This window comes from Azolla caroliniana, unplaced genomic scaffold (assembly GCF_043228905.1).
Source record: "Azolla caroliniana isolate FFs.n. ecotype wild unplaced genomic scaffold, voAzoCaro1.0.p SCAF_6, whole genome shotgun sequence".
Classification (NCBI taxonomy): Eukaryota; Viridiplantae; Streptophyta; class Polypodiopsida; order Salviniales; family Salviniaceae; genus Azolla; species Azolla caroliniana.
Genome location: NW_028230441.1, coordinates 6,149,508 through 6,220,698, shown reverse-complemented (window position 1 = coordinate 6,220,698; position 71,191 = coordinate 6,149,508). Strand labels below are relative to the sequence as shown.

The 71,191-nt window shown below is 37.5% G+C and overlaps 7 protein-coding genes across 7 annotated transcripts; 5 read left to right on the top strand and 2 right to left on the bottom strand.

Annotated features, from left to right (window-relative positions):
* Nucleotides 1–7,900: 7,900 nt before the first annotated feature.
* Nucleotides 7,901–14,018, top strand: LOC147862841 (uncharacterized). The gene is made up of 4 exons (XM_087321152.1): nt 7,901–9,180; nt 9,272–9,334; nt 9,426–11,272; nt 13,812–14,018. The coding sequence occupies exons 1-4, from the start codon at nt 8,517–8,519 to the stop codon at nt 14,016–14,018; spliced, it is 2,781 nt and encodes a 926-aa protein (XP_087177278.1). The 5' UTR covers nt 7,901–8,516.
* A 3,404-nt stretch (nt 14,019–17,422) lies between these two features.
* Nucleotides 17,423–25,821, top strand: LOC147862840 (uncharacterized). Its single transcript, XM_087321068.1, has 14 exons — nt 17,423–17,896; nt 18,455–18,541; nt 18,855–18,989; nt 19,127–19,182; nt 19,962–20,075; nt 20,752–20,861; nt 20,961–21,088; nt 21,629–21,699; nt 21,785–21,851; nt 22,068–22,331; nt 22,415–22,533; nt 24,405–24,471; nt 24,683–24,779; nt 25,536–25,821. The coding sequence occupies exons 1-14, from the start codon at nt 17,579–17,581 to the stop codon at nt 25,670–25,672; spliced, it is 1,770 nt and encodes a 589-aa protein (XP_087177194.1). The 5' UTR covers nt 17,423–17,578; the 3' UTR covers nt 25,673–25,821.
* A 2,066-nt stretch (nt 25,822–27,887) lies between these two features.
* LOC147862839 (1-acyl-sn-glycerol-3-phosphate acyltransferase PLS1-like) lies at nt 27,888–32,916 on the top strand. The gene is made up of 11 exons (XM_087321422.1): nt 27,888–28,046; nt 28,569–28,691; nt 29,220–29,259; nt 29,362–29,435; nt 29,518–29,577; nt 29,754–29,831; nt 29,911–30,069; nt 31,080–31,205; nt 32,143–32,235; nt 32,415–32,501; nt 32,579–32,916. Exons 1-11 carry the CDS (start codon nt 27,966–27,968, stop codon nt 32,798–32,800), a joined length of 1,143 nt encoding a protein of 380 aa, XP_087177548.1. The 5' UTR covers nt 27,888–27,965; the 3' UTR covers nt 32,801–32,916.
* Nucleotides 32,917–34,148: 1,232 nt separating this feature from the next.
* On the bottom strand, nt 34,149–41,300 carry MOS4 (modifier of snc1,4). The gene is made up of 6 exons (XM_087320787.1): nt 41,002–41,300; nt 40,027–40,202; nt 37,817–37,900; nt 35,127–35,196; nt 34,896–35,029; nt 34,149–34,808 (listed from the first exon to the last, which is right to left on the bottom strand). Exons 1-6 carry the CDS (start codon nt 41,221–41,223, stop codon nt 34,772–34,774), a joined length of 723 nt encoding a protein of 240 aa, XP_087176913.1. The 5' UTR covers nt 41,224–41,300; the 3' UTR covers nt 34,149–34,771.
* A 2,794-nt stretch (nt 41,301–44,094) lies between these two features.
* On the top strand, nt 44,095–45,463 carry LOC147862837 (uncharacterized). The gene is made up of 2 exons (XM_087320786.1): nt 44,095–44,888; nt 45,145–45,463. The coding sequence occupies exon 1, from the start codon at nt 44,334–44,336 to the stop codon at nt 44,856–44,858; it is 525 nt and encodes a 174-aa protein (XP_087176912.1). The 5' UTR covers nt 44,095–44,333; the 3' UTR covers nt 44,859–44,888; nt 45,145–45,463.
* Nucleotides 45,464–48,745: 3,282 nt separating this feature from the next.
* Nucleotides 48,746–50,808, top strand: LOC147862836 (uncharacterized). The gene is made up of 3 exons (XM_087320634.1): nt 48,746–49,189; nt 50,139–50,285; nt 50,482–50,808. The coding sequence occupies exons 1-2, from the start codon at nt 48,806–48,808 to the stop codon at nt 50,259–50,261; spliced, it is 507 nt and encodes a 168-aa protein (XP_087176760.1). The 5' UTR covers nt 48,746–48,805; the 3' UTR covers nt 50,262–50,285; nt 50,482–50,808.
* A 2,123-nt stretch (nt 50,809–52,931) lies between these two features.
* On the bottom strand, nt 52,932–58,496 carry LOC147862835 (uncharacterized). The gene is made up of 3 exons (XM_087321527.1): nt 57,609–58,496; nt 56,703–57,256; nt 52,932–56,604 (listed from the first exon to the last, which is right to left on the bottom strand). The coding sequence occupies exons 2-3, from the start codon at nt 57,040–57,042 to the stop codon at nt 53,330–53,332; spliced, it is 3,615 nt and encodes a 1,204-aa protein (XP_087177653.1). The 5' UTR covers nt 57,043–57,256; nt 57,609–58,496; the 3' UTR covers nt 52,932–53,329.
* Nucleotides 58,497–71,191: the final 12,695 nt, after the last annotated feature.

Here is a 71,191-nt window from a genome sequence, read left to right as displayed (position 1 = left end):
TACTGCGATAACATGAGCAGTCTGCAGCTCGCCAAGAACCCTGTGTTCTATGCTCGCACAAAGCACATCGAGGTGCACTACCACTTCGTGCGTGAGCGGGTCCTGAGCGGTGAAGTTGACCTACGGTATGTTCATACGGATCGGCAAGTTGCCGACATCTTCACCAAGCCGCTCGGATCGGACAAGTTGCAGCACTTTACCGACATGCTTGGTATTCAGCATCTCGACGTGCCGCACTTGAGGGGGAGAAGCAAGGGCAAAGTCTCTACCGAAACGGGCAAAGGCTTGAAGCCGGAAGTCGAATCGGAGTGTACCGATTCAGACAAGAGTTGGAACGAGTCAGAGATAGCTGACTCGGATCAACAGATGGATCCGGATGAGTCGGATCAACTGAAGGCCAAGGGGACACGGACACAGCGGAAGTCGATGCCATCGTGGGAGAACCGACGGATCGGCAAGCGCCGGAGTCACAGCAACGTGAGTGCTGAGATGGGCCTATTGAGCAAACATGCCAACCGAGAGGGTCGAGGCGCGCAAAACCAAAGGGGTCGCGGCAAACGGAACCGGACCGGACGAGGAGCGCGAGCAAGGTGGAGTGATGCCAGGAGAAGTCGGTTGGAAGAACCGATTGCCACAGAGGTCGACACTACGACCCCACCTCAGGTTGAGCTTGAGGGGGAGTGTTGAGCAGCAAGCTCAACCAGAGCCGGATCGGCTGAATAAGCCGGAGCCGGTAAGCGAGACGGATCGGGCGAAACGGATCGGTATGACGGTGAGCAACCGAACCGGCAAGCAGTGGAGGCCGGGTGCAATCCGTAACCGGCAGTCCAATCGGAAGCCTAGTACAGGATAGACTACTAGGTAGCTATAGTCTCGTAGTAAGTGTCAGATGCTCGTGTGAGCATTGAAGTACATGGTACTTCTGTCAGTCCCAAGAGGACTTGTATAAATAGTGCTACTTAGCACAATGTATATACGGAGTCTGGATATAATTTTGAAATTACGTTCTGCTTTCTCTGTCTCTCTGTGTGTTGCTCTCTGTTTTACGCTTCCGCAAACACTTACGTTTACAAAGATCAAGTTCTTTATGATAACATGATTGTCATTGCATACCAACATTGATTAAGGTCGAAGAATGATGGTGATTGTTTTTTGGTAAGGATAGTGGTTCTCAACACGGCAAATGATGATGAGAATGTTGCATGCATGTGTGTGTATGTACATATGAGTGTAAGTATGTATGTATGTATGTATGTAGGTATGTATGTACATGTTTGTATGTATGTTTGCATGTGTGTACATGTGTGTATGCATGCATGGCATGTATCTGTGTGTGTGTGTGTATCGGTGTATGGATATATACATGTGTGTATGTTGTTGAGATATCAAGCTCAACTAAGTTTAGTCATTTACTCAACCACGTAACTTAGTAGTTACCTAGATAGAATCTAGTTAGTGTGTTGACCTTAAACCCTTAAATAGGACCTTGTACTTAAGTGGGATACATTTCAGATCCTCCACTTCCAAGTACATTTAATATAGGACTTATATCCTTGTACCTATATTCTCCTCACACATGTACACTCTTGCACACAAGATCTATATATACCTCATTGTGGGTATTTTTGTAACTTGATGCTTATTAATATAGAGAATGGTTGTCTAGCTACACTCTTGTTAATCATCCCCCATTTATCTTATTGTTCATAAGTGTAACTTCCTCTCTCTCTTTCTCTCACACACATACACACTCACATCACATAATCTTCTACTAATTAATCACGTACGTGTTTAACTACTCACATAATTAGACATTAATTAACCTTAAGTTAATTACCTAATTATTAACATATGTACGTATGCATGCACGTGTGCATGATATTTTTATTTTAAAAGAAGATATTATGTCATTAGTGTAAACATTTTACAAGATTTTAAATTCTATGTTATCAACGGGGGAAACAACCAGTTTGGAGGCTGAAAATGCCAATAAGGAGTGTTGCAATTGGATGTCATGAATGGAGTAGTTCTCCAGACGATAAGACACTCATGTTGTTGAGCAATTTTAGCATCAGAATCTCCAACTACACCATCTCATTGACCCTTCAAAGTATGAACTATGTCTAACCAAATATTTGAAACCAATTCAGAAAACGATTGAAAACGAGAGAGCATCGAGCCTTCCAAATGTGATATATAATGGTAGTACTCAATATCTCCCATACTGGTTGGACTTCCTTCCATATTCCTAAAAATTGTAATGACAACAATGGTAATGTATGAACACTTCCAGATTTAGTGTAAAATCCATGCTCCGTAGATTCGGTGTCATAATGGAACGCATCAGATAAGTGATGTCCAAACCATCATGCCCCGAATAAAACTAAGGAGACGTTGCCAAATCGGTTGAGACTCATTGCATTCCCATAAACAATGTTTTTGAGTTTCCGTTTGTAAATGGCATCGAGCACCACCAGAAGATACTCCCATCCTATGCAACCATGTGCCAACCGGCAAGGCTCGGTGTACAAGTAACCATTGTACATGCAATATTTGGTGTGGTTGTTTTCTTGCCCATAAGATAACCCATAAGTTTGCAAGGAATTTGGGGGGTAATACCTTGTTGTGTGTGTGTGTGTGTGTGTGTGTGTGTGTGTGTATAGAGACATTAATACCCTTCTTCGACCATGAATAGTGTGACCTCGCACATAAACTTGCAACGGTTGGTTCTATCAATCTTCTCATTAGGAGAGAACTATCCATTTGTGGATTCATCTTTTCACAATACAATGGTAGCAATTGACCATGTTGACACATATGAGTCAATCCTACTTGAACTACAACACAATGACAATACACATGCAACAAACATGCTATGTTGGTGAATAATCCTATCTGTTGATACCATCTCAAGTATTGGAAAATTGGATTGGTAATCCTTGTATAACAAAAATATAGAGATGTGTGTGTATGTGTAATAGAGAGAGAGGTGCATGGGGGGTGATGGAGAGATCAATTGCAAATTTAATTTTTTTAGCGTCCATAAATAGGCTAATATTGATCCATGGGGTATGGGTACACAAGTCACTTAGTGTATGCATCATTTCTGAAAAGGGATATTATTCATACTTTGAAGCAAAAAGTCTCTATTATGTGAAAAGGCATATGCATTATGCATCTAAGCTCAAAGTTTTTGGGTGGTGTCTTTCATGAATTGTGCTATAATCTCGAGCATGTAATAATTAAAGGATATTCATCTTATATGCATTTATAGTTTAGGCATTTTGATGCCATATATAAACTTAAATACCCACCTTGCGTTGTTGAATGAGTGCGAGGTAGACCACAATGAAGCTAACACTATGTTCATTGACCTATACATTCTTACTACAAATTTGACTACTTCTCTCACTACTTACCATGACACGAGTGGGTGGGATATGAGATTATCTTTAGATTGAATATATATGACAAGGGTGTTTTACATTTTTAGGATTGAAGGTATGACCAAGGAGGTGACATTTAATGCAAACATGTACACCATATGTGTATTCACAAACAATGTGAAGGGTTGAGCTTGTTATCTCAACGATTACGAGGGTGGGGATAAGTGATCAAATTGAATGAGGATGATGGGGGAGCACTTTGGCAAAAGAATGGCACAAATCCAAGTACAATGATAAGAGGTGCACTATAGATGCGAGGATATCATATTCGTGGATGAGTAGAGTAAAATGAGATAAGACGTAGAGAAGATATGATGGTAAATAGTTAAGGTTTAGAGATGAGAGACTACAATAAATACTTAAGGTTGTGGAGAGGAGAGAGATGAAAACATAACAATGAAAACAATGAATTGATGCCCTATAAATACATAACAATGGTTCGCTTCTCGTCAAGTGGGGAGGGAAACCTCTATTGATCACAAATACACAATACATGAACTATACATCCAACCTCTTTGGAGTTCACAATCACATAATTCTTAGACTCTACAACCTTTGAATAGATTCTATAATACAGCCTTAAAAATGAGACATATATACCATCTTCCATTTACGCACTCCTTTAAGGTTGTGAAAAAGCAAGCAAGTAAGCCATCCTTGTCACACTATATCCATAATTTTTTGTATTATACTTCTTCATTTAGAAAATCAAATGACATTATTTATTCAGCTCATATTTCTAGACGAATATCCAACATTGAAGCATATTGTGCAATTCATGTTATGTCGAAATTAAGTCTCCTCATCCATCCTTGTCAAGTATCCACTGTGAACGTAAGGACATGCAATGCAAAAACATTAATCATGTCCTCCAATGAAACTACTTCAAAATTGGTTGAAGACTAGTTTTTCCACAAAATAGAAAGGATTTAGTTCCGAAACACATTATTTATGTTCCTTCCTCATGGGGTACATGCCATGAACGATGGATGGCATTGACTCACCAACCTATTGTTTTGATTTGTAGAATTTCATCACTAGTTTGCACGAGTCATATTCCTTGTGGGAACCATTCAAGAATTTCATTTACAACATCTAGAATTTTGCAAAGTGTTTTAGGCCAAATTGGTCATATGACCTCATCATCTTATCCATCTAAGGTTATGACAAGTTGCAAATGTGGAGGCATGGTCATCCAGGTTCTCCTAAGCACAAGTTTTACTAACTTTTACTATGTGCAAACAAAATGTTGTCTTTTGATAGTTCATGGTAATCCCATTAATGTATTCAATCGTTTTTCCAACACTCAGTCCCTCCATCATCTATATCCTTGTCAATGTCGTAGGCAAGTAATGTAGTGCCCTTTTCTTGGCTCAGTTTGCCACTTTATAATATGTTTTGACTTAACATATTTCACTTCATTGTGTGTTCCTATTTATTTATATGCGATTTGCCAACTCGTTTTGGTCCTAGTGATTCTCTCTATGTTGATTCTTTCATCATTCTCACTTGATTTTTTCCCAAAAAGACAAACAATTTCTCCATCAAAATCATATAATTGGGTGAAGTAATGGTCTACACATTTGCTTCAAACATTTTAGAGATTGTCAATTCCTCTCTAAGGGCTCAATTTCTCCCCCAAATTTTCATTTTTGTACCTCCACCTTCCTCCTAATGAGTTGTGTCGTAGTGTTTTTGTTATTTTATTTTAATGATCTCTCTGCTTTGAGGTTTGAGACAACATGCATCCAGCCAATCTTCTGGTTGTTTGGGTCATAAATGTCAAAAGTGTTATCACTGGATTTGCCTAAATTTACATATTAAAGTGAGTGTAATACTTAAATTTACATATAAAATTTAATTACACTAACTTGATAAATGAAAGTTAGTGTAATGCTTAATTTTACATATTAAAGTCATTACACTAGCACAATTTTCATAAATTTGTGGAGATTCTAGGATCCATGTCTTTTTATATCCCATACTAAGTTCTAACTTGCACTTTTTCATAGACTATTTTTGATGTTCCAATAAGAGAATGTCCTCTAAATGATCTACTTACATTTACGGACTCCATTCACTCAATAAGTGAACCTACTAAACCTTACGAATGCCTCCCATATTCTCACATAAATGAGTCTCTCGTTCTCCCTCGCCATCATAGATTAAATAATGTAATTTTATCCTTTCATTATACGTTGGAGACATGCCCTTAACAAAGAGTTTATGACCTCTTACTTGGTTTACGAGCGTTCTCTTTGATGCATGGGCCATTGATGGGAGTGTTCAGGGTTTCAACCCTTCATTTCATAAGTGCATGTATCCTTATCTTTTCCTCCTCAAGTTCACATTTATTGTGTGGCCCATACTTATTTTCTTAGCGCTTGATCCTCTTGTACAATTTAATTCTACACACAACAAATGTCACTGCATGAAGTACTTAGAGATCTCCAATGTTAAGCTTCGTTTCAATTAAAAATGTCTTCTATGTACGTGTTATAAGAAGTTATCATCTTAGGCAAAGTTCACATGAGTTTAAGTGCAATTTATATATGGATAAGGGTACCATATTTGAACTACATGTTGCATCATATTTGCATAATTTGCACCCGACAAAATGAATGTCAAAGTAAGTGCCTTTGCATGAAGGTTGACGATTGGAAACCCTTATGAACCCATTAAGCATGTTCAACATAGGGGCACGAGTAAAAAACAATCAAAGAGTTGGTAGGCATTTTCTTTTGAGACTCCCAAGGCTAATTTATTTCAATTCTTTCATTTTACCCTCCTAACTCTTGTATGTCACTTTCTTTTACTCGAGAAAACTCACTCCATGATGCGACGTGGGAACATAACAAAATTCCTCACAATTTGTTGCAAGGGCACATGCTTCTCCATCTTTCTATGCAAGGCTCACTAAGCTCAAGGTGAAGTTAGTCTTATTATAATTTATAACTAATATAACAAGTAGTTTTAAGAATCACATTCCTTTATTAACACATGATATACATATCTCCTACATTATCAAGAAAACATATAATGAGAGCGCCATGCATGGTCATCGCCCTTATGTGGTATAATATCCCCACTCACCCATTGCCCAATATATTTAAAGAATTTCAGTCTTAACAATAATAATGTTGGGCACAAAGTACGAATGTTTTTAAAGGCAGCTCTCTACTTATATTGTAAGGCTAATATTATGTAGGGAAGACTACTAAACTGGGATGATAGAAACTACATCATTATGCTAATCATGTGAAGTTAAAGATTAAACCTAATGGGACAATGCAAAAAAGTGTTTTGTTAGTAAAACCATGGATCAAATTAGAGTATGACATTTAATGTTCGGTCAAGTTAGAAGCTAATTTGCTACGTATCTATTAAATGTTTATTCATCGGCATTCATGTGGAAGAAGAAAACGACTTCTACAGGATGTTGCATCGAGAGTCGATATTTTTGCAGCGGAGAACGTGTTTGACTTATAATTATATCATGGGACGTGACCATGTATATATATATTATATTATATATAGATGGTAAGGTTACGAGGTTGAAACACATGGAATACTTCTGTAGATTCTCTAAATTATAAGTCTAATCCAGACATTGTGTCCCTATGGATTTCACCTCACCCTGGTTTTCATGAAAGGATAAATTTCTCCTGCAAGTTTGAGAAAAGAACGAAGAGGAGGTATTGGCCGAAAAAAGAGAGTGTTAGGCAAACACAGAAAGAAAGAAAGAAAGAAAGAAAGAAAATAAACGTCCAAAAGGAATTGAACCCGTGACCTTATGTTACACAGGTTCAGGCCATAGGCCCATACCAGAGAGAGAGAGAGAGAGAGAGAGAGAGAGGGCAAATGGTCGTCGTTATATCACAACGGCTAGTGGACCAGAACGCAGAGAAAGTCGGGAGAGGGCAAAAAAACAAAAAGGCTTTTATAGAAGAGTATAAAATAGAAAACAAGACCAAGACAAAAAAAGAAGAAAGAAAGAAAGAGTTAGAAAATGAGTGAACGGAAGAAGTTCGAACGCACAGTCAACATAAGGAGAGAGAGAGAGAGAGAGAGAGAGAGATCGTGATGCTTTGTTCAATCCATCAATCATCATCATCATCATCAATGAACGAACATGTGCTCCTCCCTCATCCTTCTCTCCGTTTTCCCACACTTTCTTTGTTATAATTAGAATTTAGGGCCTCTTCTCTGCAGCCTCTCTCTCTCTCTCTCTCTCTCTCTCTCTCTGTGTCACTGTGTTTGTCCGTCTCGTCCGTCTCCTCTCTTTCTCCTTCTCTTCTCCTCTCACTTTCCCCTTTCGCTTCATTCTGCACCGACCACCATGTGAGCTCGCTCACTCATTTCCTGTGTTTATAATAATCTCTCTCTCTCTCTCATATATACATATATATATATATATCCGGAGTTATTTAGCTCCATTCCCTCCTTCCTCTCTTCTCTCTCTGTTTTTTTTATCTTCTCCCTCAAGCGATTCATCAATACGGGGCGGGGGAGCTTTGTCAAACTCTTCACCCACCCTTTTCTTCTTCTACCCGTGATTGATCAATAATAATACGGGAGCTCTTTGTCTCTGTATATGTTCTTCTTTTTTTACTCTTCTTCTTCGTCTTCTTTTGCTTCCGAGTTGAGTTTTGTAGGCATACTTTGCAGAGTAATAAGCTTCTTTGACGCTTAATGCAAACGTTTTCTTCAGGAGTAAAATCAGAAAGAAGCTCTGACTTACCTCTGTGCAAGGACTATCGTCCTTTTTCTTTCTTGTCTCCTCCCCAAAAAAAATTTTAAAAAGAGAAGAAAGAAAATAATCACTTTTTCCGAACCTCTGATCTCATCAGCAGTTTTGATGGCTTAGATCTAAATTGCTGGCTGAAACTGGGTGGAGAGAATAAGACTTGCTACTCCCTCCTTCCATGGTCTCAAGGAAATGTTGTCGTTTGAAACTCTGCAGGTCGTATTTCGAGGTCTCATGATCGCTTCCGAATAGGTTTGGAGGGGGGGGGACCATTTGAGAGCTAATTAGGGTTATGTTATTATAAGTCCTGATCAGAGTAGACGATGATGAAGAGCTCCGTATCAAGGAGACAAGCGGTGGTGAGGACCCCTGTAGGAAACAAAACAAAGAGAGGAGCTGAGCTCGAAGGTACGCCCAAAACTCCACGAGCTATGGATACCATTATGTTAATAAGCCCTGCTACGTCTAGATCCACGTCTGTGGAGCGTATGTGTCTTCTTCAAGAAGCTGAGCTCAGTAGCTTCCCGCCCTCTCGAACACGAAGACCCCTCCATTGGAGTGTGAATGCCAAGCAAGGGCTTGCTCTTACTGCTCATCATCGTCAACAAAATCATCTTCTTCACGATGCAGGGATGAACACATCTATTGTATGTCCGTCTGATATGAGCAAGAATGATAAGGATTATTCTCTCGAGAAATCTTCTTCTGTTCAATTGGTCCCTACCACTGCTGAACAGCAGCTTACTGGTTGCTTGCACTCCATTCAAGTTTCTTCTTCGTCTTCTTCTTCTTCGTCTTCTTCTCCTTCTCCTTTATCAATTTCTTCTACTTCTTCGTCTTCTTCCTCCTCCTCTGCTGCTGCTCTGTCCCCGATTTGTTTGAATGCCATTGTCCCTGCTCCTGTGAACGATCAGCAGCAAGGAGATTCCTGCGGTTTTCGACTGAAAAAACAAAATGAGCCACAGATGTTCTACTCCAAACAGCTTGGTAACTTAAAATAACCATATTGAGCTCACTTCTCTTTCTTTCAACCTAAGGTATGATAATCAAGATTGGTTTTGCTGCTGTTTGTTTTCAGGCCCTGAATGGCGAGAGAGTAGCCGAGTCAGCGAGAGAGGTCCACCGAATTTCAGAAGAAATGGTAAGCTTTGTCCTTGGTTTATTTGATCAGAAGAGCTTCATCAGTTTGTCAATTACGTCCTAGTGTTCACATTACGATTGAGCTTATGCAGGAAGGGTTTTTGTTTGGAGCAATGCTGCTTTCGATCAGAATTTACCTGTCAAAACTACAAATGATACTAGCACTGGGAGGGCCGATTCCTGTGGTAGCTGTGATAGCTCTTCCTCATCGAGCTACAATCGACGGCAGGAGATAGATTCTCCTGATGATGCAGAGTCCTGCCCTATGGTGCCTGCAAATGGTCATGACGAAAGGGATCATCAACAGGAAGAAGGGTGCTTCGTAGATAACAGTCCCCATGATCATGTACATCCAACCCTTCAACATTTTGAGGAGACGAGTTTTCTGCAAAACGAGGCTTTTCATGTTATGCGATCTGAAGAAGAAACATGGAAGAACGAACCAAGCCATGTTAGAAGTGTGGAGCCTGCTCATGATAAGTTGGCTATGGACGATGATGTACATGATGGCCCAGCAGCAGAGTTGTTGGATTCAGGCGACAAACTAATGCTAGATGATGGGAATAAAGAAGTAGAAGCAGAAGCAGAAGCAGAAGCTTCGAGTGGGAAGGCTGTATTAATCCAGGAAATCGATGCGGAGATTGAAGTGCTGACATCGAGGCTAACGGAGCTGCAAATGCAGAAGCAGAGATGGGAAGGGGAGTTGAAGAAGAAGAATCATACTATGATGACAAAGAAGAAGACGAAGAGAACAGAGGTGATCGATCATGGAGACATGGCTGAATCTGGAGTAGACCATAATCTAAAAAACGTATCAGTAACCACAACAGATAGCAGCTGTACAGATAGCAACACAGTAGAGCTTTCGCCATTGACGTTGGGATCAGAAGAAACAAAACATGGTGGTGCATCAAAGGTATTGGCAAGCAAGATTTCCAGTGATCGGGTTGTTCAGGTACAGGGATCTTCCACATCTGGCCGCAAGTGGAGCGATGGTGGGGACGAGCAGGACCAGCGAGCCAAGGCTTATAGGCGTTTAAGCCTCAGTACTACTACAGCGGGCGATGGCGGAGCCAAAGTGTTGACGAAGCAGAGAGAGCAACAGAGAATCGCTCTTCAGAATGTGATGCCGAACTCCTGCAGAAGCAGCAATGTCTTGCCCGCCAATCCTAACAGCACTAGCACGCCATCAAGAATTGTGGCCAGTCGCTATAATGCCCGTCGATCCGTCACACCTTCGTCTGTTAAGAACTCAATTTCTTCATCCATTTCTTCTGTTTCTGCAATTCCTAATAAAAAGCGAGACAGGACGACCTGCAGATCCTTCACTTCATCTCCGCCACTGTGCCCCCCACACAGCAGCACCTCTGCAGCTGCCATGGCACTAAGTGCTGCCGCATTGCCGGCGAGCCCTGTAGTGAAGAGAGCCATCACCACTCGCAGCGGTTATCCATCCCGTTCAGGCCTCACCACTCCCGTCAAATCAGCCCCGCCTTCTACTCTGTCAAGCGCTCCATCAATTTGTTCCACTGATCCTCATCTCAGAAACTCGGCATCATCAAGAAAGCAGGCCACTACCTCCAGGAGCAGAAGCTCCTCCTGCCATAGCCAGCAGCAGCAGCTCATTAATTCGGGCCCAAAATCAACCGCTGCGCTGTACCAGTGCCTGGAATCGCTAGTGGAAGATAGCAAGAATTTCTTCAAGCGCATCTCTCCAGTTCGCAGCCGCTCCTCCTCCGCCGTCTCGGTGGCTGCTCCTCCCGGCACCGCAACTGGGGCTGCTACGCCTCAGCTTCCTCCCACTCCTCCCCTGCCCTGCATCTACACGTGCAGGTCTAGTAGCATTACTTCTCCTTTATCTGACGCTTATCATCATCGCAATCAGGATCATGCCGCCTTTGATTCTACTACTTCTTCTTCTTCTTCTGTCAAGAGGCCGGTGGGCCGCGACTCAAGACTCTCTTTCTTCGCGGAGAAGCGATCTCATCATCAGTCCATAACAAAATTGGAGTAGAGAAAGACAAAAATGTAGGGATCGATTGATCGATCAAAATGTAGGGATCATCACGTCCGTCGTCTGTGCGTGCATATATAATACGGAAAGGCTCTAACAACGTTTAAGCTTACATAGAATCCATATCTGATCTTCTCTGTCCGAAGGCGATGGCGCCGCCAATGGCGTCGGCAGAGCAGAGAGTACAGACTACTGAGTGCAATTTTGAAATATATATATATATATAAAATATACTCTGTGATATCATTTATTATGATATAAATGGTTTTGACATTTAGGCTTTTTCTTTAATGGATTAGGAGCAAAATATTGAAGGCGAAAATCGCGTGGTTCTTTTTTTAGTCATAAGGCGAGCCCTTCCAAGGCATCCAGTCAAGTTTTAATCTGACGTTTTAACTGGACTGAATGGACCCTCCTATTTTACGACTTAACTGTCCAGCATAGAAATTACCCCCCAACAAAACAAACCATCTGTATTCTTTTTCGATACTTTTGCTTGTGTTTGACCCTCCTTGTGTCTAACATGTTTGCCCCTAGGCCTTTGTATCAAGAAAGTTATCTCACATGTCACTTGTCGGGGTAGTCATTACTCCCTATGCATCATCTACCTAAAATTTTCACATCTTACCAACATTGTTGTGAAATTGATGGATTAGAGTCCTCGTATTGCAATGACTCATTGGACCCCTCACCATCATCTTATGTTGTTAGAAATCTAGAACTTTGTTGGGTTAGAACTATGATAGTATCCTCTTGGCCTTCCTTACATTTGGAAATAATTCTGATGTTGCTTGCGAGTATAGTTTCTGGAATATTTTGGCATCATACCAAAATTCTTCTAGGACTTATATTATGTGAATGTGGAGTCAATCAAACAGATTCCTTGCATCCATTTTCTTTGAGTGCTCTTTTTTAATTGTTTGATTGTCCTTTCACTCATATTGTTCTAGCGAAAAACAAATGCATTATCCTACGAGTATTGTGAACCATTAGGATTTCTATACCATATTTTCAAAGAAAGGGAGCACTTTGTCAATGCTTGAATTTGAAGTCTGGAGCAATGGGTTTCAAAAGTAAAACCAGATATAAATATGGAAATTTGTATGTATGTATACATGGCAAAGTTCATATAAGGGATTCAATATGTGTGAATCTTTGGATGCATAGCTTTTTGAACAGAGTTGCAAGTGGTTTGAAGGAGATCAAATTGGGGACGAGGAGCAAGCTCGCCCCTTCACTCGGTATCCTTCTCGCTCCCCTCAAATGAAATGGGAGAGCTGAAGGCCGTGTGGATAGTGGAGGAAAATATGTCATAATACTAGCTAATGTAGCTCTAGGGTACACGATCATGAAATGAAACTAACATTGAGCATGGTAAAAGCTAGTAATCATGGATGTTATGCATGCTCGTTTTAGTTTATTCAAACGGAATTGCACGCTTGAGTGTGGTCTGGAACCATCATCATGTACCATTTTTGTATCATGTGTCTTTCAGAAAAGAGAGTAAAAGTAAAAAGAGTTTTACTCATTGAGCAATGAGAATTTAAACTTTACAGAATCTAGCGTTCTCAAAGTGCACGATCATTGTATCTTGATTTGTATTGGTTCACTTATTTTCTTAGTTTGCACTCTAAACCATAAAGCCCATGACAAACGATGCACTAATGTATATCACTACACATGGAATATTATGTATCCTATGACCTTAAAACTTACTCACCTTGCTGCCAAACTTGGACAATGTAGTCAAGATTTAAGATTGTGTAGGTTGAAATAGTAACATTCTCGTAGGATCACGAAATAATGAGATTATAAATTCAAGTGTACGTTGAGATTGCCTTTTAACATTTTCATTATGAGGACATTATTTTCAGTCATATTGTTGTGAAGAAAATGGCAATGGCAATGCCAAACCTCCTTTCCTAAGGGGTGACATAAGAACACGAGTTGTTCTAAAAATAAAAATTGTCAAATATTCTTATCATGAACACAACATCACACCCATTGTATGGGGTTTTAACTCACAACCTTTGCCATGAGACACATTGTATCTTTGCATTACTCATAAGAAACAATAATTTGTCATATAAAGCCACATCAATTTTGCATGTGTGAAATGACAAAGTTCTTTATGAAATATAGTCCAAGCAATCATGGATTAGCAAGTTTGAACCAATGACCATAAGTATCTACCATATATATTATTTCAATTCATAAATCATAAAGGCAAGGCTCCCATATTTTGCTTCCACATGTACTCATGTTACTATTGGCTTCGTACTTGTATGCTACATGATAACATGGACAATTAATTACGTACAAGAAATGAAGGGAAACTATATACGAAGCCCTTGAACATCCTACTTTTGTGTTAATATTTTTGGACAATATTAGATTTATCTAGTGATAATAATTGACAATAAAGAGATTTGTAGTGGAAGCAATTGGTCATATTGGTCTACAGGGCTTTTTACCTCTATTTTCTGATGGTGATGAACAATATATAGGTGTAGAAACAGTATTTTCTGGGCATATCTGCCATGGTAGCCCTGAAAAGATACTTTTGGAAGCAACGCTGAAGGCGATATTTGCATTGAGCAGGACTATGGTGGAGAAGGTGTTGTTTTCTGTAGGTGAAGCTATTTGTATTATATGGGGTGGTCTTCATTAGGCCAAAATCTTGAGCCCAGTGTTGTTGAGACTGTTAGAGTTGCACGAATGTTCAATAGTTTTCTAGTTAATTATGTTGCATTTTTCTTTGTAATACTGGACTTTTTTGTATATTGCCTTTGGCCACTTTATGTTAATACCAATGGAGGATATTTTTTATGGAAAAAAATAAAATAAAATAAAGAGATTTGAAGTCATACGTGTGGGTTTCAACATGACTTATCCCTAAGGTCGATCAACCATTTCTACTTGGCTTATCCTAAAGCCATACGTGTGGGATTGTAACATTTCAATGTCAACCTCAACTTCTACCATGTCCTCCTCGATACATAGACATCCGTTTCTCAAATATTATCTTGCGCAAAATCTCACAACAAAGCATCTACCGTATATTTCATTTGTTCCAATTGATGCACATCCTTAATTATTGACAATTTATGCATGGCCTTTGCATATGTTGATATCAGCCAACACTAGCTCATAATTTGATGTTCATCATGTCTTTTTATTTTTGTCACTTTCAATCCACTACAACAAAATTATCTCATGATAATTTTGTTAATTCTATTGATACAATATTTTTTCATCTCCCACACTTTTGTTCTTTACTTTAGTTAACAATACTATTTACTGAAGAGTGAGGGGGGGGGGGGGGGGGGGAGGTGATAGGCATATGTGTTGTTATTGTAACATAAGTCTACACAGAGACAAGCTCAAGTAAGTGCTTGGAAAGAGCTTCACAATGCGATGGGTCATGCTCAAATATGTGATCGGTTTAGGTAGTAACAATAAAAACAAGGAACTTGTGTTGTCATCCATACACTACTCAAGATGGGTTGTGGGCCTCTAATTCTATTCTTCATCGGCTTTCTTTCTCTTCAAATGAGCCAATTATCGTTTTCTCTCTTGTTCGTGAAAATCTCTTTTATCTTATTCCTATATAACACCACAAATACGAACATCAATTCCTCACAAATAGTTGGGGATATTGCTATAGAAACAATCGTATATGTCTTTGTGTATCCGTATATAAGTGTATATCAAATATGTGTGTAATTTTGTTTTTCTTTATGTATGAGTGAGTGTGTAGGACTATAAATTTTGTTGGTGTGTAAGAGGGCATTTTGAGAAATGCTAGGTTTCCCTTTTCATGGAAAAAGGTCCTTTAGGGAGGAGTGACTATGAAAGGAAGTGGGAAATGATGTGGACACATTACATACTTGTTGGCGTCAGAGACGAGTGGTAGCAACAACAAAGATGATGGCAACAGTTTGTAACAACAACAAGTCCTTGTCGATGTGGTCAATGTCTGCTTCTCCTCTTTACCCTTGTCTTTGCTCCTTCGTTACCATTCATTTTCATGGAGAGTTTTTGCACAAAGGGTTTCAACTTTTGTGTATTAAATCCATGAGGGTAGGGAAGCATGTGTTCATAGACAATCCTCGTGTTTGCATGTTCTCTCAAATTTCATCCTCACAAACATCATAGGTCCCTTACATGCCCTCTTGATTAGCTATCTTGCAACATTCCATTAATCAACGAAGCCTAGGCGCCTTTCTCAAAATCTTGATCCCTGAAAATGAGCATTTTAGGGCTCATTTTATAGCATTTTGGAGCTCCTATGTCGAATAAAGTATTGTAAACTTGAAGTACAATATATATTTCTCCCTCTGCACATCACAACAACACGACAGAACAAAGGCTCTCTCTGTTTGTCTCTCATAAAACCCATCTCATAGATCACAATAGGTTTCTCATGGATGTTGAAAAGAGAGGTCTTTGTCTCTGTCTCATAGATTGCAATTGGTCTCTCGTGGACATTAGAAAGCTCTCTCTCTCTCAACCCAAATTCCCCACCTCTCTATTACTCTATAGATATCTCTTATTTCACTAGATGCCACTATGGAAGTCTCCATTGGGCAACCTTACCAACTAAGGTACATCCATCTAGGCAACTCTCTCTCCACTAAATTCCAATGTGGAATGTAGGGGTTAACCCATGACCACCTCGGCTCCATTGGGCAACCTTACCAACTGAGCTACATCCATTTGGGCAACTCTCTCATCTCTCTCTCTCTCACCACTAAATGCCAATGTGGAATGTAGGGGTTAAACCCATGACCACATGGGCAACCTTACCAACTTAGCTACATCCATTTGGGCAACTCTCTCTCTCTCTCTCTCTCTCTCACCACTAAATGCCAATGTGGAATGTAGGGGTTAAACCCATGACCACCTGGGCAACCTTACCAACTGAGCTACATCCAGCTACATCCATTTGGGCAACTCTCTCTTTATCTCTCTCTCTCTCTTTTATCATAATTAGCTTACCAACTGAGCTACATCCAACTACATCCATTTGGGCAACTCTCTCTCTCTCTCTCTCTCTCTCTCTCTCTCTTATCGTAATTAGCTTACGAACTGAGCTACATCCAGCTACATCCATTTGGGCAACTCTCTCTTTATCTCTCTCTCTCTCTCTTTTATCGTAATTAGCTTACCAACTGAGCTACATCCAGCTACATCCATTTGGGCAACTCTCTCTTTATCTCTCTCTCTCTCTTTTATCGTAATTAGCTTACCAACTGAGCTACATCCAGCTACATCCATTTGGGCAGCTCTCTCTCTCTTTTATCGTAATTAGCTTACGAACTGAGCTACATCCATTTGGGCAACTCTCTCTCTCTCTTATCGTAATTAGCTTACCAACTGAGCTACATCCATTTGGGCAACTCTCTCTTTATCTCTCTCTCTCTCTTTTATCGTAATTAGCTTACCAACTGAGCTACATCCAGCTACATCCATTTGGGCAGCTCTCTCTTTATCTCTCTCTCTCTCTTTTATCGTAATTAGCTTACGAACTGAGCTACATCCAGCTACATCCATTTGGGCAACTCTCTCTCTCTCTCTCTCTCTCTTTTATCGTAATTAGCTTACGAACTGAGCTACATCCAGCTACATCCATTTGGGCAACTCTCTCTCTCTCTCTCTCTCTCTTTTATCGTAATTAGCTTACCAACTGAGCTACATCCAGCTACATCCATTTGGGCAACTCTCTCTCTCTCTCTCTCTCTTTTATCGTAATTAGCTTACCAACTGAGCTACATCCAGCTACATCCATTTGGGCAACTCTCTCTCTCTTTTATCGTAATTAGCTTGAGTTCGAAACCCAATTTCCTCATCTCTCTATTATATACTTCATATATATCTCTATTTCACTAAATGCCACTGTGGAATGTAGGGGTTGAACCCATGACCACCTTGTCTCCATTGGGCAACCTTACCAACTGAGCTACATCCATCTGGGCGCTCTCTCTCTCTCTCTCTCTTTTCTTGAATCCTCCCAATGACCCTCGAGGGCATCACCTACTCAGCATGTACCCTTCTAACATAAAAAGCAAAGTAAAAGAAAATGAACGATGATGATTGCCTTCTCCTCTCAGCGGAGAGTTAGTTTGGGGATGAGGTGGGGACATGGAGTGGCGATGGTGTCCTTCAACAACGAGGAATGAGCATTCAAGCCATAGAATCCATCCATTTCGCCTCTGATCTTCTGCATCCATGGGGAAAGACTCTCTTCCTCGAAGCGATCTTATCGCTATACGTTGGGCCAAATTGGAAGCTTTAGAAGTAAGCCATGTTTTCTCTGCGGATTCTCCGACAAGTTTCCACGGGGATTATGCAGGAATTCGTATTCCTGATCCTTTCAAGACAAACTCAAAGGTTTGCAATTCTTTAGTTTCTATGGCGAGCTTGAGCAGTATCTTCTGGCGAAAGAAAGACTCAAGAACTCCTCATCCTTCATCTTCATTTGCTTCTGTAAGCTTTACTCCCATTCGAGGAACCTATGCTCACGATTTTCTACAGTCCAGATTCAAGGTAACTCCACTCTGAAATGAATGTAGGGTATTTGTACGAGTTGGTACTAAAAGACGTATTTGTAATTGCTTACTTGATCCCCCGAATTCTCAAAATTTTCCAGTGGGAAATCATTTAAAAAGGACCAAATATCCTATAAAAATGCTTAACGTCGATATTATTCTCTAAAGTTTGATTACTGGGTTGGTTCCTTTAAATTTGCACTATTTGATTGTATCTGACATTTGTATATCTATGCTTGTGAAATGTGCCATGCATGAACGGTTATCATTCGGTTGCAATATCAAAGTAAGAAAATATCTATAATGTGCATTGGATTACAAAGATAATGAACATAGTTTTAAAAGCAATCTTGTATAACATGCAAAAGTTTTATCTGAGATTACATAGTATGATGCAAATCCTATAGCTGAACATGTTGAGATTTGGAGAATGATTATAAAGACTGTTATTGTAGCTATTTGTAGCTTTCTGGGATATGCAAATTCACATTTGTTTGATGCTTGCATGTTTTTTCTTCAGTACGTGATCTATTTCTTGCCATGCCTTGACTTCTAGGAATTGGATGTAGATGATTATGGATGCATTTCGGAGGGCGATTTAAAGGTCGCATTGAAGAGATTAAATCTTCCAGCTTCTGAAAAAGTATGTGTGTTGAAATCATAGTTGAATAAATGTTTCTCATAGACTTCTGGAAATTCAAATGCATAGGATGCAAAATTGAGTGCATAACTAAATATAAATTCATTGACATAAGATTATAAAAGCTGTTTTAATGTTGATGAATATTGTCTCTTTTCTTGGTTTTATGGGTTAATTAAATACTATAATGAACTCATCATGTTTTTTTCCTTGCTGTAATGATACATCCAGTCTACACCTTGAAGTTTTAATAGTTGGTCCCACAGAAGAAAGAGTTATTTTGACTGTCTTCAGATTGAAAACTGGCATTTTATAGGATGTTCAAGGTTTCTTGAATAGAGTTGGGGGCTCAAGCAATGTAAGGAAAGTTTCGTTTGAGAATTTTGCTGAATATGCAGTCCATCTTGAGAATAAGCTTGTGGATACATTCAAGGAAGTTGACCTTAAAAAGGTAACTTTCTCACATGAATAAGAGAAGTAAAATTTGTGCATGAATTTTCAGCTTTGCTTCGTTTAGGAATGCCGCTTTTTTGTTACTAGGAACTATTCGTAAACTTTACTGAGACTTGCTGAAATTTCTCATGGTAGACTGGATACATAACTTCCAACGAAATGGAGGCTTCACTCAAAAAGTATAATTTCAGGTAAGTTTTCGACAATACAATGATTATTTCCCTAATACACGTATTCTGTTAAATGGCATATTAGCATTGTCAAAAATGAATATGAAGTATACATTTGTTAGTATTGGTTGAGACATGCACTCGAGTCTAAATCATTGTGATTAAGGAGCAAAATAGATCTGGAATGTTGTTACAGCTCTCAGAAACATTAAGCAGAGGTGTGGGTGTTCTGTTTTTGTCTCTTTTTGGGTAATAGTCTACCTAGAATAAACATCTGTCCTAGTCAAAAAAATTCTAAAATCAGAATAAATCCAAGATCTATATATGCCTTGACCAGTGTTTGATGCTTTTCAGAGAAGTCTATGAAGAATGTGCTTTCATGATTGTTTGTATTTATCACAGGATTGTTATTATTATTTTCATATATAGTGTAAGATAAGAGAAACTTTATCTCATATGTTTGATGCTATATGTATGCCCTCTATCTTGATACTTACAACTCTCTTAAGATCCATGTTTTGCCACTCTCTATAACTGTTCTACATATATCTATTTTTCTTATTCCCATAGATGTTCTTTTTTTCCACTTTCATACTGCTTAATCAACAGATTTTTTCCTGATAATATGGAATTGCTTATGCTGTAGGTCGATTGTCTAAATGGAATGTTATCTTTTAAAACTTTTAACTCAGTATAGCTTTTTATTATGCTTGTGTCATACAACTTGTTATAATGACTAAAAGTGTCTCCATTATTTTTGTTTATGTCTGTTCTTATTGCTCTATTTTTTTGTAACAAAGGATTACAGACAGTGACGTCGAGAAAGTGGTCCATGGGTTTCATGCAAGAGGAAGCATTTTAAGGGCATCAGGATATTATCGATCTGGCCAAGTATTTGATTTTGCAGAATTCAGGTTCTAACATATATATGTATATACATAATTTTATTTATTTAATGGGAACTTACAGAAGCAGTATTTATTTTTAAAAATTACCCGAATATGTTTGGTCAAACTCGAGCCTCCTAATCACAAGAACAACGCATAGTTAAATTGCATAAATATATTTATAGTATACATTAACTAATTATCCTAATAATCATTATAAAAAGTATCAGTTAATATAGCATCTAATTGATGCTACTTCTAATTATGATCAATAATTATCCAAAGTCTTTTCTAGTATTTCCAATAAGTACAAAACTAGTTTCAAACTGGAAGCAAAATTAATAAGTTAAGGTTCTAATTCTCTCATTTATTGCACGCCAATTTGTAATCTTAGAGAAGTTAGTAAACAAGTCATATTATTACCAAATTTCATTTCTTAATTATTGCCTAGAATTGCATGCCGATTTCTAATCTTAGGAAAGTTAGTAAGCAAGTCATACTATTAACAAATTTCATTTCTTAATTATTGACCAGAATGTGATGATCCATTTTGTAATATTAAATTACACGTGATTCAGCTTAAACCAAGCATACTTGTGTAATTTTTGTAACATAGAATCATATTAGGTAAGTTTCAGTTCTTAAATAATATATATGTTTATACTTCTTAATGTAAAAACTATATCTGTAAGAATTGTACCAGGGAACTTCTGATGGTTACAAGTTTCAAAGACTTACGGGATCCAGGGGACGTATGGGGGAGAGCTAAGCTTGACCTTGGGGATGCTGATATTTCATTTCCGGTTTCTTCTGGTGTGTTTCTTACTACCATGCTTCACTTTTAGTTAAAATGTCATTTGATAAGGCATATTTAATAGATTATCAGGGTAACTAAATTATTTGAGTGCCCAGGACCTTACTTTATAAGGAGACAAGAAGAACAGCAAAAATCAAAACAGAAGGCTTTAAATCATCTTCTTTCTGGTGTTGTCTCTGGATTTGTGTCTAGAACAGCAGTGGCTCCCCTTGAACGTGTCAAGGTATCACCATTGAGTATAGTTGTTTTTGTAGGAGATAATGGACTGAATGATATTTTCAGGCTAAAATAGATATGATACAATTAAAGTTATTACATATTTTTGCCAGTACTGATATGATAATCCATTATATATATTAAAATTTGAAGTGGCAGTCATGTTACTACAATGAATATGTCAATTATCTAAGGAAAAAGATGAAGATTTGTGCATAACATAGCCATATAGATAAGTTCTGAAATTTGAATATCTGAACCACATCCTTAGTTAACAACATACCACATGCTAGAATTAACTGTTCTCTAGATCTATTGGGAACTGGTTCTAAAGCACGGGTTTCTACCTGGCCACTGGTTTGTAAGGCGCACAAGGTAGAGACTCTTTCCTCACAGTTTTACCATTCTGCTTCTGCAACTAGAGTAGATGATGTTTCAAGGGGTACAGTAGGCAGTCAATTTTAGTAAAAAGTGGATCCATCAATGGGGAAAACTTATTGATTGAATGTGAAACATGACTTTTAGGTGTTTTGTCACATTCTTCCAGATTCTATCCATGGTTGGGAATTCAACCTTCACCAAAAATGGTCTTCCTTCTGCAGTTATAAAACTTTGGCGGTTAGTGCTCTTAATAGAACTATCATCCAAAGCTTTGTTAAAAATTTGTAATGCTTTTCTTATCTTGGATCTTAAAATTTTGCAGAGAAGAAGGCATTCATGGTCTTTTCAGAGGGAACCTGCTTAATGTTCTTAGGATAGTTCCAACAAAGGTGGGCAACGACTGTTGGCTATTATTACCATTTTATTATATGCAAGGAAATGGGAAAGTTTTATATAATTAATGATTGTTGTCATCAATATGATGCTGTTTGTAAGCCGTCAAGAGCCATATTTTGTATACATAATGAGAGTTTTATAAATGAATATCTAATATTTCTTTCAACCCATGTTTTTTTTCCTGTTTTTCACTCTCTTCAAACTACCAGATATTGGAGTATCTCTTATACAGTAATTCAAAGGAAATGGTGTTGAGGAAGGCCAACAAGACTGATTTAAATGGCACTGAGGTCATGCTTTTAGGAGCAGCTGTGTCAATGGCAGGCACTCTCATTTCTCATCCCATTGATACGGTTCGAACAGCACTGACAGTTCAAGTAGCTGGAACCCAGATAGGAATCTTTGAATCCACTAGAGCGATACTCAAGGACAAAGGTTTCTCAGGAGTTTACAGAGGGATCATACCAAGCATGGTTTGTTAAACTAATGTCCAGGCTTAAAACAGCACTATTTTTTTACATTGTTTTAGATCGAATGACATTGTTTTTTTAAGCAGATGCGTACCCTACCATATCTTGCTCTCAATTGTGTTGTTTACAATGAGTTGGAACAAATGTACAGAAAGAAACATGGCCCAGGGGGCAAATTAGAACCATTACCAACTGTTTGCTTTGGGTAAGTTATCCACCTTCAGCTCTGATTCATTTACAATGCCCATAATGCATCTTCTATGAGTTTAATGTGGTCTGTGAGAGGATAATGAAGAACACAACAAATGTCAATTTCTAGCTGTGCTCTAAGCAGGCCAATTCTCAGCTCTGGAAAGAGAGGATTATATCCATCTATAGGGCATTCCACTGTGGCGTGTCACAAATGCAGACACGGTTAACGTGAACATATTCTGAAAAGCCTACCCTTGAGTCTAGGTGTTCAAAAATTCTGAAAAGCCTACCCCTGATTATCAAAATTTGGCATACACGTATGAGCTCAACCTTCTAGGTGTTCTCTTTAGTATGATACTTAAGTCATCACCCCCTCTTAATATATCATCATAGCTTTCACGAATTGCACTATACACAGAGCATGTAAAAAACAAGTGATATTTTATCCTCTACTAGCCCTTACATGCATACCTTACATGTCTTTATACTTGGCTGATTTTGATTCCGTAATGCAACTTCAATACCTTGGCTGTGTGATCGAGTGTGAAGGAGTGTTAGGGCTCTATGAGAGTTAATACTCAGGTTAGTAATGAGGTAAGGTTGAATACAATCAATAGGCCTTCTTGCCTGATATAAAACCCAATGTTCAGTATTGATGTTTGCAATGTAATTTTCGAATTTGATCCTTTCAGCATCTTTCCATGTCGTCCTTAGTGGATCCATTAATCTTTCCTCAATAACTTCATCTTTCATAGCATCACTTGAAAGCTCTAGGAGATCTTTCACATCCCATATTCTGAACCATTTTTTGATGTCAACTACCAACCGGATGAGAGAATTCGACTCTCCAAGAACCAAGACAATTCACTCATTTTCTCTGACTTCGCACACACTGATTATGCCTGTTTCTCGTACAAACTGGAGGAGTTTCAAAAATCCATCTTTTTCCACTGACGAACTTTTTCATAGTTTTCTAGATGGACCTAAAGAAATTTTATTCACTTGTCTTTGTGCACCTTCAACCCATTTTGCCAGGAGTAATCCAACCATTAAACCTTATATGTACAGAATGACAGGTAATTATGTGATCAATCACAGAGATTTATGCATGGGGAAGCTGGTATATTTTTGTTTATGTAAATGTATAATACTTTGTGTATGTGCATACAAGAAGTGTATTTTGTAGATTTAATACATGTTTGATGTTTGCGTTGCTACTATTTGTATTTTACATTAGATTCTAGAAATTTACTTCTATACTTTCCATACGTATGAATGATTATCTGTTCTCTTGCACTAGAAATTATTTGTTGCCACATTTTATTTCCAAGATATATTGTTTATGTACATAATTCCCGGCCATTTCTAGTTCAAGAACATCATGGCTTAATTGTGTATCAATAGCTGTGGGGTTCTAGGATAGTAGCACACTGCCATCCAATATAATTGTGAAACCTGCTGTGTGAAAAAAGTTACTTTTCCTTTGTGTACTTGGATTTTAACTGTGCCTCAAGTTCAATGATATTTGAAGTTTACACTGGAATGGATATACTCATTCTTTGTTAGCTTATGCTTCCTGCTGTGGTGCATATGGAAGGATGTGTCTACAGGAGAAACATTTCAGGCTATTGAAAGCATATAAAATACTATTAGCTTCATTTCCCATTATCCCTCATATGTTTGAAAAGTGGAAAGAGTTGGTGTGATGGAGGACAAAACAAAACTGTAAAATACCATTTTTTTGTGATTTACAGTTTCCTGAAGTAATTACTCTGTTTTTTTTGCCTTTGTCGGATTAATGGGATATGCCATTCTATAGTTTGCAGTTTTGTAGATCTGATTATTGAATGGTACATAATTAGGCATATACGTGTGGTGTTGCAGTGTCCTTGGGGGAGCAGCCGCTCAAGTGGCCATATATCCATTAGAAACATTGCAAAGGCATTTACAGGTTTGAGCTGCCTTTCAAGTATTTTAACTTTGAATGTATTTGTGCAAACCTGAACAGAACTAGTTAGTGTGAATCTGCTGGCCACATCTATAGAGAAGATGATTAAATCTGCATGTGACCATACCAAAGCTCAAAATTGTACTGCTTGTTAATTTCCCCAAATCTTTCCTCTTCATCTAGCCTTTGATAATCAGTTTGTAATTTCATGTAGGCTCAAGCATTGCAACAATCACCAATCATGTGCCACAATATGATTGATGCTTTCCGACTCATTATACAAGATGAAGGGCTGAAGGGTCTTTATGCAGGTGAACTGAGGAAAGTTATACTAATGTAGGCATGCATAAGTTAATTCTCCTTGATATGAAATTTGATTTCTTAATTTCTTTAGCCAATATAAAGTTTCAAAAGTAGGCTTATTAATTCTTTAGAAATGGTAATAAGTCATCCTTAGTTCTCCGTCAAAAGATTTTCTTGATTTATTATGAGTTTTTTGCTAGATTTTCATTCTTGATTCACAAAATCATGGCATTGACATCAAATTTGAGAATCATTTCATTTTTCTACAAGTTTGGACCACCATTGCTCCAACAACGTCAATCTTTTCAGAGGCATGTTGGGTGCTGCCTCCATCACAGCTATGAGCAACTCACCTACATTTTGTTACCACTACCTAGAACTCGAATACACATTAGTTTCCAGGCATAACTATTGTCTGCCACGTCCAATTAAAATTTTAAGTTTGAATCATTTATTGATGAGAAAATGCCATCATATTTATTGAAAGGATATATATGCAGGGGTCTGGTATTAAAGGATTGATGTTTTTGCTGTCTAAAACATTTTCATGGTCTTGGGGAATTTGAATAGAGGATAAACATTTCTTATCGTGTAGATATTTTGCTCGTGCTCAAGCACAAATTCTGATTAGAATTTTCATAGCCTAATGAGAGCTAAAATGCTCACTCAGGGGTAGGGAGAAAAACTTGTTACTGTTGAGCAATTTCACAATATGGGATGGAAGTTATGATACTGTCGCTAAACTAATTTTCAATATCTTGTAGGACTGCTACCCAATCTACTGAAGCTTGTTCCAGCTGCTGCCATTTCTTTTATTGCATATGAAGCTCTCAACAAAACATTGGAATCCAAGGAATGGTTTGAAGCTCAGAAGAGCACCAGTATTACTAAAGGAACTTAAAGGGATGGTTGGATGAAATATTCGATTATCTTGTGTACATGATTGTATTTGAAGCCATACAGAGTTTGAAATATTCTTTTCCTGCCCCTCAGAGCTATAATTATGGGGCCTTGAATATAAAAGTACAGAAATGAAATGTATTCTACTCACTTTGTGTTCTTTTTGAGAATTTCCCAAAGATGTCCACATGGTACTAACGTTTTTGTATATGCAAACGAATTGTCGTCATTGAACGTGCTAGAGTTTGTGAGATGGTTTACTAATTGAAAAGGTGTCTTTTCACAAATGGAGATTTTGTTTACCTTCACATATAATCTTCCAGCTTTTTTGAGCTTTCGACTTGCATGGTGTGTTTCCCAAGGGAGAGCTTATAATATTTAGCTACACGATCATTGGCAATATTAGCTGTGGACATTGGATGGACAATTGATGAGAGCATTAGAGATTGGTAAATGAAAGCAAGATGAGGGGCACATTGCTTAACTCTTGTAACATATGTATGTCCTACATTGGACAAAAATATATATGAATATCTCATGAAAACCGAGGTATGTCAAACAAAAGCACATTGAATCATACATTTTGAACATGAAAGTGGGGTTACATTTTATCGCCTTGTTATGGAAGAACAATTCGATAGGCATGCATATCAAAACTGCTCTTTCTAACTCTAAATTAAACAAGATCTTTCTTTCGATTTTTTCCTCCAAAATATGAAAACACATTACATTTCATCATAGGTCATTGTCACAACAAAAAGACACTTAGAAGATCAAATTTATCATCACTTGCTCTATGTTAAACATTGTTTTAGCGTGCTCTCAATCTTGTTGCTTTCTTGAAGGACAACAACAATTGCAATTAGGGTAAAACAACATCCCACCATTTCAAATAGGAGGTTTGGTTATGAATTCAAGCAAAGAAAGAAAGAGTTTGCAATCTTCCCAAAAACTTGACTCCACATTGACAGGGTAAAGATCACAAAGCATTAACATTGTTCAATGACTATCCACATTGAAATGAATGAATAAATAAATAGGAATATAGTACAGTTTGCAACCTATATGACCACAAACCATTAACATTGTGCCATGAATATCCTAATGAATCATCCATGGAGTAGATGGGATATTTTTGTAGTGATATTCTTCTCTTTCCTTCTTAATTAGCTTTTTGTAAATAACTTTAAAAGACTTTATTTGTTGGCCGAGACACAAAGGGCTTTTTCTTTTACTCTATCTTTTACACACAACTTGGCAAACACATACCTACAAGCACGCTTAAACATACCAACATACCCAAAAACACCTAGAGAGAGCCCCAACTAATTTATAGGGTAGAAATACCAAAGATACGACCCTACGAGTTAGTGCATAAATACAAGATTTATACATGTCTTCAATTTCGCCTACAACACAATGCTACAGGCTATGTTTAAGGCAACAACACTCAAAGAAAAAGACGTAAATCTTAAATGAAAATTAAAAAATCGACTAGAAACCTTTTAAAAGGAGTTAAGCCCATTCAACAAGGAGAGAGCATGTCATGTAGAGAGACAACGAGAGGATGTGACACCTGATACACCAGCCCTTGAAGGAACCACAGAGCCTTTTTTTGGCCGAATTCATGCGTTGGTAGAGGTACAAGCAAACTACTACACCAACCAACCAACCAACCAAAGCTTTATGAAGAAAAAGTAAGAGAAACATATGCAACATACGTACACAGATGCATGAAAAATATATGTATGTATGACTATATGCATGGATGCATGGGTATATATATATGTACGTAAGAATGTACGCATGGATGGCTATGGATGATGCATGGGTATAGTATGTATGTATACATACATATATACCCATGCATGAATAATATATGTATGTGCATGGATGCATGGGTATATTATATATATATATATATATATATAGATATATATGTAATATTGTAAGTATGAATGTACGCATGGATGGCTATGGCGGATGCATGGGTATAGTATGTATGTATGAATGCATGTATGGATGGCTGCATGGGTATAAGGTATAATACCATATAGGTGGGTAAGGAGCATTAATTTCTTTCATACCAGGGATGAATCTGATTATGGCATCGATCCATCCATCCATCCTATGTATGTATGTATGTATGTATGTATGTATGTATGTATGTATGTATGTATGTATGCTCTTTCCTCTGAGTTTTCAAGATAACGTAATAACATTTCAGCTCTTCCCGACAGACACAGAGAGACAGAGACAAACAGAGACAGAGACAGAGACAGAGACAGCGAGCCATGAGTCTGTTCTCTTTGTCGATCGTTCTCCCTCTCGGTCTCCTCTTCATCTTCTCCGGAATCGTGGTCAATGCGTTGCAGGTATAAACGAACGATCTCATGCTCAACTTCATCTACATGTTGCATATTTTCGTCATGTGCGACCTTCGATGGTCGTGCTGATTAAGCATGTCACCCCTGAATTTCTCAGGAAGAATATTATGCAGCTTTTCATGTGTGGCTTATGTGCATTAATCATGCAGAATCCAACATCCTCTTGCATAAAATTGTTATAGTTTCTCATGAGTTTCTAGTTTAATTTGCATGTAAAACTGGATCTTGCTGCGCTTTGATCTCTGATCCCTTTGTAGTTCTATTTGAGCAAAGTAGGATCATTTCTGAGCTTTAATCTCTGCCTCGTATTTAGCTCCAGATTATGCACAAAACATAATATTTTCTGAGCTGTTTGGCATGTCTTATTCGTCCTTAACTTCTTTCATGGCATACCACAAGATAGTGACCCAACTACATTTGGTCTTTGTGTAAAATCGATTTGGGGATTTACTGAACTTTCTAGTGATCATCATCACATGTTCTCTTAATTCTGTCCTTCTGTTTTTGCAGGTTCTTACTTGTATTCTTTTACTTCCATTCTCTCGCAGCGCATACAGAAGAGCAAATCGCTTCCTAATGGAGCTTCTATGGTCAGAGCTCGTCTGGCTTATGGACTGGTGGGCTGAAGTAAAGGTAAAACCAAGATCTCCATGTAAGAAAAATTAAAGAAAAGCATTCCTTCCTCTACCTCTTTGATTCAATTTGCTTCATTAAAGCTCAGCCTTTCGTCCACATATTACACCCTTAAAACTCACAATAATTTCATAAGCATTTTCTCATTAAAAGTATTTACTGACATTTCTTTTATCCTGTCTTCTGCATTAAAGTTAGGAAAACTTCATTTTATCATTAACTGCAAATATTTTCATGTTTTGGCTTCCTGAATACTTGGTTGTTGATCTTCGAAAAACATGTTTCTTCATTAAAGGCATATAATTTGGTTTTCTGGCTTCCTAAGACTTTACTCTGGATTCTGCATTCAAAGGAACAGTTGTTTTCATTCAATAATAGAATATCAATTATACAAGCTTGCCCTATTCATATCTTAAATTTCAGTCATTCCCTGCAATAAAGTACAAGAATTCAGCACTGGGGGAGTTTTTAAGCATGAACTTTGAAATTTAGACAAAATTTCATGTCTGTTTTTCATTTTATGTCCAGATTCGGGTATATGTGGATAAGGAAGCATGGAAGCACATCGGTAAGACTGTCTCTCTGCATTATTCACAGTTTATTGATGGCGTTTTTCCACTTTAAGAGTCCTTTAGAACAAGATTTGTAATGTATTCCGGATTTTTCTCAGGTAAAGAACATGCTCTTGTTATATCAAATCATCGAAGTGATTTAGATTGGCTGTTTGGCTGGGTTTTAGCTCAGGTTTGCTTGTTCTGCTTTTATGTGACAATAAATTTTTGATCTAGATCGTGATATCTGAATTACTTTTTGTTTTTTGTGGCAGCGTGTAGGTTGTCTGGGTAGCACTAGAGCTGTAATGAAGAAGGCATTTAAGTATTTTCCGGTAGTTGCTTTGCTGTCCATCCTTTCGGTTTTAAAATACATGTCATTTGCTGCAACTTTTATGCTGCTATAGTGAAGTTCGTGTTATTACAATTGAATGTCAGTGGTTGTACGTTCCTTTGGAAATTTTAGCTATATATTTTTCACTTTCTGGACTATGTTTTTTTGTGCAATAAGGTCATCGGATGGTCTATGTGGTTCTCTGAGTATACGTTCTTGGAAAGGAACTGGTCAAAAGATGAGGAAACATTGAAGGTAATAAATAACGTGACAATAATTGTTGGATTTTAATTAGCATTGCAAATGAAGTCAATATCATGACATTTTTACACAGGTAGGATTCCAACGTTTAAGGGGTTTTCCACAACCTTTTTGGCTTGCACTCTTTGTGGAAGGTACACGCTTTACAGAAGATAAGCTAAAGGCAGCTCAAGAATATGCTGAATCGTCAGGCCTTCCCAAACCAAGAAATGTGCTGATACCTCGAACAAAGGTAAGTGAAATGTCCAGGGACAAAAGAGCAACATAAGTAGGATTTTCTAGTATGGCGTATGTCATGAATATAGTATTATGTCGTGAACTTTTTATGCTTTCTCTGGTCGTTTTGAATGATAATGCGCGGTTCAACAACATTATATAAAAAATCTGAGTAATAAATAGTTATTGTATCCTATAATGCTTTTGTAAAATTGTGTCTATTGTGCCACCCTTTGTTATGATTGATCGTGTCCTGAGTCCTGAAGATTGTTTAGTACTTTTATTCTTTGAAGATTGTATGCCCATTATAAGCAAATGTTCTGATTTCATTGAAATTATATTGCGGGGAAACATATTTACTTGGATACAATTGTTTGATTGAATGCAGTAAATTATTTTTTGTAAAACCGGATTCATGGTGCCAAGGTGGTTAATAAAAAGTTTAAGTGTGCTTCATCTGACATTGCAATCTCTGGAGATTGCTAATTTATTATTATTGAATGCACGTTTCTGTTTGTTTCTCTTTTACTGTTGGATTATTTTGATATCTGAAAAAAAAATTGTAATTAAAAAACCTTTTGCTGTTAAAGCACACTTTTACCCAGAGCATGGCGAAATCTTCTTCACTCTTCCTTTTCAAACCTTCTCCTGAATACACCAGAAAACAAGTAGATTTTCTTGAAATTTTGGGGTTTTTGGCTTTGCCATCTGAGTTATTCAGATTATAGTGTGCCATGCTACAAATTCTGAATTATCCATTTCAGATTTTCATGTGCCATGCTACAAATTCTGGATTATCCATTCCAGATTTTCATGTGCCATGCTGCTCCTGCAACTTCTCAAACCTCTTTCTTATTTCCTATGGTGATGTAATGAAACAATGGAATATGTGAAAGGGTGAAATATCGTATGACTTCATTTTTCTGGTCTTGAACTAGATATACTTCACAGTACAGATTGCTTGATTTTCTTCTGTTGACATGTCAGCTTTTATTGATGCAATTATTGGATGTATTGCATATGTAGGGTTTTACATCGGCAGTTACCAACCTGCGTGATTTTGTACCAGCAGTTTATGACGTGACAGTTGCTGTTCCAAAGGAATCACCTGCTCCCACAATGAAGCGGTTGCTCGGTGGTCAACCTTCTGTGGTAATATTCAAACATTCTCATGCTAAGCACACTAGTATTGATTTCAAACTATATCTGAACATGTATGAAACTTGACTTTGCCAAATCATGATATCTGTGAACCTTTCAAATCTATGTTTTGAACTTCGTGAGATTAATTTATATTATAGGAAACATTCATATGACCTTTTTATGAATGTTGCAGCAATATTTCATGTATTTGAGAGAAGCAAACATTTACAGCATTGCGACATCAATGTCATGCTTGCAAATGTGGTTATTAATAAAATGAGATAAAGAACGTTCAATTTAACAGTTTCGCATATTGTAAGCAGTTCGTGCTGGCAAAGCTACACATCATATTGTTTGCTGCTTTGTCCATTTGATTGCATATGAACTTGAAAACACAGTTTGATCATGTGAGCTTAATGGAGATTAATAATTGAAGACTGCAGAATGATTTTGAACTCCAATTGCACTGTAGGAGAGAGTCAGTTTTAAGTCAATCAGAAAAATTGTTTTAGACCAAGATAGTTGAAAGGTCTGAGACATAGCCTCAAGTAACTCCCTTCAATTATTATAATCTTGAGATCCTTGGCTCATTACTAGATAGATTAATTAGTTTTGAAGGTGCCTACTTGTGTAATCTAAAGAAAAGACTCTTCTATGTAAATGACAAAAAACTAAGAATTTCTTTAATTTGCTTGTAAAATAGTTCACAATAAACCCTTCCGCCTGCATTTCTATTGATAATGGAAATCTTTAAAATTTACGGGGAATTATGTATGTTAAATTCAATTGGTGACAGGGTGACAGTGATGGTAATTTTGAACTTCTTTCTGTTTCATAAGAGTTAATTGTATCATCTATGGAAAGGCTTTATAGCTTCTATGAAATCATGTTAATATGCTATAAAGCCTTCCTATTTATATTTTGTGATCCGTGTCTGAAAATGCAGGTCCATCTGCATGTAAGGAGATGTCTTATGTCTGATTTGCCTCGGACTGAAGAAGGTCTTGCAGAGTGGTGTAAAGATACTTTTGTTTTAAAGGTTAGTAAAACGATAACGAAATAAATGTTAAAAGCAATAATGGAATCTTATTGAAATTTTATAGTAATAGAAAGGTGAACTGTGTACAAACAATTCGTACAATCTCTTATTCTATGGATTATAATGTATAATTTGTTTCTGTTTTTTGATGATTTCATTCGGTTGAAATATTTTTGCAGGATGACTTGTTGGAAAAATACAAGTCTGAGAACACATTTGGAGAGGAACTGTACAATCCTATTCCAAGACCAGTCAAACCACTCCTGGTATGTTAATTGAGCTGCTGATTATTCTATCAAACGTCAAAACCAGCACAAATAAACTAACAGAGCTACTTATATAGGTGGTACTCGTGTGGTCATCTTTGCTGCTATATGTTGCTGGAATGCTTTTACGACCTTTGCTGTCAAGCTGGATTGGCATAGCATGGTTTACTGGAGGTCTTGGTACTGTGTTTTTCTTAATGCAGTTATTCATTATTTCCACTCAATCAGAGAGGTCAACACCTGCAAAATTTAGGACATCTAATAATGCAAGCAATAAAGTAGTCAATGGGAAGAATTAAGGTCTTTTCTGTATGTCAACTCATAGATCTATTTTTTGGTCATCAGTGTCATCCAATCTATTGTAAGACATTGATTTTCTATATTTACATTAATGGAAAGAGAAGTTTATTTTATATTTGGGTAGTCATATATTATTTCTTTGAGGCTGATTCTTCTGGACGTGTTTTTCAGTTTTTCAAGTTACTCTGGATCCATGTTTAGCTCTGAAGGTTAATGTTATTTGTGTGAAATTTATGTTGTGCATTAGATCTGGTTTTTGCACAACTAATTAGATGAATTTGCCACATTTTGCTGTGTTAAATGATAATGCGCAACAGAACCAAACAACACCAAGTATGAACCTAGCTATGAAGACGAAATCTGGACTTGCAATGCCATACCAAATGTATTGTAATGTCTAATTAGAATAGGCTGCCTAAGTAAAAGGAATTTTCTGGTAGGAAACCATTTACATGTTCTGAAAACATCCTTAAACCATAAATTGTTTGCAATAATAAGTACGAATAGTAGATATCTTGCAATTGTCTTATCATCTGCTTTGCAATCATCTTAAAATATTATACATCTCTTGAGGCAGATGCTATTTTTAGAATCTATACATATTCGTATATACCTTGACTTGCAAACAGTACATGCCTTGAAAATATATACCCTTTTAAAAAGTATATGCCTTGCAATCATCTGCCTCTAAGAAAATATAAATAGAGTTTGCAAAGTTGAATTATATCATATACTCATTGTAATCTTGGCACTTAGGCTGGGTTTATTAGATGTGGACCCTTATAAAAAGTACATCAATAATGCCTTGCAATCATCTGCAAAGATGAATTATCATATACTCTTGTAATTTTGGCACTTACGCTGGGTATTATTAGGTGGGGGCAATTTGACAACCATACATTTGAACAGATATGAAAATATGAATAGATTTTGCAAAGATGAATTATCATATACCCATTGTAGTTTTGGGATTTACGCTGGGTATTATTAGGTGGGGGCAATTTGACAACCATATATTTGAACAGATATACGAACTTCCTCAGGTTGTTCCACAGTATTATGACAGACAATTTGGAAACCACTAACATAATAACCAATTTATTATTGACCATTTTATACGTATATTATATCTTTTGCTGCTCTGATTAAAGTTGAGTGAACCTGGAAAAGGAGTTATGGAAGATGGTACAATGCATAGTAAGGCCATCATACATATACAATACATACATATAGAGCTGCCGTTCTGCACAGTATATATGTATATAGCCACCACATTGCACAACAGATGATACTCATAGACATTTCAATATATGTTACAACAAATATAAAGAACAGTACAAAGAAATATAAAGAACAAAATTTCTTTCTAGGAATAAATTTCTAAATTATTCAAAAGAAAACGAGTGACTAACATCCAATCATGCGTCAACACAAAGGATGCTATCCAGTGTGTTTTCACATTTGATATTGACCGCTGAAGGGTAGCAAACTGATGGTTGACAAATTCATGCAGATTCCACTTCCAAGTGATACAAAGATATCATTTTTGTCAGGCTATATTTTTATATCTTGCTGCAAAATTTCTATATCTTCGGAAGTACAAGATCTGGACGAATACATACTTCTTGTGTTATGATCGGATGAATACAGCTCGAGTACTTTGAGATGAGAAAGCAGCAAAACACATCACATTCTGGTTAATGAGGTTAAGACTTTTGAATAAAAGAAGAGGCATCCTAACAATTGCTTCAGTAAAATTAAAAATGTAGTGTATCTGGTTGATCAACCTAGCAAATTTGGATCCAGACCATCCACTCTGCCTTTCTCCGTTCTTATTCATTCACTGTGTATGGTATAGATCTTCTTAGAAGTACCTTGTCATCATATACTGTAACCATCCTGTTTGTCATAGCTAAGGTTGTTGCACCATTGCAAATGCAAATTGATGCATGAAAATACCTTCTGGAACATTACCAGCCAGATTTCGCAGGGGTCCATGTTACACCTCTGTACCACCACACAATTTTCATCAGTGAACTTTCAGAGGTTCAATGCCCCTTTAACAATGCATGTAAGCAGATTTTTTAAACATACTTCTCTTCAGCTTCATTCTTCAGATTTGTAATCTCCACTTCAAGATTTGCACATGCATTCTCAATATCAATATTCTTTTGGCAGAGCTCCTTCCATTGAGAACTAAGGTGATTAAGCTCCAAGCCAGCAGCTTGCTAAAAAAGATATATATACATATATAGCTTATTATGTGTGGAAAAGAAACATGACCCAAAAAGATATAATCAAAAGAAACTCATATTAGAGATAAACCTGGTTTAGCTTTCGCTCTCTATTCAGCTCCTCAATTTGTTTGTTGTAGTCACCAACCATTCTCTGTAGTCTAAAAATGTACATTCAAGCCCCAATGCATTGATTATTATGATTGGCCAACTTGACTCCTGGCCTGGACTAAATGCTAAGGTATCTTCACTCAAGAATAAAAAACATACCGAACATGAAATTTAGAGGGGAATACTAGACTTCTGAAATGATTTGGAAGCTTGCACACACCACACTTTTGTATTGGGTGAAAACTAGTAATTATATTACATTGTACTACTAGAATGAGAAAACGTATCGTCAGAATTCTGCTAACCAATAACAATCATGAAGAGATTGTGTTGAGGATCACTAGAAGATAATGCCACTAAACAGACAGTCTGTACAGACTACATTATTCAGGTCTTTCCATCTAATTCTTAGTGTTAAGTACCTAGTCCAGAATCAGATGAAGAACCTCATAAAGGAGCTCAGAAAAGTGAACAATAATGCATCACCCTAATGGGTCTTCCCAAAGTGATATTAAGTAAAGTTAGCCCGTAGAGGACTTAAAACAGGTCCTATGGCTGGCAACCTTGTATTTTAAGTCCATAAGAAAACTCCAAACGAAGAGTTTAAACTTCAGAGGTCTCAATTCCAAAATAGCAAGTGAACTTTACTCTACCCCAATGTTAGTTTAATACAAGAAAGGATAATAGATTTGAGTGCAGATTCCATAGAAGAAAGGGCTGCTGTGTGCCAAAACCTGTGATGACAATCAAATATAAAAGATGATCTGCCTTAGCCAAATAGTATTGATTGCAGAGGCGAAAGTGCTGAATTGCATGCCATATTTGGTGGTGGTCCATGCCTGATTCTTAACAAAGATTAGGTGCTATAAAAGACAGAAAACAGCCCTATTGATCCACTATAGCTTCAATAAACAATGTTGGCCTTAAATATCTGCCTATGTGACTAATTTGAAAGAAACGGGTTAGTGCACACCTCTAGCACATAAAAGTGCACAACAAGCAGCGAAGGATATTTTCGAGGATAATATCATTTAATATATCTACAATGGAATCTTATGTGTATAAGATGGAACTAGATCCCTCCAGTAACCCTGCTGCAGTATGGACCCAAGATACAGAGACCATGGACACAGGAATGGCAAAAGCAACATGTTGATGACAAAAGGAACTCTTCATTACTATTGAGAATTTTAAATGAGGCAAGAGGAATTAAGGCTTCTTAAGCCTTTCTACACACATTGCTGTATTATATGGAAAAATAGCAACGAAGTCGTATTTTGATGTGACTAAAACTTCTGATAATTTTGATTATCGAGAGAAGTAGTATTTTAATGTTTTCTTTTTTAGAAGCTAGTAAACTATTATTCTTCCTAGCTTTAGGTAATCAATAATGGAAACAAAGAAACAATTGACAATGTCTAGAAATAGTTTCGGAAATGAAGGGATTTGAGGACGGAGATAAGTTGAAGTGGTTTGGATTTATGGAAAAACATATTTCCAGGTCTTCAGAAATCATCCTTCAATGGAGCTTTTCTTTGAGCATTTCCTCGTAAAAGCGTTTTTGCATAAATTTGATACCAAAATCACTTTTTCACATCTAACAATTACACGTCTTCAGCAGTTCCACGTCTAGCCTTTATTTCTAAAAATAAATAACATTTATGAAACGCTGATATTTTCTTAGCTGCCATGTGGCACCTTTTTAAATTAAAAAGTACTCTGTGATCGTGAAAGAAACAACACACAAAGGCACACGATAGCAATTGTTGTCAGTTAATGAAATGATTAAAACACTGGTTTCGTTAATTCATTACAACAATGCCAATCATAAATTACATTTGCACACACTACAGGATGAGCAGATAGTTTATGTAGTTTTGACCTTGCAATCTACCCTGAAGAATTCATCATCTAATATTTTTACTTGTTGCTTTCTAAATGGGTTAACAATGAAGAATGTATTGTCCTGACATTTTCGTTCCGCATAACGGCTTACGGAACAATGCCACTGTTTTTTTACCTTGATTTGATTTAATATCTTTCAGTGGGAACAGCAGACAGTATTCCAATCTTAATGAGGGCTATGAAAATCCAATTCTCATTGAGCAAGCTACATTAGCCATTAAAGCCACCAATGGGAACATTCTCAGGCATGAGTTGGAGACTTTCTTTTCAGGCAACATGTACCAAGTAGTTCTAGACATTGAAGTATGGACCTTGTTTCTTAAAAGTTTCAACTCTAATCAGCAGAAAACCAATAAGTTTTTCTGGACAAGCTACCAAATAATGCAAGTGAAATCCTAGATACAATGAAAATAATGCAAAGAATCAAGATGAATTCCTATCTCAGCTTGTGAAGTTGTCGGAAAATTATATAGGAGATTACTAGCAGAATTTGTGTCGCCCTTTGCCATGGAGAACTTTGAGCATAGCCACGGCAATTATTGATTTTACCTGCTCTAGAGAACATATGATAACAGTAACAATCTTCTATTCTAATGAATACCAGTTGCCAGTTCAGATTATGGAATCAAAATTATCTGGAGTGTGTAAGGTTTTGAACTAGAATGTATGGCAAGGAAAAGGACAAATACTACTGTAGAACACTTTATAAAACTTTATAAATAGCAGAAGTTCAGTAACAATGAATAATGAATTGAGAAGAGTGACCTTGCTAAAAAGGCTTCTAGATGTTGATTATGAACTTTCCATGCCTGGCTGCCATATTTCAGCATTAGGTCCAAATTTTCCATTCTAAAAGCAGCAAACACAAAATCAACAGCTGAATTAAGAATTTGAACAAAATCAAATATGCCTACAAATACTTTTTGTTTTTCATATCAAATTTTCACAGGGTCAGAACTCCTTATGAATCTGCAAATATCTAAATTGTGTGTCAAGAACAATTCAGCAATTGATCAAGCTTTACCAGTCAGAACTCTAAAAGCAGCAGATACAATAAAGTTTCCAAGGGAACAGCTACATCTAGACACATTTAAATTTTACATCATTTGAAATTGATTCTTCTAATCCATATGCATGTGTAAAGAATATAATTCAAAGAAGAGATATGAATAAAACATAAATACGGCATTAAAAACCAAAGCATGAGCAATAGACCACTGAATGATATAAACTTTCCTCAAAATAACTACTTGAGCTTCAAAAAATGCTGAAGCATTTCACTCTGGTCTACATTTACCATGGTACTATTCAATAGTAACATGGAAATGTTGTTTTTTAAGCAGAATTACAATAAGTTCACTACAAATAATTAATGTCTCAGCCTCGATTATATGTGATTCTCTTGTTTGAATAGTTGCACAGGCTGAAATTACCTGGTACAGGAATGGAGGACAGAGATATATAAAAGTGTGGGAAGCAAATGGGTGGAAACACACATATGGAAGTAAAAAGGCGCAAACATGCAATATACATGTAATGTGGGAAAGGAAAAAGCTCAGGATTGCAAATTGTCAAGTGAGTTATATTGCGATTTTTGCTAATTTCAACAAGTGAATTGTAAGACAAACATACGCATATGTTGTTTTTATATCTTTAAGGAGAGGTTCTGGTGATCTTATTAGGTGTGGATCATACCCATCTTTTGTTACCTGGGTTCAGTTCTTCAATGGCTCTGTAGATATCATAATACAACCAGCTTGTCGCTAGACCAATCAGTTTTGAACTGGTTGCACCTATGCATGATGGCTTAGGTTCCTGTTCCTATTCACTCACTGACCTCCAATAAATGAGGAATCATACACTGCCTCTTCAAATTATCGTCAGACAATGTTAAAGATAAGGGGAATCATTCACTGCATCTTCAAATTATCATCAGAAGATGTTAAAAGATATGACTACCCTTCAAACGATTTTCAGAAAATCATGCTGATAACTTCAAAGAATAGCCAAACCATGTCACAAGAATTGTTTCATGGTTTCATTTCAGGTCGGATTTTGTTTCAAAGATTACGAGTATAAGGCACTATGTGTGATATGTATACGCCATATTAAGGGACTGAGTTTTTCATAAGAAATTTCAGATTTTCACTGATGGTTATTTCTTTTGGAAAGTTTGACGTTATAAATATAAAGAGAAGTCTAAATTATCAACTATCTGGGATCATGGGAAATCAACCACCACGCGAGATGAATGATGCACTACACATGAAGGCTGGTTCTTTATGCATGGCAATAACCTGTTATAATGGTTTGTGGATGGTGAAAATCTAGTGACCTTTTAAATAAGAATCAATTTTCTACACAATTATATCTAAATATTTATATTGTCAGCGTGTACATATAATACTTAGGAATTTTGTTATATGCAAGGTGATGTTGAGCATGAGCAGACTACAAATATGATGGTATTGATGAAAAACAATGTTCGCAAACCCATTTGAGGTGATTTCGTGGATCTGGATAATCTCTATGGATAACAGGAACAAAGTTAAAACTCAGAATCTGAAAGTTATGTGGATTGAAATATTTAATATTAGTAGGACAATAAATTCAATAAGAAAAAAGTTTCAAGACAAACCAGCTACAACTAATGCAAAGAAGTGACTAAATTTGGAAGACTTCTTATTCCCCCTGCAGTAGCAAGGTTAAGAAAAAAAACCTCTTTTGAAATATTGACAGAAGTACAGAATATGAATATGAACACACAATAGTTTGAAGACTGTATGCTTATAGGATGAGGTCTGTCAACTTTCCAGGTTTTGAAGAGTCATTAAAGCAACAAAACTTTTAAATATTGTTACAAGTACCACACCATAATTAAAAAGTGCCAGACTCAGTAAGAATTGCAGATGAAAGAAATCGCATTGCCATATTGTTCCTACTACGACAGTGTATTTTTACAAGGGAAGCCACACCTTAATATCTGATGTTGAAGCTGGCTTTCTGCATTATGAAGGGCGTGCTTCCATGCATTGATGTCATTCCGCCTGTTCAATGGAGGTGGCTCTAATCCATATCGTGACATGTCAAGCACCGTACCTGGCTTTCCAGCACGTACACGTTCATATTCCTTACCGAGCATAGGGCAGTTCTGATACAGTAACAAAGACGTCTCAGAATTAGCCAAAGATAGATCTGCAATCATCTATTCTGGCTTCTCATAAATTTCATACAGCATTTAAAATTCCATGGATTGTTAACTATTATGTGGAAACCAAAAAGAAATCATGAAATAAAGGATACAGAACACTGAAGAAATTTTGAGCAATTTTGGAACCGAAAAATGCACGACTTATTGAGATCATATCTTTGGTCCTGAAACCTTATATTTTTAAATTTGAACTGGATCTTTATAGTCTCTCTTTTGAAATACTATCCAATTACTACACAAATGAGAGCAGAAACAGTGTCTACAACATGAGAAAAACATCTCTGGATTCATATTTAGCAAACTGACAAACGCGAAAACTACATAAAAGCGAAAATTTCAAATGTTACTTTTGTGAAAGAAAGCTAGACATAAAGCATTAACATTTATGAGAAAACAAATCAGAAATGGGGAGCACAAGAATTAGACTCTCAAAGAAAACTACGCATAAGAGAAAATTTTATCACACAAAAAACCACATACAACGAGAAACTGAAATTGTTTTGCGAAGGAGAGCGATCATAAAAGCAGAGTGCAAGGGAAAAGAACCATATACATACAAGTGAGAAGCTCGGCGCTAAGGAAAAACCAAAACATATTTCATACAAATGAAATGCTTAAACAACTTTCCCAAATGGAAGCTACGAGAATAGCTAACAGGCAAAGAACGAAAGGCAAAAGTGGACTCGCGTTCAAAGTTAAAAGAAATGCGCAAAAAATCTAAAAGCAACAGGAGGCATACGGCGAAATCGAACTTGGGGACAGGGGGCAGTTGAGCGAGGAAATCGGCGGGGCGCTTGGAACTGCGGCGCATCTCTTCTTCGATGAGTTTGTCTACCTCAGCTTTCACCATGGGATCAGCATAATCATGGTCGATGTAAGGAAGGGCGTCTATGTCGGGGTTCTCTAGTACGCCAGAGCTCCATGGCGATGGTGTTCCTTTGAGCATCAGAATGTCACCCATGTCTACACAAAGAAAGCAGAGACAGAGAGGGATCGACTTCGCTCTTTCTGTGTGTGCAAGAAGAAAGCTTCCCCCTTCCCCCAAGCCGCGGCGAATGCGAATGGAGAAGGAAGGAAGAGAGAGAGAGAGAAGCTTGAGTTGAGGTGTGTATGTATTCTTTACACAGAAAGGAAAAACAACAAACAAATTGTAGGGAGCCGATGGAGCCGACTGAGCCGACCACTCAACTCACTCTCTACTTACAAGTTACTACTACTAGGCTACTAACCTCCTCTTGGTTTCATGGTATATGTAAGTTAATAAGTGTGGAGCTAGTTTCTGGTGGGCCGCCCTCTGCTTGAAGGTATGTTCGTGATCACGGACCCAACCTGACCGGATCGGATCCTATCGGAACATATATGTTCGTCCCAACACTCACAATCCAGTTGTCATCATGTGCATCCCACTGCATTCCTTCCGGATGCCATCTCCTAACTTTGTCGCTCGCATGCCACCTCCCCAGTTGCCCTTTGGGTAGCCCTGTGCCCCCCCCCCCCAATGCTTGGCTTGGTTTCACATAAGCTTTTCTACCGCTTTCAAGGTCGTCCTCGTCAGAAATTATCCTCTGCAAATCACATACCGACTTCCGTTCTTCACGTGGGTTGCAAAGGTTTTCCTCTAGGTGGGTCTTCGGTTTTATTATGGTGGGTGGGCTTGCTTTCAATATTATTATGAGGGAATTTGTTGTACAAGTCAAATCACCTACTTTGTTGTTCGTGTGGTTCACCTGTTCTCCTTAGTGGACACGGATTTATGTTTGCCTTGGTTTCACTACCAAGCTTTTGGAGGCAATGTACTCCCCTTTATGAACCATTGGGAAGTTTCTCCCTCGTGAGTGTTTTAGTGAAGGTTGAATACATGACAATACAATACGTGATTATGTTGTTACTTCTCTTTTGTTCTTTGATTTTTCCTCTAACTCCTTGAAACCTTGGCTCGTTCAAACCTATATACCAGTTTCATTTTATGTAACTAAAATCATTTGCCTTTAGGAAGAGACTATTATTCTTTATGATCTCAAACCAATGCCATGAAAAATTTTAAGATGGGTATGATTTCATGAAACTTAGTTCTATTACAAAGCATAAGCTTTACAACAATGTTGTAAAAATGGGTATGCATTATATTGTTACGTCTCTTATCTCATGTTATGTCTCTTATCATGTAAATGTCTTATTCTTTGTAGACCCTCCCTTGCCGAAGTAAGTGTTCACTAGGGAATCACGGAGAAAATGATTACAACTCAAACAATACATAGTTTGTTGACTCCATCACACGAGGACAAAGCACAAAATTTCACCTCTTACACCATTCTCACACGTTCATTGCATGACAATTGTTGTACAAAGCTTTTTATACAACAAAGTCATGATTGAATTTGTAAGAAGGTGGCCTTGTTTTCTTGGGGACTTAACAATTGTCTTACACCTTAACAATTGGCTTCTTTCTTTGAATATCGCATAATCTCCCCTAGAGATTACATTCGCCTTGGTAGTGCCAAAAAAATGATACTTATCACTGGATGATGTTATCTTTGAATATTATCTAATATTTCTGCTTGATTACATTAATTGTTCCACATCCTACCACGAAACAATGTTGTCCTTGTCGTTCAACAATGCCAACTCATTTGACAATGAAACATAAGTCTTCGATCCATGTTGCAATAACTCAAAGTAGAAAAAAAGACGCAAATCACACCAAAGACCATATTTGATGGAAAAATATAATATTATCTTACAAAGGACAATACGTTAGTATAATGTTCACCTTGTTTTATTTTAATATGGAAGGATGGGTTGGCTTTCTAGCTTGAATTACAAAGTTGTAGAGCATGAACTTTTTGAAATACGAGTTCGGGGATAAGTAGTTATGGTCAATTTATGAAAGATGCATTTTTTTAGTTAAAACATATATAACTTGGTTTCGTGTTCAACATATGGTTTGAGTTTCTGTGATTGCCACATGTGTCCACTAAACTACTCGATGACGAGGTTTCTTTTCTCCCATGGAAGGAGTACCCTCTTCAAAAGCTCTTATGTTGGCCAAGATTGAAGAGGTGCATTGTACCCATATTCACAATCTCTTAATATTTGAAGTTAACTGGTGAAGTAAAATCCCAGATTGTGGATGTGCCATAAATCAAGTGAATCACTTAACCTTTAAACCTATTTGTGATTTGTGTGAAGTGAATCAATACTATAGTCCTAGTGATAATAATGCATAAATACACAAATAAAATTCCAATCATCGAGTTGACATGTGTTGAAAGCTTTGTGAAGCAAGACTAATCTGGCTGATCTTATTTAAATTATGGCATATCTCGTTTGTTTTGGTTGTAAAAACTAATGTTTGGTATACTTAATCCTCAGATGGGGCCTAAAGATATGTCGATGGACTAGCGACTACGCACTACAACAATGTGTGAACATGAGGCTGAATGTCTATTTGTTTGTCATGTTAACATGTGACTGTGGCATCCAACTACCAAACCACATGTTACAAATGGCTTGTTATTGATTAGCTTGGGTTCAAGTCTACATTATCCGACATAATCCTGGGTTCATCACTCAAACAATGCGTGTTATTGTCTGACCTTGAGAAGCCGAAACAAGCAGGTTAACCAAACATCTCGTGCAACCAACAAGTTTGTGTGATGGTAGATGAGCTAGAGATTCCGACCAAGAGGGTGTCGCGAAAGGGTTCAGAAAAGGAGAGTGAACGAATACATATGTAAACGAATGATTCTTCGCATATTCCAACACATTGTTATGTGGGCCTTTTATTAAGGGAAACCCAAACCAAATTATATAACATGTAAAGAGGCGTTTGTTGTCTCCTGCTTCTCCGCTTGTTATTTTGAAGAGAAGAAGAAGAAGAAGAAGAAGAAGAAGAAGAAGAAACAGGGGTAATACGAGAAAAAGAAGAAGAGAAGAAAGAACGAACAAAACAAAACCCTAGCCATATCCTTCACAGAGAAGAAGAAAAGAAGAAGAAGAAGAAGCAGAGAAATCTTTGTCCGATCATTATCAGCGAAGAAGAGGAGGAGAAAGAGATTCAGTAAATTAGCCATGGCCGCCTCCCCTTGCAGGTTCGTTGCTCTTCTGCTTCTCTGCATCCTCCAATCTTCACGCATGCTCCCTTCTTTGGCAAGATTAAGCCGCAAAAGCCCCATCGTCAACAGCAACATCATCAAGAATACTTCCAGCGCTGTGCAGGCCGAGCTTCATGGCCACGGGTTCCCTGTGGGACTTATCCCTGCAACCGTGCTTTCATACGATCTCGATGAAAGCAGTGGAAGCTTCGAGGTGAAGCTGCTAGCACCTTGCCACTTCACCATACCTGGGGACAGACCATACCCTGTGTCTTATGCCACATCCATCTCGGGAACCATAAAAAAAGGTTATATGCATGATCTAAATGGAGTCTCTGTGAGAGCTATGTATAAATGGTGGACGATCTCGGCTATCCGATCGTCGGCATCCAATGGTCAGGTGGCATTCGAGATTGGTCCTATCTCAGTCAACTATCCTGCTTCAAACTTTGATGATATTCCCGAGTGTGAAAAGGCTACTGGATCTCGATCTTCTGCATGAAGAAAAAGTTATCAATCAAATCAATACCAGGTACACGTAAATGTTATGCAATCTCATTGTAGCGTGTCGGAGAATTTATATCCCATGAATCAAACCATGAGTACATATCCCCATGAATCGATCCATGAAGACGGCATACTCCCATGAGTCGATCCATGTGTAGGTGTGTGTTACCATGGATAGAATATGAACCAGTAAGAAATTGGGGTGAAATTCTCATTATCAAATGGCGACTTTTGAGGTTTTAGGGGAACTATTTCATTAAAAACGTTTTTTTATGATGCAGACCATTTGATACAATACTCTTGGGTTTGTTACAAGTGTACCATGTGATCTGGATGTATTACTATCATTTGGTAATATGTACATACGTCTTTTATAAAACATCCTGCTGGTAAAGACCATCTGAATGACAATACTTTTGGGTTTGTTACACAAGTATCATGTGATCTGGATGTATTATTATTATCATTTGGTAATGTGTACATACGTCTTTTACAAAACATCCTCCTGGTAAAGACCATCCAAAGAACTTTATGCCATCTTGATGTAATATATCCTTTCTAGGAATATACTACATGTGCAAGTTATATAGTTTTGCTTTATCGCTTTAGCCATGTTTTTCGGAAAACTGTGCTTATGCTTCCACAAAACATAATTTTTACCAGATAGATTCATCTGAAACATGTTAGTTTGCTGTATGTATGTAATCAGTATACTGTGATGTAATATATGCATATAGCATACCACTTATATATGATATGATTTGTACGTCTCCTGAAACTCAAATGCATCATTGTTTACAAGCTACAATCTTTTTATATTGATTTGTGCATTCATCGGCTTTGTCGAGTGTTCATTTCATATTTTTGGGCACTACATGAGAAAATACGTTGAAAGCTATGAAAGTTTGGGAATGTTTGTTAGGGCTCCTAATTCGAAGAGTAATATGCACATATCAGCTCCCATATAATATATGGTGAAGAATTTGCATGAGCTTGGTTGGGAGGAGTGCTAGTTTCTCATGGTACTCAATTTGTCGGCATTTAGGATTTCTAATTGGTATGAATGTTTCAAATGTGAGCCTCATTTACTGGATATCTTGAAGGATTGAGTACAAATTCATGTATTGGAAGTCACAAGCATGGCCACTTCATGTCGGAGTTAAAGTTGTGAAATCAATAACATATTATTTGCAACTTACCATGGTCTATGAAGGCTATCTCAATAGTTTGGCAACTTCAATTATTTTTCTTTGTTGGAGAAGGGAGGAGATTTTGGGCCTTGGTTGGGTGGCATGGAAACATTGTGTACTCCAAAAAGATTTGGCGGGATAGGAATTTTAAACTTACATGAACATGTGGGGGCACAGAGAGTCTCATTGCTTCGATGTATGTTTGAGGGAAACGAACAATGGACAGACATGGTAGCTTATTTTATTTGAAGATTGTGATCAAATGAGGAGAAACAAAGATGACATTGTGAATAATAATAGTCTAAAGATGGCACAATTTTGGTTGATGATAATAGAGGGTGTTGGGTTACATTCAGAGGCATATTGCATTAGAGATAGATTGCAAATTTTGCGCAAGGATCGATCTCAGCGAACATTATGTTGGGAAGGCAAGTTCTCATTCAAAATTCAATTTCATGGGATGGCAAGGGTTGTATTGATTTTAACACACAATGTTATGGTGGCTAGCCAAAGAAGAACGTTGTTTCGAACAACTATAACTAGATATGGTATTATTTAAAGTTATATAGACTTGCTTAGTTAAATATTCAAGGATTATCTACATTGCAAAGTTCAATCACCCCTTTAGTTAATTCTTCACGTAAAAGTGATTGGTCATTTGCAAGACATTATAACCTTCCCAAAGTCAAAACAAGTCAAGTCTATCACAAATTAATCTATGTAAATAAGTGGATGGTGGAGAGGCTTGCAAGAGGATGGGGAATTTCAATGTCCATTGTGTCGTGGCAACATGTTTTAGAAATGGAAATGGTTTGGCATTGTTTTCTTTTGCTTATAGCTAAAGTGTTCATTTGGATGGTTATGGTTGGGAGAAACTCCCTTGGAGACGACTCTTAGGTAGAGGAATGTTGCTTATGGATTGTGTGTTATTTTGAATGGTGTTATGTCACTATAACACAATACACATGTTTTATGACTTTGTTTGATGTCTAGATCTATCTAAACATTAATACCTAAAGATTGCTTTCCAAAGCTCGAATTGATGTTGGTTATGTAATTCTTTTTTATAGCCTTCCATTTCTTGAGAGATGGGCTTATGACATTTTTGGAGGATGCAATATGGTCTTACACTTTGTTTGATGTCTAGATCTATCTAAACATTAATACCTAAAGATTGCTTTCCAAAGCTCGAATTGATGTTGGTTATGTAATTCTTTTTTATAGCCTTCCATTTCTTGAGAGATGGGCTTATGACATTTTTGGAGGATGCAATATGGTCTTACATTTGACACACTTTCAAAAGTGCAAAGCATTTTAGGCGATTGAAGGGTAGTTTTCTTTGTCAGTTCTTGATGTTAGAAATGTGGCGGTTGTTGTCACATGAGGAAGGTTCAAATATAAATATAAATATATAATGTGTGTTAGAGAGAGGGAGAGAGAGAGAGAGAGAGAGAGAGTGTGTGTGTGTGTGTTAGGCACCATATTCAAATAATGTGTTGGCCCCTTCGCCAAGTCGTCTCATAGGTGTACATGAGAGCATAGAGATCCTTTTTGGTACCTTCTTGTTTAGGTCATTGACAATTGTAGGACATTTCTATCCCATGATTAATTAATAAGAGAGAGATAGAGAGAGGTATCGTTGAAGCATTTTTCACATGCAAATTTACAATCAATATATTTGCACCTTTTTTTATATGGAATATAGACAGATAGATTTGATTATTGTTGTCCTCGGAGGTCAAATATGACTTGTGCAACGAGCAAAGTTGTGTGGCAAGATACTCGATGCTCAGGAGTTTGCCAATCGAGACCGTGGCCATTACGGATGCAAGACAGAACTACGTGGGAGGGATCGGAATCAAGACCAAGGATGTCAAATGTGCGGAAAGCAAAGAAAGAAAGGCGAAGAATAGAAGGAGAGCAATCAAAACTGGGGCATCGTATGATCGTGATCACGATCGGAGGTCAAATACGACCTGTCGGATGAGCAAAGTTGCATAGTGAGACACTCGATGCTTGGGAACTTTACAATTGAGAGCGTGCCTGTGACGAATGCAAGAGAGAATTGTATGGGAGGGATTGTGGTCACAATTGGGGATGGGAAATGTGCAGAAAGCAAGAGAAAGAAAGGCGAAAAATAGAAGGAGGGCAGTCGAAGGTGGGGGGGCATCTTATGAATGTGCGACACGCCCGGCCAACGAACTCTTCGTTTAGTTGAGGGTTACGACGAGGGGAGGAGTGTCTCCTCGTCACTCGGTGGTGGTGGGCCTGTCTACGGGCGGGCGGCCAACTCGGTCTAGTTTGAAATGGTGTGGCAGTGGGTGGGTGGCCCCCCCCTCCCCCGGGTTTGGTCTGATTTGGCATGGTGGTGGGCGGGGGCGGTTGGTCGATGGGCGTGGTGGCTAATAGCTATCAATTTCAATCCCAAGAAGAAACTCCCCCCAAAGAAAGAAACTTCGTTGAGAAGCTTCTTATACCCCCCCCTCCCCCCACCCAAAAAGAAGAAGAAGAAAAGAAGAAGCCCCACTCAACACACACACACACTCGTCTATTTTAACATTTCCTCTTCTTATCTGCTCGCTCGCGCTGTTTTTACCCTCTTCTCTCTTCCTCCTGCTTCTTCTTTCTCTTCAGCAATTCCTTCTTCTTCTTCTTCGCCTTCCTCCTCCCCCCCCCCCCCCCCCCCCCCCTCGCTCTCTTGTCTGCGAGACTGCTACAGCTCTACTACTCTCTTTCTTGCGATTCTTCGGCCATGGCTAGCCTTGCCTTCCCTTTCCACCTGCCTGCTTCTCTCCCTCCCAACTCCTTGCGCACTTATACGACCCGCATCAGAAGAAGCTCGTCCCTAGTGCTCTCCGTGCAGTCTCCACATTCTCCTTCTCCTTCTCCTTCTCCTTCTCCTTCTTCTTCTTTGGCAGCTGCTCAGGCTGCCTCCAAGTCTTCTTCTTCGTCTTCCTCAACTTCTTCCGCTTCTGCCCCGCCAAAGGATCCTTCTTCTTCCTCCTCGCGTGGCTCTGGCCTCAAGAAGCCACTCGATATCTCTCCAGCTCTTCAACACTTCCTCGAACTCCCCAAGGCCTCTCGCGCAGACACCATGAAGCTCGTCTGGGACTACATCAAAGGTCACGACTTGCAGGTAAGAGAACTTACAAACCTTCACGATTTCTGCGTGTTTAAACATAACGTTTTTTGTTACGTGTTGCTGTCTTCTTTTGTGAGTTGAGGCGTTCTTTCTCCAAGTTTCTCTTTCTGTTAACAGAAAAACACTTGTGGATATTCCGTTAAGCCTTGAATGTGGAGGAGTCCATTTTGTTAGGTTAATCAAGAAATAAAGAAATAGCGAATAGGATGGAAAACAGTTTATATGTTGTCATATCTTGAATGTGGAGGAGTCCATTTTGTTAGGTTAATCAACAAATAGCGAATAGGATGGAACAGCTTATATGTTGTCATACGATGCATCATCTTTATTGCTTGGTCAAAATTTTGGAGTAGCTGATGCATGTACTTGGGCTTTATTTTCTTCTTGTGAAATAGGCGAGCTAGAGCTTGTGTTAAGATATTATTCTGGCTTAACTTTTATTTTACTAAGAAGGCAAGGCAGTAGTTTGTAAACATATGTTTCACAACACTTGCAAGTTTTTTAGCAATTATTGCCAAGTGAATGTATTGTATATAAATATATTAACCAGGACTCTAGTTAACAAATTGAGTATCCAAGTTTCACGCCTGGCTAACTATTTCAAAGCATTTTCAGTGATTCATCTTGTTTGAAGTAGTATGGGCCAATTCAATTCAATATTTTATTTAATACTTCATTTTACCATTTGGATTGCTACAAAAGATGTATATGAGCCTTGCCAAATGGAATGTACATGCTTGATATGTTGACAAGTTATGACTTATGTATCACTGTCAGTTGTATCCACACAGACTTCTTATGTATTAAAAATAATCTCATGTCCTGTATAGTCTGCAGTTTTTTGTGCTAACCCTCTGTGTTCACTTTTCAAGGAAACCAGTGATAATATAGCTACTATTGCTGTAAATTTGGCTATCAATTCTAATGCTTTTGTTTCTGACAGCATCCAGATGATCGACGGCGCATTGTCTGTGATGAGAAACTGAAAGCTTTGTTGGGCAAGGATGAATGTAACTTTCTGGAGCTTGCCAAGCTATTGAATCCGCACTTTTTGAAGAGCAGTTAAAATTGAGGTAAGGTTTCCAACTTCCTCCCCCCCATCTTAATTTACAGGCTTTACTGCTTTATCATGTGTTCTATGCTGGACAATTCTATTGTGGAAATTGAATTAAGCAACTTTCTTCCAAGGTGGAAATTTATTTATACTCTGTGGAAAACAGATGCTTTTGAAACTATGATTAATCTATTCTTTTTGCTTTTATCTTCATTGTAGGAATTTGCTATACACAGTAATGGACATTAGAGAGACATTTTTCACTGCGTCGACATACTTGCATTTGGTTTTGAGACTACACTAAACAACAGCAGTTTTGCATAGGAAGTCCCCAGAAGTAGATCTTCAATGAAAGTAGTTATGTGGTAAAGGTCCACAAGCCAAATGTTTTGATAAAATCTTCTACACAGATTTGGGATGTGGGCTACTATCTTCAAACAAAATTTCCTGGATAATGTGTAAGGAAGTGTTGACTTTCGCCATTTTGGGCCCAGCTGTACTTATATCGGAGTGGCTGATTTTGGTTGGGTTCATTGCAATGAATGCTGCTATCAAGTTTTAGTTGGAGCTATCTAGGTGGTTTTTCAAATAATATGTTTAAATTTATCAAATGCCTGAATTTTTTATCTTGTTATTATGAAGTTCCTTCTTTCCAGATGTTTTACCTCATTTTTCTCATAGTTATGGGTTAACTTGCGAGAAGTTAGTTATTGAATATGTTAATATATGTTCTGAAGCTTCATGGTGCAATGCAGTCTTTTGGTTTTTGCAAGTTGACTCAATGCAGACTTTACTTAGCATGTTAGCCATAGCCATAGGACAGCTGAAAAGATATGGTAATTGTGATTGCGTTTTTTAATTATTTGACATGTTTGGGCGATTTACCAATGCTCAAATTTCGTCATAGGAGATATGAATGGTTGAACTTAGTGGTTTTTTGGAGTAAGTTGGGGTGCACTGTGCCTTAATACAATAACTACTGTTCTTGTTGAAATGATACTCTTATTCATCATGACATGCTAATAAGACAAAACCAAGTTACTTGACCCATGTGACAAGTTGATGCTAATGGTAATATAAATAAATTAAGCCTCAAGTTTTCATTTCTTTTTCCTGATATTCAAACCTGTTAACATGTACATTAATTTTGGCCAAGGAAGAAAAGAAAGGAAAATTCATATCAAAATTAAAGGACCTACAATAATTTGGAGTGGCACGATCCTGATTATATGTCTAGAAGTTGAAGACTATGCAGCTATCACTTACTCTGATCCCATTTTGATGCAGTGCCAGTCTACGTTTGAGTTATTGTATTCATCTCTCTTGATTATAAGTAAATCTCTGTGTGAACTCTCATGCATGTTCTTACAGGTTCATGGCCCTTGTTGGTAAAGGTGAAAAAATGTAGAAAATGAAAGTACAACACGTGATCTCATTTGGCAATTCAAGCTATAGTGAATATGGTTTTAACATTGAAAATCTACTCTAATACAGGAGATATGATAAATATATATTATTTATATTTGAAGATTGTACGAATGTTGTGGTGAGATTGTTCAAGAAGAACATCTTAAGAGTGATCTTGATACTGCTTGACAGTCTCTTACATACACCATAACAGGATATAGATGCAAGCAGTGTATCAACGCAGAGTACTGGTCAACAATGTTAAAAATTTGCATCCAAGCTGCACTATTACGAATATTGACAACTGTCATTGGATGAAATAACATAATTCAAATGTCCAATGTCAATTCCAACACATCAATTGGCGCACAACAGAGTCATGAGAGAATGAACTAATCGAAAAATAGACTAATCCGATGTTACAAGTTTGAGTCATTCCGCAGGGTTCTAAAATTTCCAAGTTCTTTTCGTGTTTGTGAAAGTTGAAATTACAATGTAGAGTTCAGCAAATTAAATATTGAATTGACAACGCTTGACTGATGTATATGGGTCAAGGAGCGTAGATTTTGCAACCATGACCATAGTGCTTGAATTCCTTGGTTTAATTTTAATAATAAAAATAGTGCTGACTATATCAACCAAGATTGACGTTACAAACCCAAACAACAGTAACTATGAAATGGCAAAAACTCCATCAAAGCATATTGATGTTGGAAGTAACCTATAATAAATATCAGATGACCAAAGTGCTAGTAATCCTCCCTCAATCCAAGTCTAATAATATTCTTGATGCATGAACGACAGAAACTTGTGTACACAGAAAAAAGAAAAAATTGTAAAAAGAACTCAAAAAGGATTTTAGCTTTACATTCATAGATGGGTTTGTGAGTGTATGTTTCCTCGATAATTGCATCAAAATATTAATTTTCCACTTTTACATGAGACGCAACTCAATGAAGTAAAGTCGGTCCTTGAGAAGAGACAAAAGTGTCAAAAGAATTCTTTATGATTTTTATCATGAAAACCAATTAAACATTTTTGGCTCCTTAAAAAAGAACTATTTTTCAAAGAGGGTAGGCAAAAGACTAGTTCTTTTTTGTCTGTCTTCCCAAAGTTGTTGGGCAGAGAGGGGGGGGGGGGGGGGGGGGGGGGGGGGGAGAGAGGGGGGTTCACTTGGTTCCTTTTTTAACATCAAAACGAATTGCTCCTTATTAAAACTACCTACCTTAATATCACTGGCCTTTGAGAGCTTCTTTTCTTCCTTTATTTCGGTTGAACTATTATGAGTTTACTATTCATTCACTTTGGTTCTCTTTAAAAGCTACAACAAAGAAAAGATACGGTCGTTAGGGCTTTCTTTTCCTTTATCTTTGTGTAAACTTTGTTAGCGTCAGTAAGTAAAGGTTTCGCTTTGTTGTCATGCCTGTGGACTATGAGAAAGTAGACCTATCACAAATCAATGAACAATGAACTTGGGAGCTTTCCTTGTCTTGCTTGGGGACTATGAGAGAGTGATCAGTTCAGAGATTTTGGAGCTTTTGTTCTGTTGCTTGTGGAGTACGAAATTCACTTGGTTCTCTTCTAAAGCTATAAAAATTCAATGACCTTGGAGGTACCTAAAAGAGCTACCTAAGTAAAGAATGAAATGGCAAACGCCCCCTTCTGACTATATACTAAGCTGGAGAGGTAATATGAGAAGCTGGGTCAGATGAGGATGGGATATCTCCCCCTACCCTACAACCTTCAAGCATAAACATTACCTCTGTCATAGATGGTCTGTCTGTTGGATCAGGAGCTGTGCAGAGAAGAGCCACCTTCACAGCTAACAAGAACTCTTCCCACTCTGATGACTCTGGATCGAGCTCCAGAAGGCTTGGATCAAAAAGCTCATCCATTTGACCTGTCTGAAGTTGTCGCTTTACCCATTTCACTATATCTTCATCTTGTCTACTAAAAATCACAGGGCTTTGTCCTGTAAGCAATTCAAGAAGCACAATTCCAAAGCTATACACGTCACCTTCTCGCGTTGGATGACCTACAAGACTGGCTTCAGGAGAGACATAGCCCAACGAACCCGATTGTAGTACAGCTCCTGAAGAGCTACTAGCTACAGACAAATCTATGGCTGGGTTGATGACATTAATCTGCCTTTCATGGATGTATCCTGCTAACCTCTCAAGGCCGAAATCAGACAGATGGGCTTCGAAATCTGCATCAAATTGTACATTGTGTGGCTTCACATCCCCATGAATGATTGGCGGATTGCATTGAGAATGAAGAAATGAGAGACCTCGAGCGACACCCAATGCAATAAGATGTCGCATCGGCCAATTCAATACATGGCCTCCTTGTTGTGCTGCCTCTTGTAGGAGGGCAGACAAGTTACCATTAGGCATATAATCGTACACAAGAAGCTTCACATCTCCAGAGACATAGTAACCTCTCAGCACTGCAAGGTTCCTATGCTTTACTCGACCCAACATCTCTGCCTCTCGTCTAAATGTCTCTTCTTCGATGCCTCCTTCTGGTAACTTCCGAACAGAGAACACACTTCCATCTTGTAGGTAAGCCTTGAAAATGATGCCATACCTTGTTCTGCTCAGAACATGTTCCTCATTGAATTGTCCTGTGGCTTGTAGAACATCTGCATATGTTATGGGACTGTAGAACATCACAAGCTTCTGCTCTGCTGTCTCATCAGATGTGACAACAGTTTGCTTTTTATTGCTTCGGGTATAACATAGTACTAGCCATAGAATGCATACAAATGCAGATAATGCAACCACTCCAGCACCTATGGCAATGTAGATAATAGCATGTTTTCCGAGCCTAGTGTTTTTCTTGGTCCGAGGGCAAGTGACATTGAGTGGTGCTCCACAAAGCGAAGGATCGTCAGAAAATGAAGATGCATTGAAGCTCCTGCTCAGGGATGAAGGGATCTGACCTTCCAAGAGATTATCAGAGAGATTTAACTGCTTTAAGCTACTGATTGTTGCTAGTGAAGCTGGGATAGAGCCTGTAAGTCGGTTGGATGAGAGATCCAAGATTTGTAGCTTAGTCAGGTTTCCAATATCTGTTGGTATACTACCATTCAACCTGTTTTCTCGAAGATCAAGTATTGTTAGTTCTTTTAAATCTTGAATAGCTGAAGGTATTTCACTTGACAAGTTATTAGAACTGAGATCCAGTTGTTGTAATGCCGTGCAGTTGAATAATTGTGGAGGAATTGAACCGCTGAGATTGTTTGATCCCAAATTGAGGTTTTGCAGCTTCTGTAGCTTGCCTAGTTCCATTGGAATTGAGCCATTTAGTTTATTGTTTCTTCCTTCCAAGATCAGTAAACCGGAACAATTGCCTAAGTCTGGAGGAATGCTTCCTTGTAAGAGATTATCAGAGAACGAGAACTGCACTAATCTCTGTAGCATACCCATACTGACAGGAATATTTCCAGTCAGGCTATTAGAGCTGAAATCAAGTAATTCTGCTGTGGAAAGGCTGCTAAATGCTGCAGGGATGGATCCTGTAAGCTGATTTCTAGCGAGAGAGAGGATTCTCAAATTCGGTAATCCACCAAATTCCACAGGGATTGAGCCAGAAAGACTCTGCTTGCTTAGATCAAGAATTCGCAAGGACAAAAGTTTTCCCAGATGTGGGGGTATAGATCCATAAAAACTGTTTCCTGATAAATTGAGTACTTGCAGTGATGAAAAGGACCCTAAGAACAAAGGGATGGTTCCTGAGAGTTTGTTGTGACCGAGATCGAGGGTTTGTAAATTAATAAGCTCCAGCAATTGCTCAGGAATGCTCCCATTTAGAGAATTAGAAGAAAGGGAGAGGCTCGTTAGACCTTTCCAAGAGAGAACAAAAGTTGGAACATCACCAGACAGGTTGTTCCTGCTCAAATCAAGCGACTGAAGGTTTATTAATCTGCTAAGTTCAATCGAAATTGTTCCTGAGAGAAAATTTCCCGCTAAAGAGAGGACACGTAGTTGTGTCAGTGATCCCAAAGCTGATGGAGAGAATGACGAAAACTTGTTGCTTTCTAGGTCCACCACTTGAAGATTAGAAGAGTATAAAAGACTAGGCGGAATGTCTCCTGTCAATGCATTTCCAGACAAATTAATGAATTGCAACTGCCTGAGATTGTTACCAAGGGAATAAGGAATAGGTCCACTCAGAGTGTTCTTCGACAGAGACAGATATACAAGGTTAGAAAGGTTTCCCAAAGACGGAGGAATAGCACCACTGAGATCGTTGTTCCCAAAATCCAACTGTTGTAAACCACTTAATCCAAAGAATGGTGAAAGGAACCCCGTAAGGTCATTGTTACTGAGATTGAGCAGCAAAAGTGAAGTACTGTTGAAAAGAGAAGATGGGATGGGACCACTGAACCTGTTTCCTGCTAAAGAGAGAATAGTTAACCTTGCTAGGGAACCTAAACTTGCAAGGATAGATCCTGTAAATGAATTGCGTTGTAAGATGAGTACGGAGAGCTTCGAACAGTTTGCAATGGCAGATGGGACACTTCCATAGAGAGCATTAGAATCCAAGTCAAGTGTGGAAAGGTTGGAGAGTAATGCCCACTCAGGTGGGATGGAGCCTTGAAATTGATTGAAAGAGAAGTTTACCGATGACAAATTTTGACAAGATGAGATTGATGATGGAAGATCTCCACTGAATCTGTTGCTTGAAAGATCGATGCTTCTGAGTGAAGAAAGCTGTGAGATCTGCCATGGAATGTTGCCAAACAGAGAATTGTCATGAAGGTCAAGGTACTGTAGCTCTAACAAGTCAAACAAATGAACAGGTAACTGGCCAGAGAAGTGATTATGCTGCAGATAGATTGCTCTTAGATGAACACAACTACTCAGAGCAGCAGGAATAGAGCCATTAAAACGATTCTGACGCAGACTGAGCTTGCGAAGCTCACCAAGCTTTCCTATCTCTTCTGAAAATCATTAATTTAGGATTGGACTGCTTAAATTAGTACGGTGGCCATGGCATACTTGAGAGTACTAACAAAAGAAGACAAAGCAAATTTAGTACCTGAAAGGGAGCCAGTGAGGCCTAATCCTGGCAGACGAAGCTCATTAACTCTTCCATTTGAACCACAGATAACACCTCTCCAGTTACAGAAAGAATTTGATGAATTTACTTGCAGATTCCATGACTGTAATGCTCCTTCAGGATCAAACAATGATGCTTTGATGCCTAACAATGCAGATGCATCTGCTTCCAGGCTGCTTCCATTAACTGCTGCACAGTTTGAGCTTAATAGTGCCACAATTATTATGTAACGAAGAAGAACCCATAGCTTCTGGTACAGTATCGGCCTTTCTCTGGTGCTAATTCGTTCTGCATTGTCATGGTCGCTGGAGTTATACATGGTATTAGTCTTAGTGGACACTTGGTTCTTAATTATCTCCCTGCACAAGGTTTCATCTTAGCAGCAGAAGAAGCTGCTTGATAAACGTTCCCTTTAGTACTACTATAACATCTGTTTCTATTTCCCTCCATAATTTCCCTGTAATTATTTCTGAGGCTCCATATTTAGACATTGAGCTATGCACATTATCCATCACCACTATTTCTTTGGAAACCTGCACATGGAGATAGCAGATCAGAAGAGATTCTCAGCATCCAAAGTTTAATCAAACAAAAAGAAAATAACTATAGTTTTCAAGACATGGACAGTGCAGCTATCGAAGACATAAAAATTTTGCAGCAGAAATGGAAGTAAATAAGGTTGAGAAAGCAGCATTATGATGAATGGAAACAACGATATACGTTCAGTTCTTCACCTCAGCATTATATTGGAAACAAAGATATGTCAGCGTACAGTGGATTATCCATGTCAATGAACTGAACATAATCTTTGTTTCCAACATCATGCCCCTTCATTAACTTCATTGAAGAGAGAAATGTTAGAGAAATCACTAGTAGAGACTATACCTCTGGAAGATCAATCACCAATTAATAGAACGTATTCCGCAGGTAGAAAGAGCAGAAGCAGATCTGTGGATTCAGAAGAAGAAGTGGTGGTGGTGGAAGTAGTGGTAGTGGTAGTGGTAGTAGCAGAACCAGAAGCAGAAGTAGTAGAAGTAAAAGTAAAAGTAAAAGAAATTAGCCTGAACAATGGAGACTTCTTCTGTGAAGCATTCTTCTTTAGTAAAGCTTCTTTCTCGTTCTCTGCTGAGAGTTTCTTCTTTAAAGCCCTCTTCTCTGACGAAACTCTCTTGATATCTGAAGAATCCTCCTTCTTTGAAGTTTCATAAAGACTTTCTTCCCCTCTGATGATCAATCCTCCTGCTTCTCTGATAATTGAAACCTTCTCTGATGATGATTAAAATGCTCTTGATCTCTCACGACGTTCTCTTCTCTAAACCTTCATAAAGCTTCCTTCTTCCCTTAAGGTTCATAAAGATTCCTTCTTCGCTAGAGCTCTCTGCAGCCTTATTCTGTGTCTGTCAAATCTTCCTTCTCTGAGGCACAGCGAAGCTTTCGTTTCTGGTCAAGCTTTCTTCTGACTTGATCAATCATTCCTCTTCATCATCTTCATCTTCATCTTCATCATCATCATCATCATCATCTTCTTCTTCTTCTTCTTCTTCTTCTTCTTCTGCTTCTTCTTCTTCTTTTGCTTCAGATTCTTCTTTTTCTTCCTCCTCGTCAGCTACTTCTTACTCCTCCGCAGCTTCAGCTTCAGCTTCGCTCCTCCTTCTTCTCCAGCTTCAGCGTCTTCTGAGATTTCGTTTAAACGCCAATTCCACTGTGTAAATCTCGAGCTTTTCATAAAACCTCGATGGCCTCATTACTATTGTATTTATGTCATCAAGTCTTCCTTTTTGGTTTTTGTTATTTTCTACGATAACGTCGGACATGCCAAGAGAGGGGGGTGTGTGTCTTTCGCTTCATTAAGTTTTTTTCTTTCTTTCTTTTATATAATAATTTTACCTTTCATGATGAAGAAGGGGTTGGGGTTACCTCCCCCTTCCCTTTCCACACTTGCAATTTGTCCGCCTCCTTTTATCTCTTTACTTTTTTACCCTTCGCTAACACTCTACTACATACTTCCGCACGAGGGCCAAGCCAGAACCTCCCGGGATCTGTCTCCTTCTCGTCCACGAAGAAGAAACCGATTTGTCCGTTTGCTCTGCTTCGGCCCGATTGTTTAGTGTGTGTCTCGAATCGTAGACAAAATGCTAGGCAAGCTAGAAACCGAAAAATGTAATACTGCCCCTGTCTGTCAGGCCAGGCCAATCTCCTTTCCCTAGATCATTGAAATGATTGAGGAACTCACGCAACAAAATTTGATGAAAAGAAACAGAAATTAGGGAATGGAAGCTAGCGAGTGAACAACACAATGTAGAGATAGCGACCCCAAAGAGCTATATTAGCTTTTACCTCTCTTCTGACCATAGGAAAAAAGCACGTAATGTCAACGCTTGTCGAATTATAGATGTGGATTAGATCAAGCTAGAAACTATATTAGCTTTTACCTTTCTTTTGATGGAGAGAGGTATCCTGATAAATTGGCTATTACATTTCTTTTGATGGGGAGAGGTAGTCCCCATAAATTGGCTATTAAATTTATATTGATGCTCAAAGGTATCCCGATAAATTACCTCTTACATTTCTTTAGGATATGTGGGGACCGGGGGTGACTTGACATATTATCATTTACCTTTCTTTTGATTGATTCAATTAAATATACAAGGAGTTCATGGGTGCATTGGTGTATTTCCCTATATGTGTATATAATATACAATATGTACATATATGCACATATGCACGATATTCAACATACATGCATACATACTGTTACGTACATAGATTTTATGAATATAGATACTACACGTGCATATTGTTTTTTCCTATACATACATATATGTATATAGCTTGCTATACGCATGTATGTTTATTTATACATTCAATATACAAACATATTTGTGTGTGCATAGATAACATACATATATATACATTTTAATTAAACACGTACATGGAGTAATGCATTTGAGTTGGAAGGGCTGAACTTTAGCAGCCATTCTTTTGTGAAGGACAAATTTCACTTTTACATTTCTTTTTGAAGCCTCGTTATTATTTTCATCCTTCTGGACAAAGGCGATGCCTCTTTTGAAGAGTACAACACCCTTCACTTCGGAAGCCTTGTGTACATAGGATAATTGCATAAAGGTGCCTTGTCTTTTATGTTGCGAATAAATTTAAGAGTTTTTTGAATCGTCACACCAGAGGGCTCACAAGACTTGATACTATATGTGTAATTCTGAATCTTCAAGGCTCGCAAAGACTTGATAGAGTGCATGTGATGTTGAATCCCCCAAGCAAGCACAAGAATTGATTTTTGAAGCTTCGAGGCTCACAAGACTTAATAGAGTATGTGTAATTACAAACTTCAGGGCACGATTCATAAAATGGGATGTAAATACTTCCATGATAATGTATGTGAACCCATTGTCACTCTAAAATTCAGTTGTATGAGCCCTAAAATGTTTAATGCTTAGCAATATTCTTTCATATTCTAAAAGCAAAATATCCAGGGAGGGAACACAACATCTCTAAGTCTCACGAGACTAGATGGACTATGTGTAATATTGGATCTTCAAGGTTCGATTCAAAACACAACTTAAAAAACAAGGTTCAAACCATTATTGTTTAGGAAAGTCTTTAAGTAACATTCACATGGGTAGCAAGTACTCAATGGTAACTTTGCAACTCCAATTTCAATGGATTAAAAATATATGAATTTTTAAAAGAAGTTGATTATAATATTAGCCCCACTTTGCAGGGCCACACAACCTTATGGGTTGTGCCCACATAAAATACAAGGTATTTCTCCATCTCCAAACATTTGTTAAGGTGGAGGAGCTTTGATGTGACCCACCAATATGCCCCCACATGGACTCATGAGAGATAGATATGAGGATAACATGGTTTCCTCTTTTTTATTCATCAAATGATTCAACAATGCATGCAAATGTTCTACAAAGGAATATGTGATAACATAGGATCAAGCCCTAGGGACAAGGAAGACACAACCATGTAGCCTAATGTGAATGCAAGGGGAAGAAGGCTAAGGGTGCATATGAATTAGTGAATGCACTAGAGAGGTGAAACGACAAAAGCGAATCCAAGAGAAACAATGTGTGAATTATTTGTCCTTGCTCTAAGGGAAACACATGAATTGACAAGTGACAAACAATCTCTCATTGTCTCATCATAATGGGAAGGCCCTCTAAAAGAAGACGAGAAGAGTGTTAAAGAGGATATATTAGCCTTTAGGAGTGGATGATTATGATGCCAAAGGCATGTTAGAAACACAATGGAGTTTTCATAACAAAAATAAGATAGGGATGTAAGGGTATTATCCTTCTGTCATTCTTTCCAAACTCAAGTATTATGGAATATGTGGAGCCATTTGAGTTCTCTTTTTGTTACCTTGTTAACCCATGTGGAGCCATTTAAGGCATTCTTTACAGCCAAATCAAGCATTAGCTTTATTTATGATGTCGTCAATGATAATGGACGTGTTCTAAGTTTGATTCAACATGCAACAATAGGTCACAATCGTGATAATGGATTTGTGCTAAGCATATCTAGTCAAGAGTTATTGAACAAGTATAATCATTCACCATGTATCACTAGTGGAGGGATCAAGTAGTTTTTGTGATTGTCAATTAAAGAAAGAGATGTTCCATAAGAATCTTGGGGAATGCACCTATTGACTCATAACGTCTACATACGATTTCTTCCACCTCCTTGGGTTCAAGGACACAATGATTCTCTCTTGAAAAATCAATTGGATTTGAGGAATGGTGGAAGGAAAGACTTATTACACTTTAGAATTTAGGTTTATTGCTTACAACAATGTTTATTAATTATACTTCCAATAAGATACCACCTTGAGAAAAGTAGAACGAGTTATTCTCTTTGTTCAATATGATATTACAGATACAAATATTCACTTGTATGGATTTGTCCATAAACAACAACCTTTATCCATCAACTCAAATGGCAATATTCTCCTGTGTTTTCAAACACGTTATTGGGGAACCCATGTTGGTTGTTTGATCTATTGCCCAATAAGTTTCAAGACAATTCCATTTTCCATTGGCTAATATTGTGGGCATTTTGGACATCTGGGGTTGGCTAGAAATGTGTAGTCTTTAGATGGTTTCCTATTGTTGACTTATGTTTCATTGAGTTCTCTCTTAGTCTCTCTTTATGATTGTCTCCAATTTGCCGAGACCTCTCTATGAATATTTCACCTTCATTTTGAGTGTTTTTGTAGCATTGAAAGGTTATATTGTTTTTATGGGTTTGTCACCTCACATTGAGGTTCCCCACAAGCAATACTTGTTCATGCTGGAAAAAACTCCTTGCAAAATTCTCTTAGCAAAAGAGGAACTATATTTCTCGCAAAAATGTCTGCGATTGTAGAGCCAGATCAAAACAGGTCAATTTTGGAAATATAAAACCACCCATGAGTTGTTCTAGCACTCGTTTGTTAATACCTCAAGATCTTGCCTCAAAAGAATTCGATCCTTGTCGATTAGCAATGGGCCCGGTTTGGTTTCGGTTTGGTTCAGTTTCTTTGCCTTGAAACCAAACCAAACCATTTATATAAAACAAAAACCAAACCAAACCGATTAGGAACTCTCAAGCGATTTAAACCAAAACCGTTTATGGAAAAGTTGAAACAAAATTGAACCATTGAATAAAAAAATTTAACCTGTTACATAACCACTTAAGTCAAACTAAATAAACAAAAATACATTAAATTAAATAAAAATTTAAGTTATATTTATTAAATCAATAAAAAAGCATTAGTTAAAAACCATTAAATGAAATAATCATTTAAGTTAAATTAATTAAATCAATAAAAAACCACTAATTAAACCATTAAATTAATAAACCATTATGGGGGGGGGGGCAGACGAAGTTCACCAAAAAACTATAAACCTCTAAACCTGTAAACCAAACCTAAAAACATAAACTTGAGTTTTAGAACCAAACCAAACTAAAACCGAACCATTTATTTCTAACCCAAACCATTATTATTTTTTGGAACCGATAAATTGTTAAACCAGGGCTTAACGGTTCGTTTGGTTTGAGCTGAAACTGGGTCCATTGCTATTGTCGATCCTCTTGTTGCGAATGGAAAAATACAAAACATTATTGTTGATCACTCCATACTTTAATATCATAATAGTGTATTTCTAATTTGAATCCACATCACCACTCATGATATGAAGAGATTAAGAATCACACATGGCGATGAGGTATTATCTATAAAGAATCAAATGTTTGTATACTCTTGGTACAAAGTGGATTGAGGATGCTTATCTATCTATAACTAGTAAATATTATAGAGGAGAAATGGAGGTGTTTGACTAGATTTCTTTGCGAGATGCCTTTTTAGTAGGGGGGGAGCCGTCACATCACAATGTCATCAATCTCACATTCCTAAGCCTTGAGTGTTATATATTCAAAATGATTGAACTATATATTTGCATTTTTTATGACATAGGCACGTTAGACCATGAACATGTAAGAATGGTGTTTATTTCACGAATTGTGCCTCATAAAAATAAGTGAATGATAATTATATTGATAATTGGCTGGATACTTGAGCTTTGAATTATCAATTTTCTTTCTCAATCATTCATTTATTGTTTTGTCAAAAAAGGTACACAATCAAAATTCAAATTAATATAGATAAAGAATTTCAAATTAGACAAGTTAAAGAATGTATGCAAGACATCATAAAACTTTATTACATAATCTTGGGATATTTCATTTATACAATAAATTAGTATTATCAGTCAACCTTAAACCATATTTTCCAAATTTCATTTGGGCATTCCCTTGAAATCAAAATAATAAAGTCGCATAGGGCCCACATTTATGAAGAATGCATTGTGTACACTGTACTACATATACACCTAGAGAGACAAACAATGATCACAAATAGGTTTGAATGTTTTTGAGATAAGGGAAATTTAGCCCACACGAAGAATTTTAATGTGTATCCACATTGACGAAGATATTTGAAACGAGGCATATACTAACAATTGTATTTTAAATTATTGATAAATGAGAAAAAATGGACCAACCTTTATAAAAGCTCCCTGAATTTTCTAATGCTCATCTACCATTTCAACGAGAAGTTTAATGTCTAGAATTGGAGACGGACTCTTTACAACGTGTGTGTTTTGAGAGAGGGAGAGAAAGAGTTTTGGAAGGGCAAATACATTGTATTACAGACAATGTTTAGAATACACGAGGACAATATTTCACCATATTGTATGAATGAAGTGCAAAAAAGAGGATAATGTTTGGAAACAAAGAGCACACCAATCAATTGTAACATTCATCTTTGCCTATTTTCCATGGGAGTATGATTCAAAATACATTTTCGTACCATGTTTTCATTCTAACATATAAAATGAAAAGGGGCTCTCTAAAATAAATGAATAAATTATATCACATAACATGGTTTCCCGTAGTGTAATATGCTAGACTTTATTTTAAATTGACAAGAAATCACAAGGCTAAAAAGGAAGCAACATTATGATCCTACATCTTCTGTTAGGTGCCAAAAGATAAAGGAAATAAGGAGATAATTTTTATGATCTTTCCAAGTTAAATAAATGCTTCAAAACAATGGTTGTTCCAGTAAAAAAAGAAGTTATAATCTTAGTATGAACCATACGTGCACTCACATCGAGTATGTTTTGATCTTTCGAGTATGGTAAACACACTCGAAGTACGGTAAATACCATACTTTTGTACTCATTATTTCCAAAAAGTAAACCATTTTTTAAGGGAAAAAAGTGAGAAAAAAATTTTGAACGTAAAAAAAAAGACATAAGTATGTTTTCATAACATACGCTGCTACGCATTTGTTTGCAAATGTATGAAAACAAATGTTTGAGGAAAAGAATGCAAATATTACGTTCTATGGTTATAACGTAAAATGGAGATATATGAAATGATAATATTTGTGTGCATGAAGGGGACCTTGTTGCTCATAGAAAATGTTTCCTTTCAACATAAGAAAAATAACTCCCAAGGATTCACCATGACCAAGATTTTAGTATATCTTTGGTTTCAAAATATTGGATTTAGATCACTTTTTATACTGTTGCCTATATAGGCCATGCCATGCTAGTCCCTTTTTTGAGGAACGTATTTTTTCTAATCCAAAATTGAAATTTGGCCCCTTTCATTTCCCCCAATTCTTTATTGAATTTCTGGTCCGGTTTTGAAGGATCATATTTTTTTGTCAATCTTGTGTTGAAGTTTAGATACTTTTACCAACAAATACAATTTTTTAAAATCCTACACTAGTTTAAATTTGGACCATTGTTGAACATTTTCAATACAAATATACTTATTGTACGCTAGTTCAAATTAAATACATTGTTGAACATGTTCATCACAAAAGTATACTTAATGTATAGTGAACAATTATATCATTGATTGACGTAACCTAGGTTCTCTTACATTAAAAAACATTCACGACTACTATCTCTCTCTCTCTCTCTCTCTCTCTCTCTCTAAACTCACCATTTATTTAAAGACACAAACTCTACCTTGACATCATTGTCCTCGAACCATTACTCGTTTGTGATAGTGTCAAAAGTTTGATCAAAGAGGCAAGCAAACGATAGATGTTTCCTTGAGGTAGAATGAACATTGGTACATACAAGTGTTTGGTGTATGATGGGAAGTTCAATGTGTCAATCTTGGTGATGATTCAACATACATCTCACAAGAGAGTTCAAAGAGAGATAGACAACAATGTGTAAATAAGACATGTTTGTTCTTTCAATAATATCTTACTCTCTTAAAGTTTTGCACCATCAGAATCTTCCCATTGAGTGATGAGTGTCTCCAAAACGTTTGCCTCATAGATTGCCATCGGATTCCTGTAGATGTTAAAAAGAGATCTATTTATCTCATTTCGTTTCATGATATCCCACAACACTTTTGGTTCTATGAGGCATAAACACCTCAATCCATGGAGTGTGTTGAGCTTTTAAAATTCGGTCATGAATTAAACTATGCAAAACTACAAATATACTTGAATATTAAAAACTTTCCAATTGCTTATTCGGAAAACATAATACCATTTTAACTCTCCAAACTTGGAAGAACATAAAAGAAAGAATGAGACGCCTCTTCTTGTTTGAAGCGATGTACATATATTGGTAAGAAGTGGCAAAACATGTGTACAAAGATGACAATCAACATTAATAACAACTACCACTTAAAGAGGGAAGTTAGAGAGTAATAATGTGTTTGTGATTCAAAGATCCTCATTTTTTTCGAAGAGTGCTAAAGAATAAAGGAGCTAAAATATCTTGTTTTCTGACACATTTTCTAGAGGGAGTGGTCCTGTGAGGAAACTAAGATAAGAACGAGCAAACCGTTGTTCTTGCACAAACTATGGAAATGTAGCAAATTCTCACTTGGAACAAGGCACAACAAGGATGGGGGATGAGCTATACTCTTCTAAACACAATAATTTCTTTTTATCCACATACACTTTATTGTGTTACCTATCATTCACACACTTGAAAAGTTAATACAAAATATTCATTTGTACCAAACCACAAAATTGTGGCTTAATAGCTTAATGGTTTGTAAATCTCTTGAAACCATTTGGTTTATGCTTGGAAAATCCTTAAACAGTTTCGGGTTTGGTTTGGTTTAATTTTCAAAGTTTCTTTTTCCCAACAAACAAAACTCCTTTATTAGTTATAAATTTTTACAACTAAGAATGTTGTATACAAATACCAAAAGTGACTCAATGGTTCCATCTTATATGGAGGTTCATTGACTCTAAGGGAGAGAACGATATTGTTAGATGAAGGATAATCGTTGTCTTTCGGCTCCATCGGATCCACCTGCGATGCCATCGTATTGGCTCTTTAGCGTAACTACAACGTCACTCTATATCTCCTGCAATACTGTTGCATGGTGCATAGTTTGATTGGAGAAGACCCGCCTATAACATTGTTTCTAGAGAGTCCATAGTGTTATTGGGATGACGACTTAAGCTTTGGCATTGATGGGAGTTCAGTGAATATTGTTGGTGGTGGAAAATGAGATCTCTTGTGCCTTTATCACCAACGCCATTCCCTCCTCTTGATGTTCGTATATGTCAATTGGGGCCTGCCATGATGACCAATATACATTCCCCCACTTTAATGTGCCTTGCACATAGCATAATTGCAATAATCAGCCAACCCCCCACCATATTCGATGAGTCTTTGGGCAATCCCATAAAGCATGTCCGATTGATTCTATTGCATTGGGGCACGCTACACAATTAAGAGAGTTAAGGATCCTACGTTGCCATGCTCGAACCGGTAGTGACCTATATTTAAAATGTGGTAATTCACCTAGCATGTTGATGTTTCCATAATTGTTGCCAAAACTTTGCAATAGTTGTATTGGGAACATGATATGTGTTCCATATCTTTGCAGCAACCAGTTTTCGGTGGGTTTGAGCAACTAGGATGTGGCGACCCAATCTGGTCGTGAATTGGAAGAAGAGGATGACTTTGCTACCTTGGCTTGCATAAAGATCGTGCCACATCAGGGTCCCAACTGACCTTACATAGCCAATGTGTGTTTTCATGAGCACATATATGCCATTTTGGTTGTACTTTGATCTGATCAAGATCTACAATCCACTTATAGCCTATATATGTGAGCACTGGAATTACCATGTCCGTTGTTGTTGGTTCTTCATTTTCTGGCAGCTCATGGCCTTGGATTCTATTCGGTGTTTCCCTACCTCTTGGAATCAAAGAACACTCCTCCTTGTTCCCTATCCACTTCTCCATTGTTGTCCTTTGACTAGCAACTTCCCCAAACAATACGATGTTCACATGTTCAAATCTCATAGTCCATCTGCCCCAGATGCCATGAAGTATGTTGACTTCATCTTGTAATGATGGTGACATAAACCCCCTCAACATTCTATACTCTTTGTTGGACCTTATGTAATGCTTCCCCATGACAACCCCTTACTTGATCCAATTAGTTTACCGAATTCATCTTAGATACATGGGTTCCACATGATGCGTTGATTTAGTCAGGCAGGTTCGGAGCTAGCACTTGAGCCCTCATCTTATGTCACACCACACAATTTTTCTATGTTTTAAAACGGTTTAGTTTAAAATAATTTAAATTTGAGACTCCAAGCCAAGACAAATTGTTGTCAATTGCTAACTATGAGAATATAAATCTATTATTATGAAGTTCCCATAATCACCTCATTGAGAAATTGCATACAAATGCACAAAGTTTACTTCATACAACATAGACGTATGTATAAAGGTTTTTCGTTCTAGTTACGAATGCTCAGAGTTTTGTTCAATATAGTCATACCCTCGTGCTTTTCTTGTTGCAAATTTGGTATAAGGAGATGGAATCATGGATGATTTAGTTTTTCATGCAATGCTAAAAAAATGACCACATGGAGCTAATGTGATAAAATTTTCTGATAGATGTGACATTTGGTACGTATTGAATTGTCCACTTTAAAAATTATGAACTCTACAACGAACAAAAATAAAAGAAGGAAATTCTAGTAGTACGTACATGGCATCTTTATAAAGTTTTTTATGATCATATTGTCCAAAATGCAAAGGCTAGCATCTTATTACAGATAAAAAACAACCCTCGTATTCAAGGGCAATATATATATATATATATATATATTTATATTTATACTACACCATAGTTTCCATTACCAATCCAAAAACCATATACAAGACATATAATAATACAATGAAGTGGCGAGTAAGATATCCCCCATTATGTCATACTTGACACCAACCTCCACCTATGGAGGAAACAACCATCGCGGGGGTACATATTGCATCTCAATTTTGTCATTTCTCTCCACAAAAACTAACAAATCCTTCCATTTGCCTTTAAAGGATTGTTGTTTCATAAAAATCATATCTTCATTGCACGTGAAGGAGTCATATTGACCTTTTAAAATTGAGATAAGCATCGACCAAATTTCCTTCACACAATGAACATGATTTTGCTTTATTTGCTTAAACACATTTTTGCATCGATCTATCCAAATATTCCATAGAACCATCGATGATATCGTAGCCCATACTATAGCATCCACATTCAACCGATTTGAGCTTGAGTATGGTATGTCCTTAACTTGCCTCCCCCAAGTTTGAAGGGTATATAATATCTTTTCCCTTTCATAATTATGCTTATCCACATTTACGTCCATCCAAAAGACATTTCCCCATGTAATCACATTAGGTCCATATGCAATGTCAATGAGGCGCAACATACGTTTCCAAACAAAACATGCAGATGTTAGCCCTCTCAAGTAACGGAGTTGATGGATGTGTTGAGGGCAAAGCAACCATATTTTTCTCCTTGAAAGATTAAGGACATAAACCAACATTCACATTGGCGAATACAACCAACAACTAGATGATCAGGGTAGAGAGTCCTGTTGTTGTCCCCCTCTTGAGGCCAGGTTCTCAGGCATTACTCACCCGTCCGCCACTGGAAACATCATGAAGATGCTTCCCGTTTGACTTGCATGTGTTAGGCATGCCGCCGGGTCGTGAAGAGGCTAACAGAACAGGATGACATTATCTGTTTGGCTGTGCAGAATTCTGTTGTTGTTGAAATGAGCTCTTAATCCAAGTGAAGCCCACAAAAAGAGCAAGTTTTTGTTCCCTCTTCCCTATGCATCCATTCCTAGACTGGAAGTGCATAGTGGACACATAACCATCTAAATGTAATGATTTTGCGAGGAATTTGTAGAGCCCACAACCATTTCCAAAATGCCAATACTGAATGCATAGGAATATTATTATTTAACCATACCTTAACTGTAGCCAACATAACTAGATTCCTCCTTTGTTGGAATTCCCTACCTAGTTTTACAAAGTAGTCAAAGAAAGAAACCATCTTACCATTAGGTTCTCTCCACCATCATTCCGTCGGATCCCACTCTAACTCCAATAAGGGCTTACAATCACAAACCCAAATATCCCAGAAAGTGTTTACTTTTTCAGGATGGGGATCAATAATACATACTTTCCCTGTTTTTGCTACCACCCTAATTGGCTTCCTTTCCACTAAATTGAGAAGATCATCCTCCATAGAGACCCAATGCAATTTTCCCTCCGAAACTATTATAAATGCTAAGAAGGATTCATTAGATGTATAAGCTCTTGCTCCAATCAAGACATTAAAAGAAGAGAATGCCCCATACCATACATGGTTTGAATTAAAAGAAGAAGGCAAAATCCTATTACAAGTGTTACTTATCGCGTGGAACATTAACGTACCACCTCTTATTGATTTCCAAACTTATTCCTTAACATCCCTAGAGGATTAATTAAAGTTTAACCAAGTACCAACATTAACCGCAAATGCCTCATCAACCACCACCCAATTTAATCTTGTCCTTCTTCCCAACACATTACCATAATCATCCTTAATCAAGGGGTTCCAGCAAATTGGTTGCCTTTTCCACTCGTCCTCCCATATAGGATGTTTTGTTTATGCACAAGATTAGGCAACAAACTTTTCCAAGCTCTTAACAAAGAGTTAAAAAATTTCTCGGAAGTAAAAATAGAAGTCAAAGGCATATCCTCATGCACAAACTACCACCTCACATTTCGCTTCCAATGTCCACCTCTACATGGAACCAATTCCTTCATATGTTCATGAAGTAGCAACTTCCATGGTTCATTCCCTAGCAGCATACTTCTCACAACAAATTTCCCAAGTAATGCTCTACATTGTAACATTGGGCCTATCAAACCTAATCCGCCCTCGTGAGGAGGAGATATTATTACCTTCCACACAACTTTGGATCTTGCATTTGCATCAGATGCACCCCATAAGAAATTGCGGACAAGCCTCTATACCCAAGAGAGAACAGATCTTGAAAACAACCAAGATGAGAGGATATACCACATCGAAGATAGAAGCACTTGATTAGCAATCACAATTCTTCTAGCCAATGATAAATGTCTCGAAGACCAAGACAACAATTTCCTGTTCAATGACATCAACAAGGGGGCAATAAGTTGATCATGACTCATGTCAAGGGCAATATATTAAAATTAACCCTTGCTAATATCGAATATATTGATTGAGCAATGGCCAAAGGTAATGTTCATTAATGGTAATCCACCCTCTATAGAATTATAAGACTAGTTTACATAAAAGCAATTGCTTCGAAGATATTGTGCTCGTAGAGCTCAATTACATAAGTTGTCAAATGAACTATCCTTTCAACATATGTAAAAGTTGTAATACTCCATGGACAATAACATCAAAATGTACTACCTTACATAATGGAGATGGCAAAGCTCTAGGTCATTGAATGAAGAACTCTTCATAACGATGATAGTTTTTTCCCAATTAACAACGCTTGAAGTTGTGACACAATAATCCAAATGGTTTTCGCAATTGGGCATGTAAGGAATTCGTTCTTGCCA

Excerpts from the sequence above, each read along its gene's own strand:
- LOC147862841 (XM_087321152.1), top strand. The coding sequence starts at position 8,517 with ATGATGAAGAGCTCCGTATCAAGGAGACAAGCGGTGGTGAGGACCCCT. Across the intron at positions 9,335-9,425 it reads ACCGAATTTCAGAAGAAATG|GAAGGGTTTTTGTTTGGAGC; the intron begins GTAAGCTTTGTC and ends GAGCTTATGCAG. Across the intron at positions 11,273-13,811 it reads CTTCTTCTGTCAAGAGGCCG|GGCTTTTTACCTCTATTTTC; the intron begins GTGGGCCGCGAC and ends ATTGGTCTACAG.
- LOC147862840 (XM_087321068.1), top strand. The coding sequence starts at position 17,579 with ATGGGGAAAGACTCTCTTCCTCGAAGCGATCTTATCGCTATACGTTGG. Across the intron at positions 18,542-18,854 it reads ATCTTCCAGCTTCTGAAAAA|GATGTTCAAGGTTTCTTGAA; the intron begins GTATGTGTGTTG and ends GGCATTTTATAG. Across the intron at positions 18,990-19,126 it reads AGGAAGTTGACCTTAAAAAG|ACTGGATACATAACTTCCAA; the intron begins GTAACTTTCTCA and ends TTCTCATGGTAG.
- LOC147862839 (XM_087321422.1), top strand. The coding sequence starts at position 27,966 with ATGAGTCTGTTCTCTTTGTCGATCGTTCTCCCTCTCGGTCTCCTCTTC. Across the intron at positions 29,436-29,517 it reads TTGGCTGGGTTTTAGCTCAG|CGTGTAGGTTGTCTGGGTAG; the intron begins GTTTGCTTGTTC and ends TTTTTGTGGCAG. Across the intron at positions 32,502-32,578 it reads GACCAGTCAAACCACTCCTG|GTGGTACTCGTGTGGTCATC; the intron begins GTATGTTAATTG and ends CTACTTATATAG.
- MOS4 (XM_087320787.1), bottom strand. The coding sequence starts at position 41,223 with ATGGGTGACATTCTGATGCTCAAAGGAACACCATCGCCATGGAGCTCT. Across the intron at positions 40,203-41,001 it reads TCCCCAAGTTCGATTTCGCC|AACTGCCCTATGCTCGGTAA; the intron begins GTATGCCTCCTG and ends TTACTGTATCAG. Across the intron at positions 35,197-37,816 it reads CTAGAAGCCTTTTTAGCAAG|ACTACAGAGAATGGTTGGTG; the intron begins GTCACTCTTCTC and ends GTACATTTTTAG.
- LOC147862837 (XM_087320786.1), top strand. The coding sequence starts at position 44,334 with ATGGCCGCCTCCCCTTGCAGGTTCGTTGCTCTTCTGCTTCTCTGCATC.
- LOC147862836 (XM_087320634.1), top strand. The coding sequence starts at position 48,806 with ATGGCTAGCCTTGCCTTCCCTTTCCACCTGCCTGCTTCTCTCCCTCCC. Across the intron at positions 49,190-50,138 it reads TCAAAGGTCACGACTTGCAG|CATCCAGATGATCGACGGCG; the intron begins GTAAGAGAACTT and ends TGTTTCTGACAG.
- LOC147862835 (XM_087321527.1), bottom strand. The coding sequence starts at position 57,042 with ATGTATAACTCCAGCGACCATGACAATGCAGAACGAATTAGCACCAGA. Across the intron at positions 56,605-56,702 it reads CCTCACTGGCTCCCTTTCAG|AAGAGATAGGAAAGCTTGGT; the intron begins GTACTAAATTTG and ends AATGATTTTCAG.